Source organism: Arachis hypogaea, chromosome 8, assembly GCF_003086295.3.
Source record: "Arachis hypogaea cultivar Tifrunner chromosome 8, arahy.Tifrunner.gnm2.J5K5, whole genome shotgun sequence".
Lineage (NCBI taxonomy): Eukaryota > Viridiplantae > Streptophyta > Magnoliopsida > Fabales > Fabaceae > Arachis > Arachis hypogaea.
This window is the reverse complement of record NC_092043.1, coordinates 4394021-4466109: the sequence shown is the minus strand read 5'-3', so window position 1 is coordinate 4466109 and position 72089 is coordinate 4394021. Positions and strand designations below refer to the sequence as shown.

At 37.6% G+C, this 72089-nt stretch overlaps 3 protein-coding genes and 1 non-coding gene across 15 annotated transcripts in view; all 4 read left to right on the top strand.

Annotated features, from left to right (window-relative positions):
• The first annotated feature begins 25349 nt into the window (after positions 1–25349).
• On the top strand, positions 25350–25453 carry LOC112708524 (small nucleolar RNA R71). Its single transcript, XR_003156378.1, has one exon. It is a non-coding gene; the product is annotated as a small nucleolar RNA R71 (small nucleolar RNA).
• A 1922-nt stretch (positions 25454–27375) lies between these two features.
• Positions 27376–37802, top strand: LOC112705748 (probable methyltransferase PMT10). Of its 5 annotated transcripts, XM_025756685.3 has the most exons (10): positions 27393–28374; positions 28772–28921; positions 29004–29274; positions 29529–29639; positions 33930–34089; positions 34542–34799; positions 34927–35049; positions 37150–37227; positions 37318–37373; positions 37460–37802. In XM_025756685.3, the coding sequence occupies exons 1-10, from the start codon at positions 27748–27750 to the stop codon at positions 37462–37464; spliced, it is 1839 nt and encodes a 612-aa protein (XP_025612470.1). In that variant the 5' UTR covers positions 27393–27747; the 3' UTR covers positions 37465–37802. The 5 variants fall into 5 exon arrangements, with proteins under 5 accessions (XP_025612467.1, XP_025612470.1, XP_025612469.1 ...); XM_025756682.3 differs by having other exon boundaries at positions 27376–28374; positions 37318–37802; XM_025756684.3 differs by having other exon boundaries at positions 34542–34703; positions 37318–37802.
• A 13112-nt stretch (positions 37803–50914) lies between these two features.
• Positions 50915–51805, top strand: LOC140174629 (uncharacterized mitochondrial protein AtMg00860-like). The gene is made up of 3 exons (XM_072200110.1): positions 50915–51076; positions 51185–51310; positions 51377–51805. Exons 1-3 carry the CDS (start codon positions 50915–50917, stop codon positions 51803–51805), a joined length of 717 nt encoding a protein of 238 aa, XP_072056211.1.
• Positions 51806–65405: 13600 nt separating this feature from the next.
• The window catches only part of LOC112705747 (transcriptional corepressor LEUNIG_HOMOLOG), a 9954-nt gene continuing 3270 nt past the window's right edge, over positions 65406–72089 (top strand). For 2 of the 8 annotated variants that reach the window (XM_025756680.2, XM_072200413.1), the window contains exons 1-14: positions 65424–65699; positions 65852–65908; positions 66151–66248; positions 66428–66525; positions 66916–67025; positions 67115–67404; positions 67512–67587; positions 67701–67809; positions 68448–68497; positions 68589–68840; positions 70719–70787; positions 71122–71343; positions 71649–71790; positions 71867–71976. In XM_025756680.2, the coding sequence (XP_025612465.1) occupies positions 66190–66248; positions 66428–66525; positions 66916–67025; positions 67115–67404; positions 67512–67587; positions 67701–67809; positions 68448–68497; positions 68589–68840; positions 70719–70787; positions 71122–71343; positions 71649–71790; positions 71867–71976 (1587 nt within the window). In that variant the 5' untranslated portion in view covers positions 65424–65699; positions 65852–65908; positions 66151–66189. Of the gene's footprint in view, positions 65700–65851; positions 65909–66150; positions 66249–66427; positions 66526–66915; positions 67026–67114; positions 67405–67511; positions 67588–67700; positions 67810–68447; positions 68498–68588; positions 68841–70715; positions 70788–71121; positions 71344–71645; positions 71791–71866; positions 71977–72089 lie in introns of all 8 variants that reach the window. The other 6 variants (XM_025756679.3, XM_072200414.1, XM_025756677.3 and 3 more) reach the window with 4 other exon arrangements.

The following is a 72089-nucleotide window of genomic DNA, read 5'->3' as shown; positions in this document are numbered from 1 at the left end:
CAGAAAGAGAGCATGAAGAGCATCTGAGGACTGTATTGTAGATACTGAGGACTTGGAAGTTATATGCTAAACTATCAAAATGTGAATTCTGGACAGAGAAGGTGGCATTTTTGGGACATGTTATATCACAGGAAGGAATTGTAGTGGATCCTTCAAAAATTGAAGCAGTGGTGCAATGGGAACCACCTACGACCATTTCAAAAGTTTGGAGTTTTCTCGGACTTGCTGGATATTACCAGAGGTTCATTAAAGGGTTTTCATAGATAGCCTTACCTCTGACTTACCTTACACGAAAGGAAGTTCCGTTTGTTTGACGGCTGAGTGTGATAGAAGTTTCAAGATGCTTAAGGAAAAGTTAACAACTGCACCTGTATTAGTACTACCCGACCCACAGAAACCATTTGAAGTATACTGTAACGCCTCTCATAAAGGACTTGGGTGTGTGCTGATGCAAGACAAAAATGTGGTGGCTTATGCTTGCCGACAGCTAAGACCTTATGAACGAAATTATCTGACGCACGACTTGGAGTTGGCTGCAGTAGTGTTTGCTCTGAAGATTTGAAGGCATTATTTGTATGGCGCTCAACTAGAAGTTTTCTCCGACCACAAAAGTTTAAAGTATATCTTTGACCAGAAAGATCTTAATATGCGACAGCGAAGGTGGATGGAATTTTTGAAGGACTATGATTTCAAGTTAAGTTATCACCCAGGGAAAGCGAACGTGGTGGCAGACGCCTTGAGCAGGAAGAATTTGAGTATCTCTTGGATGATGATAAAGAAAGATAAGCTACTTGGGGAATTTGAGAACCTTAAGTTAGACATGACTGAAACGTCAAGTGGAGTCCGTTTGGCCCAATTGCATATAGCACCAGATTTTAAGATTAGTATTCAGCAAGCACAAGCACAGGACTCAGAAACAATGACGGTGCTGAGACGAATGAAAGCAGAGGAACCAGAAGCTTGATAAACCACTATTTTTTATGGTTTATCTTGTGCTCAATTGAGTGGTTTTTATCAACCCTTTGCCCACTTATTCCTATGATTTGCATGGTTTTACATTCTCCTTCCTGATTTTGTGCTATGATTGAAAGCATGCTTATTTGGCTTTTATTTTCTTTTATTTAAATCCTCTCTTATTATCATTCGATGTCTTGATATGTGTGTTAAGTGATTTCAGAGATTACAGGGCAGGAATGGCTTAGAGGATGGAAAGGAAACATGCAAAAGTGGAAGGAATACAAGAAGTTGAAGAAATTGCTAAGTTGCCCAGCCTGACCTCTTCGCATTCAAATGATCATAACTTGAGCAACAGAGGTCCAAATGACGCGATTTCAGTTGCGTTGGAAATCTAACATCCGGGGCTTTGCAATAATATATAATTTGCATAGCTGCCCTGAAGTTAGGTGACGTGAACGTGTGGATGACGCGCCCGTGTCGCATCTGTGAACTTCAATCCACGCAAACGCGTAGATGACGCCTTCGCGTCACTTTCCCGCGACATGTACATACTAGAGCGATATCTGGGTTTTTGACCCAGTTTTCGGCCCAAAAAGCATAGATTAGAGGCTATAAATTGGGGAAATCCATTCATACATCATACAAGATACATTCATTCATAAATCACACTTTTCATAATTTAGATGTAGTTTTTAGAGAGAGAGGTTCTCTCCTCTCTCTTAGGATTTAGGATTAGGATTAGGATTTCTTTTAGGATTAGGATTTCTACTTCTTCATCACAGGTTCAATATTCCTTTTACTTTATATTTCTTTTCTACTTTTAGATACTCTAATGCTTTTATTTGTTAATTACTTATGTTGCCAAATTGGCTTATGAACCATTCATGTTATGATTTTCTTAACTAATATAATTTGAGGTATTTTCAGACATATGACTTTTATTTAGTTTCTTATATTCTTGGCTTTAGTTGATTGATTGGTGACTCCTGAGTTATCAAACTCATCAGTTGATTAATATTTGAAGTTTGCTGGTTGATTTGGATCCCTCTAAAGCTAGTCTTTCCTTAGGAGTTGACTAGGACTTGAGGAATCGAATTAATTGGTCCACTTGACTTTCCTTTATTTAGTAAGGGTTGATTAAGTGGGAGCAACGGACAATACTCATCACACCTGATAAGGATAACTAGGATAGGACTTCCAGTTTTCATACTTTGCCAAGAGTTTTTCTTTGCTATTGATTTATTAATTCCTGCAAATTATTTCTCTCGTTCAAACCTTTCAAAAACCCAAACATATTGTTTTCCATAACCAATAATAAATCTTACTTCCCTGCAATTCCTTAAGAAGACGACCCGAGGTTTGAATACTTCAGTTTATAAATTTTATTGGGTTTGTTACTTGTGACAACCAAAACGTTTGTACGAAAGGATTTTCTGTTGGTTTAGAAGATATACTTACAACGCAATCATATATTTGTGAATTTCTTTACCGATAGAAAATCCGATCGTCAAAATGGCGCCGTTGCCGGGGAATTGCTAACGTGTGCCTTATTATTGGTTATTGTAAATATTTTTCAAAAAAAAAATTTCAGATTTTTATTTTAAAATTTTTATCTTATCTTATCTTATTTTTCAAAATTCAAATCTTTTTCAAAAAAAATCATATCTTTTTCAAAATCTTATCTTATCCTTTTTCAAATTCTTATCTTATATTTTTTCAAAAATCATATCTTTTTCAAAATATTTTCTTTTTTATTAATTTTTGTTTTTATTTTCTTTCACTACTATGAACTCTCACCCCTTTGGCTATGAGTCTGGTTACAATTATATTGCAGGTAGAGGATATTACAATGAGAACATGCGCCAAGGATGGAACAATCAAAGATGGAAGGAGCCACAAGGATTTGATCAACCCTCGTGGAAACAATCACCTCCAATGGACTATCAACAACCATTCTGTGATGCATATCAAGGCGAGGGCTATGGTGAGCACTCTCTTGATTGTCAAAAACCACCACCATATGCCTATGAACCCTCTCCTCAACATGACATTAGACCACCATACTCACAAGTCCCTTTCCGCTATTCACCTCCATATGACCCTAACCCATATCCACCATACCAACCACCCTATGAACCGTATGAACCATATATAGAACTACCCCAATTCCACCCCAATTACTCCCAAGAACCACCACCTCAATATACACCATCTCCATATCCATCAATCCAAGAGCACTATGATCCTACTTATGATAGCCGAGCGTAACAAGAATCAAGGGATCATCTCACAAAAACAGTGGAAAAATTTCATGCAACCCTTTGCCAACTGGATCAAGCGATAAATCGATTACCTTCCCGACATTCGGACATTCAAGGAACCCCCATGGCTTCATGTGGAGAATCTACTAAAGAACGTGGCATGAAGGGGAAGTTAGAAACTCCGGTGGACAGTGAGCAGCACGATTTTGTATTGGAACAATTGGAAGAAGCTACGCCTGCCATTGAAGAGGAAGAAGTGGTTGAAGACTTAGGAGATGCAGAACCTCCATGGGAAACTCAAGTCATAGAGCCTCCTTCAAAGACGTTTGAAAATGATGTTGAGGGGGTGTACAACCTCCAAAGCATATCATAGTTGAAGACTTTGAAGGGGACGATCAAGAGATGGATTCAATCATTTAGGAATTCTTATCTATATTTGAATCCTCTCCCATTGGACTTGACATGGAGATTAAAGAAGAAGAAAAACAACCTCCCATGCCCTTGGTGAGCAATGAAGAAGACATTGAATTGGAAGAAAGCTACCATGAGGAAGAGGTTGATATTGAAGAAGCTCGCAAAGAGGTGGTAGTTGTCAAAGAAGAACACAAAGGAGTGGAGCTTGCAAGTTCATTCGAAACACCTCCTCCTAAGTTGCCATCATCCTTCACAACATTCAAGTGGGTAAAATTTATATTCCTTAGCTTTATAATTCCACTTGAATATGGGCTACTGGAGACGGATGGTCAACTTAGAGCTCTTTGTGGCATTAAGAGTAAGAGAAAGATGGTCAGTGGTAAGAATTGTCCTGCAAGGTTCATTATGGTTGGAAGGTTTAAGTTTAAACGCAAAGGTTGGAGTAGAGCTCAATTGAATGGGTCTTGGAAGTTGTTTGGAAGCTGTAGGGAGAATTTCAATTGCGTGCTACCCGAATGGAATCATGTTAATCTACACAAAGACGGGTGCAAGAGCAAGGTTTGGGACCCCGGCATTCAGTTTAGCAATCTATACTTTTGGGGCCTCGTCACTTGCTTCCACTTGCTTGAAGGCGTTATGCGCCTAATCTGGGATCCCGGAGGCTATTGGAAGTACAAACATTGGTGGGGATTCCTGGATTAGTACAAGCATAAGCCACCATGACACGGAGCTCGCCAAATGTCCAACTTAAGGACTTTAACTAAAAGTGCTAGGTGGGAGACAACCCACCATGGTATGATCGTTCCTTTTTCAGTTTTAATTTTTGTCTGTTTTGTTTGTTTTTGAGTTTTGATTGAACCTGAAATCATGCATAACATTCAGTGATGGGGGCACTCATTTCTACAATAAACAACTATACTCTGCTATGGTCCGATATGGAATTAGCCACAAAGTAGCAACCCCGTATCATCCACAGACAAATGGGCAAGCTGACTGTTATTGCCCGTAGAAAGGATTGGGCAAAGAGCTTGGATGATGCTCTGTGGGCATACAGAACAGCATTCAAGACTCCTATAGGAACCTCTCCATACCAACTTGTGTATGAGAAGGCCTGTCATCTGCCCGTGGAACTGGAACATAAAGCCTACTGGGCAACCAGATTCCTAAACATGGATGCTAAGTTAGCTGGTGAAAAAAGATTGCTCCAGCTAAATGAGCTGGAGGAGTTCAGACTCAGTGCCTTTGAAAATGCAAAAATCTATAAGGAAAAGGCAAAGAAGTGGCATGACAAAAAGTTGTCATCCAGAGTCTTTGAGCCAGGACAAAAAGTTTTGCTCTTCAACTCTAGGCTCAGACTATTCCCAGGAAAACTTAAATCCCGATGGAGGGGTCCATATGTGATTACAGGAGTCTCACCATATGGATATGTTGAGCTTCAGGATATTGATTATGACAAAAAGTTCATTGTTAATGGACAGAGGATCAAACATTACCTTGAAAGTAATTTTGAGCAGGAATGCTCAAAACTGAGGCTTGAATGAGTCTCAGTAAAGGTCCAGCTAAAGACAATAAAGAAGCGCTTGCTGGGAGGTAACCCAGTCATTAGCAGGTTAATTGTTTTATAAAAGTTTGATATACATTATTCAAAGGTTGATCATTGAAATTGAAGGAATTCACAGAGTTACAGAAGGATTCAGTGCAAAAAGCAGAGAAAAGGAGTTTGCTGGCAAGAAAACGCCAGAAAATGGTACTCTGGGCGTTAAACGCCAGAATGGATACCATTCTAGGCGTTTAACGCCAGTAAAGGTACCATTTTGGGCGTTAAACGCCAGAATGGGCACCATTCTGGGCGTTTAACGCCAGAATTGCAGCATCTTGGGCGTTCAGCAAAACGCCCAGAGATAAAGGGGTTTCTGGCGTTTAACGCCAGCCAGGGCACCTGGCTGGGCGTTAAACGCCCATAATGGCCACCAAGTGGGTGTTAAACGCCAGAAAGGTAGGGGACAGCGATTTTGTTTTCCACTTCAAATTTTTTCAAACTTTCTTATTTTGATCCATAATTTTTTGCATAAACACATTACAAACTTTCATCATTCACCTTCAAATTTCAAAAATTAAACAACTTTCTAAATCATTCCTCAAAATCTCTTTCAAATCCATTCCAAATCTTTTTCAAAAACTCAAATATCTTCTCAAATTCTTTTCATATCTTCTCAAATCTCTTTCAAAATTTTCGAAATCTCTTCCCCTCCCTTATAAATACACGTTTGGCCATCCCCCTCTCCCCACCATTCGAATGTGCTCTCCTCCTCTCTCTCCTCTTTCCTTTCTTTTGCTTGAAGGCAAGCAAACCTCTAAGTTTGGTGTGCTTTTCCGTGATCACTAAGCCAAGATTTATCAAGATCATGGATCCTAAGGGAAAACAAACCAATTCAAGAGGCAAGAAAGAGAATACTCCAAAGAATCTTTGGAATCAAGAGAAGTTCTTAACCAAAGAACATGCAGACCATTACCACAAAATAATGGGTCTGAGGTCAGTGATCCTGGAAGTCAGATTCGATCTGAAAGAAGATGAATATCCGGAGATCCAAGAGCAAATTCGAAACAGAGGATGGGAAGTTCTAACCAACCCTGAGACAAAGGTTGGAAGAAACATGGTTAAGGAATTCTACTCAAATCTGTGGCTGACAGATAAGCAGAGAATGACTGGAACTACTTTTCATACCTACAGAACCATGGTCAGAGGAAGAATTATTTACTTCCATCTGGACAAAATAAGAAAGGTCTTCAAATTGCCTCAACTGCAAGATGATCCTGAATCCTTTAATAGGAGAATGGTGAGAGCAGATAAGGGGTTGGATCAAGTTCTAGAAGACATATGCCTCCCTGGAACTAAGTGGACAACCAATTCAAAAGGTGTCTCAAACCAACTCAAGAGAGGAGATCTCAAACCAATTGCAAGAGGTTGGCTAGACTTCATTAGGCGTTCTATATTGCCCACTAGCAACCGTTCTGAGGTCACCATCAAGAGAGCATTGATGATTCATTGCATTATGCTGGGAAAAGAAGTGGAGGTTCATCATCTGATTGCTTGTGAGATTTACACAATTGCAAACAAGAATTCCACTGAAGCCAAACTGGCTTACCCAAGCTTAATCTCTTTGCTATGTAAAGATGCTGGGGTGAGGATGGGAGTAGATGAATTCATCCCAATTGAACATCCAATCACCAAGAATTCAATGGAAGGACAAATGTAAGATAACTCTATCAAAAGGAGGGCGCAGGAGTTCCTCCCTAAACTTCCTGAAATTGACTACTGGGCCAGCCTAGAAGCATCTGTTGCCAAGCTGCAAGAAACTATGGAACAAATTAAGGAAGAACAACAGAATCAAAACTGCATGCTCTGCAAATTGCTGAAAGAACAAGAGAAGCAGAGGCATGAGTTACAGGAGCTGAAGCACCAGAAGCTCTCCCTTGGAGGGTCAAATACCCCACAAGTTGAGGGAGCATCCACTTCTCAAAATCAAGGTTGTTGAGTCCTAACTCTGTGATAACCTCTATCATTAGGAGTCTATTTTAGAGTCATTTATTTTTTTTTTGTGTTTTCTATTACTATTAGTCTTGTCTTATATTTATTTTTGAGTCTTGTTCTTAATTCATGATTAATAAAATTTAAGGTTCATGTCTTAAAGCTATGAATGTCCTATGAATCCATCACCTCTCTTAAATGAAAAATGCTTTAATCACAAAAGAACAAGAAGTACAGGATTTCGAATTTATCTCTGGAACTAGTTGAATTAGTTTGATGTGGTGACAATACTTTTTGTTTTCTGAATGAATGCTTGAACAGTGCATATGTCTTTTGAATTTGTTGATTAAAGAATGTTAAACTTGTTGGCTCTTGAAAGAATGATGAAAAAGGAGAAGTGTTATTGAGGATCTGAAAAATTATCAAATTGATTCTTGAAGCAAGAAAAAGCAGTGAATTCAAAAAAAATATGTAAAAAAATGATCCAAGAGTGTGCTTAAGAACCCTGGACACCTCTAATTGGGGACTCTAGCAAAGCTGAGTCATAATCTAAAAAGGTTCACCCAGTTATGTGTCTGTGGCATGTATGTATCCGGTGGTAATACTGGAAGACAGAGTGCTTTGGGCCACAGCCAAGACTCATAAAGTAGCTATGTTCAAGAATCATCATACTTAACTAGGAGAATCAATAACACTATCTGAATTCTGAGTTCCTATAGATGCCAATCATTCTAAACTTCAAAGGATAAAGTGAGATGCCAAAACTGTTCAGAAGCAAAAAGCTACTAGTCCCGCTCATCTAATTGGAACTAAGTTTCATTGATATTTGGAGTCTATAGTATGTTCTCTTCTTTTATCCTATTTGATTTTCAGTTGCTTGGGGACAAGCAACAATTTAAGTTTGGTGTTGTGATGAGCATATAATTTATACGCTTTTTGGCACTGTTTTTAGTATGTTTTTAGTACATTTTAGTTAGTTTTTAGTATGTTTTTATTAGTTTTTATTTAAAATTTACTTTTCTGGGCTTTACTATGAGTTTGTGTGTTTTTCTGTGATTTCAGGTAATTTCTGGCTGAAATTGAGGGACCCGAGCAAAAATCTGATTCAGAGGCTGAAAAAGGACTGCAGATGTTGTTGGATTCTGACCTCCCTGCACTCGAAGTGAATTTTCTGGAGCTACAGAAGCCCAATTAGCACGCTCTCAATTGCGTTGCAAAGTAGACATCCTGGGCTTTCCAGCAATGTATAATAGTTCATACTTTACCCGAGATTTGATGGCCCAAACCGGCGTTGCAAATCAGCTTCAGAATTCCCGGCGTTTAACGCCGGAACTGGCACAAAAATTGGAGTTAAACGCCCAAACTAGCACAAAAGCTGGTGTTTAACTCCAGAAAAAGTCTCTACACATGAAAGCTTCAATGCTCAGCCCAAGCACACACCAAGTGGACCCTGGAAGTGGATTTTTACGTCATTTACTCATTTTTGTATATCCTAGGTTACTAGTTCACTATAAATAGGATATTTTGACATTGTATCTTTACCTCATGACATTTTACACGTTTCGTACTGTACCTTCTACGGCACGAGTCTCTAAGCCCCATGGTTGGGGGTGAGGAGCTCTGCTGTGTCTTGATGGATTAATGCAATTACTACTGTTTTTCATTCAATCACGCTTGCTTCTATTCTAAGATATCACTTGTTCCTCAACTTGATGAATGTGATGATCCGTGACACTCATCATCATTCTCACCTATGAACGTGTGCCTAACAACCACCTCTGTTCTACTTTAGATTGAGTGAATATCTCTTGGATTCCTTAATCAGAATCTTCGTGGTATAAGCTAGAATTGATGGCGGCATTCAAGAGAATCCGGAAGGTCTAAACCTTGTCTGTGGTATTCTGAGTAGGATTCAAGGATTGAATGACTGTGACGAGCTTCAAACTCCTGAGGGCTGGGCGTTAGTGACAGATGCAAAAGAATCACTGGATTCTATTCCAACCTGATTGAGAACCGACAGATGATTAGCCGTGCTGTGACAGAGCGCGTTGAACATTTTTACTGAGAGGATGGGAGGTAGCCATTGACAACGGTGAAACCCTACATACAGCTTGCCATGGAAGGAGCCTTGCGTGCATGAAGAAGAAGACAGTAGGAAAGCAGAGATTCAGAAGATAGACATCTCTAAAACCTCAACCTGTTCTCCATTACTGCAAAATAAGTATTTATTTCATGTTCTTTTACTTTTCACAATTAAACCTGAGAATTATTGATATCCTGACTAAGAGTTACAAGATAACCATAGCTTGCTTCAAGCCGACCCAGTGCACAATTAAACCAGTCGGCTTGAAGCAAGCTATGGTTATCTTGTAACTCTTAGTCAGGATATCAATAATTCTCAGATTTACTTGTAAAAAGTAAAAGAACATGAAATAAATACTTGTTTTGCAGTAATGGAGAAAAGGTTGAGGTTTTGGAGATGCTCTATCTTCTGAATCTCTGCTTTCCTACTATCTTCTTCTTCATACACGCAAGGCTCCTTCCATGGCAAGCTGTATGTTGGGTTTCACCGTTGTCAATGGCTACCTCCCGTCCTCTCAGTGAAAATGTTCAACGCACGCTGTCACTGCATGACTAATCATCTGTTGGTTCTCGATCATGCTGGAATAGGATCCATTGATCCTTTTGCGTTTGTCACTACGCCTAACACTCGCGAGTTTGAAGCTCGTCACAGTCATTTAATCCTTGAATCCTACTCAGAATACCACAGACATGGTTTAGACTTTTCGGGTTCTCAAGAATGGCCGCCAATAGATTCTAGCTTATACCACGAAGATTCTGATTAAGGAATCCAAGAGATACACACTCAATCGAAGGTAGAACGGAGGTGGTTGTCAGGCACACGTTCATAGGTGAGAATGGTGATGAGTGTCACGGATCATCACATTCATCAGGTTGAAGAACAAGTGGTATCTTAGAATAGAAGCAAGCGTGATTGAATGAAAAATAGTAGTAATTGCATTAATTCATTAAGACACAGCAGAGCTCCTCACCCCCAACCATGGGTTTTAGAGACTCATGCCGTAGAAGATACAGTATGAAACGTGTAATGTGTCATGAGATAAAGATACAATAGCAAAAAGTCCTATTTATAGTGAACTAGTAACCTAAGGTTTACAAGAATGAGTAAATGACGTAAAAATCCACTTCCGGGGTCCACTTGGTGTGTGCTTGGGCTGAGCATTGAAGCTTTCATGTGTAGAGACTTTTTCTGGAGTTAAACGCCAACTTTTGTGCCAGTTTGGGCGTTTAACTCCAACTTTTGTGCCAGTTCCGGCATTAAACGCCAGGAATTCTGAAGCTGATTTGGAACGCCGGTTTGGGACATCAATCTTGGACAAAGTATGAACTATTATATATTGCTGGAAAGCCCAGAATGTCTACTTTCCAACGCAATTGAAAGTGCGCCAATTGGACTTCTGTAGCTCCAGAAAATTCACTTCGAGTGCAGGGAGGTCAGAATCCAACAGCATCTGCAGTCCTTTTTTAGCCTCTGAATCAGATTTTTGCTCAGGTCCCTCAATTTCAGCCAGAAAACACCTGAAATCACAGAAAAACACACAAACTCATAGTAAAGTCCAGAAAAGTGAATTTTAAATAAAAACTAAGAAAAATATAATAAAAACTAACTAAAATGTACTAAAAACATACTAAAAACAGTGCCAAAAAGCATATAAATTATCCGCTCATCACAACACCAAACTTAAATTGTTGCTTGTCCCCAAGCAACTGAAAATCAAATAGGATGAAATAAAGAGAACATACTATAGACTCCAAAATATCAATGAAACTTAGCTCCAATTAGATGAGCGGGACTAGTAGCTTTTTGCCTCTAAACAGTTTTGGCATCTCACTTTATCCTTTGAAGTTTAGAATGATTGGTATCTATAGGAACTCAGAATTCAGATAGTGTTATTGATTCTCCTAGTTAAGTATGCTGATTCTTGAACACAGCTACTTTATGAGTCTTGGCCGTGGCCCAAAGCACTCTGTTTTCCAGTATTATCACCGGATACATACGTGCCACAGACACATAACTGGGTGAACCTTTTCAGATTGTGACTCAGCTTTGCTAGAGTCCCCAATTAGAGGTGTCCAGGGTTCTTAAGCACGCTCTTTTGCTTTGGATCACGACTTTAACCGCTCAGTCTCAAGCTTTTTTACTTGACACCTTCATGCCACAAGCACATGGTTAGGGACAGCTTGGTTTAGCCGCTTAGGCCAGGATTTAATTCCTTTAAGCCCTCCTATCCACTGATGCTCAAAGCCTTGGATCCTTTTTAGTATCCTTGCCTTTTGGTTTTAAGGACTATTGGCTTTTTCTGCTTGCTCTCTTTTTGTTGTATTCACTGCTTTTTCTTGCTTCAAGAATCAATTTGATGATTTTTCAGATCCTCAATAACATTTCTCCTTTTCCATCGTTCTTTCAAGAGCCAACAATTTTAACATTCTTTAAACAACAAATTCAAAAGACATATGCACTGTTCAAGCATTCATTCAGAAAACAAAAAGTATTGTCACCACATCAAACTAATTCAACTAGTTTCAAAGATGAATTCGAAATCCTGTACTTCTTGTTCTTTTGTGATTAAAGCATTTTTTATTTAAGAGAGGTGATGGATTCATAGGACATCCATAGCTTTAAGACATGAACTTTAAATTTTATTAATCATGGAATAAGAACAAGACTCAAAAATAAATATTAGATAAGACCAATAGTAATAGAAAACAGAAAATTAAAAACAGAGATTTAAATGACTCTAAAATAGATTCCTAATGATAAAGGTTATCACAGAGTTAGGACTCAACAACCATGATTTTGAGAAGTGGATGCTCCCTCAACTTGTGGGGTGTTTGACCCTTCAAGGGAGAGCTTCTGGCGCTTCAGCTCCTGTAGCTCACGCCCCTGCTTCTCTTGTTCCTTCAGCAATTTGCAGAGCATGCAGTTTTGATTCTGCTGTTCTTCCTTAATTTGTTCCATAGCTTCTTGCAGCTTGGCAACAGATGCTTCTAGGCGGGCCCAGTAGTCAAATTCAGGAAGTTCAGGGAGGAATTCATGCGCCCTCCTTTTGATAGAGTTATCTTGCATTTGTCCTTCCATTGACTTCTTGGTGATTGGATGTTCAATTGGGATGAATTCATCTACTCCCATCCTCACCCCAGCATCTTTACATAGCAAAGAGATTAAGCTTGGGTAAGCCAGTTTGGCTTCATTGGAGTTCTTGTTTGCAATTGTGTAAATCTCACAAGTAATTAGATGATGAATCTCCACTTCTTTTCCCAGCATAATGCAATGAATCATCATTGCTCTCTTGACAGTGACCTCAGAACGGTTACTAGTGGGCAAAATAGAACGCCCAATGAAGTCTAGCCAACCTCTTGCAACTGGTTTGAGGTCTGCCCTCTTGAGTTGGTTTGGGACACCTTTTGAATTGGTTATCCACTTAGTTCCAGGGAGGCATATGTCCTCTAGAACTTGATCCAACCCCTTATCTGCTCTCACCATTCTCCTATTAAAGGATTCAGGATAATCTTGTAGTTGAGGCAGTTTGAAGACCTTTCTTATTTTGTCCAGATGGAAGTAAATAGTTCTCCCTCTGACCATGATTCTGAAGGTATGGAAAGCAGTTCCAGTCATTCTCTGCTTATCTGTCAACCACAGATTTGAGTAAAATTCCTGAACCATGTTTCTTCCAACCTTTGTCTCAGGATTGGCTAGAATTTCCCATCCTCTATTTTGAATTTGCTCTTGGACCTCCGGATATTCGTCTTCTTTCAGATCAAATTTAACTTCCGGGATCACTGACCTTAGACCCATTATTTTGTGGTAATGGTCTTCATGTTCTTTGGTTAAGAACCTCTCTTGACTCCAAAGATTCTTTGGAGTATTCTCTTTCTTGCCTCTTGAATTGGTTTGTTTTCCTTTGGGAGCCATGGTCTTGATGAGCCTTAGCTTAGTAATCACGGAAAAGCACACCAAACTTAGAGGTTTGCTTGCCCTAAAGCAAAAGAAAGGAAAGGGGAGAGAGAGGAAGAGAAGCAAATTCGAATGGTGAAGAGAGGGGGATGGCCGAATGTGTATTTATAAGGGAGGAGGAGGGATTTCGAGAGTTTTGAAAGAGATTTGAGAAGATATGGAAAGAATTTGATAAAATACTTGAGTTTGTGAAGAAGATTTGGAAAGGATTTGAAAAAGATTTGAGAAATAATTTAGAAAATTGTTGGATTTTTGAAATTTGAGGGTGAATGATGAAAATTTGTAACATGTTTATGTGGAAAATTATGGGTCAAAACATGAAAGTGTGAAAAAAATTTGAAGTGGAAAGCAAAATCTCCTTTCCCTACCTTTCTGGTGTTAAACGCCCATAATGGTATCCATTCTGGCGTTTAACGCCCAATTGGTGGCCATTATGGGCGTTTAACGCCCAGCCAGGGTGCCTGGCTGGCGTTAAACGCCAGAAACCCCTTTATCACTGGACGTTTTGCTGAACGCCCAGGATGCTGCAATTCTGGCGTTAAACGCCCAGAATGGTGCCCATTCTGGCATTTAACGCCCAAAATGGTGCCTTTACTGGCGTTAAACGCCCAGAATGGTATCCATTCTGGCGTTTAACACCCAGAGTGCCCTTTACTGGTGTTTTCTTGCCAGCAAGCTCCTTTTCTCTGCTTTTTTCACTGAATCCTTCTGTAACTATGTGAATTCCTTCAATTTCGATGATCAACCTTAAAGAATATATATCAAACTTTTATTAAGTAAAACAAATAACCTGCTAATGACTGGGTTGCCTCCCAGCAAGCGCTTCTTTATTGTCTTTAGCTGGACCTTTACTGATACTTATTCAAGCCTCAGTTTTGAGCATTCCTGCTCAAAATTGCTTTCAAGATAATGTTTGATCCTATGTCCATTAACAATGAACTTTTTGTCAGAATCAATATCTTGAAGCTCAACATATCCATATGGTGACACTCCTGTAATCACATACGGGCCCCTCCACCGGGATTTCAGTTTTCCTGGGAATAGTCTGAGCCTAGAGTTGAAGAGCAGAACTTTTTGTCCTGGCTCAAAGACTCTGGATGAAAACTTCTTGTCATGCCACTTTTTTGCCTTTTCCTTATAAATTTTTGCATTTTCAAAGGCACTGAGTCTGAATTCCTCTAGCTTATTTAGCTGGAGCAATCTTTTTTCACCAGCTAACTTAGCATCCAGGTTTAGGAATCTGGTTGCCCAGTAGGCTTTATGTTCCAGTTCCACGGGCAGATGACAGGCCTTGCCATACACAAGTTGGTATGGAGAGGTTTCTATAGGAGTCTTGAATGCTGTTCTGTATGCCCACAGAGCATCATCCAAGCTCTTTGCCCAATCCTTTCTACGGGCAATTACAATCCATTCCAGGATTCTTTTTAGCTCTCTATTAGAGACTTCAGCTTGTCTATTTGTCTGTGGATGATACGGAGTTGCTATTTTGTGGCTAATTCCACATCGGACCATAGTAGAGTACAACTATTTATTGTAGAAATGAGTGCCCCCATCACTGATTAGTACTCTGGGAACACCAAACCTGCTGAAGATGTGTTTCTGGAGGAATTTCAGCACAGTCTTGGTATCATTATTGGGTGTGGCAATTGCTTCTACCCATTTAGATACATAGTCTACTGCCACCAGAATATAAATGTTTGAGTATGATGGTGGGAAGGGACCCATGAAGTCAATACCCCATACATCAAACAATTCAATCTCTAAGATTCCATGTTGAGGCATGGCATAACCATGAGGCAAGTTACCAGCTCTTTGGCAACTGTCACAGTTACACACAAATTCTCGGGCATCCCTATAGAGAGTAGGCCAGTAGAAGCCACATTGGAGGACTTTAGTGGCTGTTCGCTCACTTCCGAAATGTCCCTCGTACTGTGATCCATGGCAATGCCATAGGATCCTTTGTGCTTCCTCTCTAGGTACACATCTGCGGATCATTTCGTCTACACATTTCTTAAAGAGATATGGCTCATCCCACAGGTAGTACTTGGCATCTGAAATTAATTTTTTTCTTTGCACCCTGCTGTACTCCTGGGGTATGAACCTCACAGCTTTATAGTTTGCAATATCTGCAGACCATGGTTCTTCCTTAATGGCAAAGAGTTGCTCATCTGGAAAGGTCTCAGAGATCTCAGTAGAGGGGAGGGACGCCCCAGCTACTGGTTCTATCCGGGATAAGTGATCAGCTACCTGGTTCTCTGTCCCTTTTCTATCTCTTATTTCTATATCAAACTCTTGCAGAAGCAACACCCATCTTATGAGCCTAGGTTTTGAATCCTTCTTTGTGAGTAAGTACTTAAGAGCAGCGTGGTCAGTGTACACAATCACTTTTGATCCTACTAAATAAGATCTAAACTTGTCAATGGCATAAACCACTGCAAGTAACTCTTTTTCTGTGGTTGTGTAATTCTTCTGTGCGTCATTTAGAACACGGCTAGTATAATAAATGACATGCAGAAGCTTGTTGTGCCTCTGTCCCAACACTGCACCAATAGCATGGTCACTGGCATCACACATTAGTTCGAATGGTAATGTCCAGTCTGGTGCAGAAATGACTGGTGCTGTGACCAGCTTGGCTTTCAGGGTCTCAAACGCCTGCAGACACTCTGTGTCAAACACAAATGGTGTGTCAGCAGCTAGCAGGTTGCTTAGAGGTTTTGCAATTTTTGAAAAATCCTTTATAAACCTTCTGTAGAATCCTGCATGCCTCAGAAAGCTTCTGATTGGCTTAACATTGGCAGGTGGTGGTAATTTTTCAATTACTTCTACCTTTGCTTGATCCACCTCTATTCCCTTGCTTGAAATTTTGTGCCCAAGGACAATTCCTTCAGTCATCATAAAGTGACATTTCTCCCAGTTTAAGACCAGGTTAGTCTCTTGGCACCTTTTCAGGACAAGTGCTAGATGATCAAGACAGGAGCTGAATGAGTCTCCAAATACTGAGAAGTCATCCATGAAGACTTCCAAGAACTTCTCTACCATATCAGAGAAGACGGATAGCATGCACCTCTGAAAAGTTGCAGGTGCATTGCATAGACCAAAAGGCATTCTTCTGTAAGCAAATACGCCAGAAGGACAGGTGAATGCTGTTTTCTCTTGATCTTGAGGATCCACTACAATTTGATTGTAGCCTGAATAGCCATCCAAAAAGCAGTAATAATCATGACCCGCTAGTCTTTCTAGCATCTGGTCTATGAATGGTAAAGGAAAATGATCCTTTCTGGTGGCTGTATTGAGCCTTCTGTAGTCAATACACATACGCCACCCTGTAACTGTTCTTTGTAGGAACCAGTTCATTCTTTTCATTATGAACCACTGATAAACCCATATTTCATGAGTTCTTTTATGCTTAATTTGAGTGATTTATTCAATCCTTCACCTACTTATTCACATTAATTGCATGATTTTACTTTCCCTTCCTTATTATGTCATATTGTGAAAAACATGTTTCCTAAGCTTTAAAATTAATTGTTTTAATTACCTTTATTTCCATTCGATGCCATGATTAGTGTGTTGAGTAGTCTCAGGTTTTCTAAAGCTGAATGACTTAAAGGATGAAAAAGGAAACATACAAAAATGGAAGGAGAAGGCAAAATGGAGCTTTAAGGAAACTGGTATCCACGGGATCGCATGGACGACGCGATCGCGTGCTAGAAGCGAAGAAGCAGCGACGCGACCGCGCGCCTCAAGTAGAACACCCACGACGCGGACGCGTGACCGACGCGACCGCATGGCAAGGAAAAGCTCCAGACGACGCGACCGCGTGACCCACGCGGACGCGTGACAGAGGCCATATATCAGAATTCACAAAATACGCCCCCAGCGATTTCTGAAGCCCTTTTTGGCCCATATCCAAGCACAGACAGCATAGATTAGAGGTTATAAAGTGGAGGAATGCATCCATTCAGGGAGAGCTCGCCAATTTCTAGTTTTCATGATTTAGATTTAGTTTAGAGAGAGATTCTCTCTCTCTTTAGGATTTAGGATTTCTTCTTGTTTTGAGAGTAACTCTGGATCCAGGTTTAATGTTCTTTTATTTTCAGTTTACTTTTATTTATTTATTTGCTTTTAATATTTGAATTGATTTATGAATTATTCCATGTTATAGATCTCTATTTTGAATTAATGATATTTAAAGTATTTTCAGTTAAGATTGTTCACTTTGATTTAAGTTACTATTGCCTTCCATCTAAGGTCACCTATATTATTCTAGCAATTTTACTTTTTCTCCTTTTGGTTTTGGTTAAGAAATCAGTAACTCAATAGTTATTAAACTCAACATATTTGATAATCGTTATCTTGCTAATTGAGCTGAACTTAAGTAATCTCAACCTTTTCTTAGAAAATAAATAGGATTCAAAGTTCAATTTAATTAGTCCCTTGACTTTTCTTTGCTTTAGTAAAGGTTGACCAAGTGGAGTTTAGATTCAACTTTCCTTATAGTTGAGAGAGATAACTACGTTGGACCTCCAATTTCTCATACCTTGCCCAAAAGTTTGCTTTACAGTATTTATTCATTTTTAATTGCCATTTAAATTATTTGTCATATAACATATTCCCACCTTACTTCCAAAACCCCAATTTACAAACTCATAACCAATAATAAGAACATACCTTCCTCGCAGTTCCTTGAGAAGACGACCCGAGGTTTAATACTCGGTTATCAATTTTAAAAGGGGTTTGTTACTTGTGACAACCAAAACGTTTGTACGAAGGGATTTCTGTCGGTTTAGAGACTATATCTACAACGCGACTGTTTTTATGAAATTCTTTACTGGCAAAAAATCCTAACGTCAACCACTGTCATGCCTCCCTTCTTCGGGACAACTTGAACAGGGCTCACCCAGGGGCTATCAGAAATAGGATAAATAATCCCAGCCTCTAGTAACTTAGTGACCTCTTTCTGCACCACCTCCTTTATGGCTGGATTTAGCCGCCTTTGTGGTTGAACCACTGGCTTGGCATTATCCTCCAATAGGATCTTGTGCATGCATCTTGCTGGGCTAATGCCCTTAAAATCACTTATGGACCATCCAAGAGCTGTCTTGTGTGTCCTTAGCACTTGAATTAGTGCTTCCTCTTCCTGTGAATTTAAAGCAGAGCTTATGATCACTGGAAAAGTGTCACCTTCTCCCAGAAATGCATACTTCAGGGATGGTGGTAGTGGTTTGAGCTCAGGTTTGGGAGGCTTATCCTCTTCCTGAGGAATTTTCAGAGGTTCTTTTATTTCCTCTGGTTCCTCCTGATCAGGCTGAACATCTTTAAAGATGTCCTCTAGCTCTGATTCGATACTCTCAGTCATATTGATCTCTTCCACCAAAGAGTCAATAATATCAGCGCTCATGCAGTCATTTGATGTGTCTGGATGCTGCATAGCTTTGACAACATTCAACTTGAACTCATCCTCATTGACTCTCAGGGTCACTTCCCCTTTTTGTACATCAATAAGAGTGCGTCCCGTTGCTAGGAAGGGTCTTCCTAGGATGAGAGTTGCACTCTTGTGCTCCTCTATTTCCAGCACTACAAAGTCAATGGGAAAGGCAAATGGCCCAACCTTGACAATCATGTCTTCAATTATGCCTGATGGATATTTAATGGAGCCATCAGCAAGTTGGAGACATATCCGGGTTGGTTTGACTTCTTCAGTCAACCCAAGCTTTCTGATAGTGGTTACAGGTATCAGGTTGATACTTGCTCCAAGGTCACATATGGCTGTTTTGGTACAAGCATCTTCTAATGTGCATGGTATCATAAAGCTTCCTGGATCTTGAAGCTTCTCTGGTAAGCTTTTTCAGAATGACTACACTGCATTCTTCAGTGAGAAACACCTTTTCAGTTTCTCTCTAATCCTTCTTATGACTTAAGATCTCTTTCATGAACTTAGCATAAGAGGGTATTTACTCAAGTGCCTCTGCAAACGGAATCTTTATTTCAAGAGTCCTGAGATAGTCTGCAAAGCGAGCAAATTGTTTATCCTGTTCCACTTGGCGGAGTTTCTGAGGATAAGGCATCTTGGCTTTATATTCTTCAACCTTAGTTGCTGCAGGTTTATTCCCTACAGAGGTGGTTGGAGAAGCCTTCATAGAGGGGTTACTATCAGCACTCTCAGGTGTCTGATTCCTCATTGGCATTTGAACGCCAGGACTGGGTGCAGGATGGGCGTTTAACGCCAGCTTTCCACCCTTTTCTGGTGTTTGAACGCCAGAACTGGGCAGGGAATGGGCATTTAACGCCAACTTTTCCCCCTTTTCTGGCGTTTGAACGCCAGAAGTATTCCTCTCTGGGCTCTTACTATCCTCAGAGGGATTTTGGGCAGTGGTTTGGTTATCCTCTGTCAGTTGTTCCTTTCTTGGCTTTCTGCTGCTTTGAGTTGATACATTCAATGTCTTCCCACTCCTTAATTTAACAGCTTGGCATTCTTCTGTTATCTGTTTAGATAGCTGCTGTCTTGTCTGATTTAATTGTGCTTCCATATTCTGGTTAGCATTTTTAGTTTCTTGGAGCATCTCTTTAAACTCTGCTAATTGTTTTGTCATCAGGAGTAATTGTTGATTAAGTTCAACAATCTGTTCTTGAGGATTAGGATCAGTAGTTACTGCCATAGCTTCTTCTTTTATAGAGGACTCACTGCTCGAGTATAGATGTTGATTTCTAGCAACCGTATCTTTGGGCTCTTGAGCCTCTTCAATCGTCTTCCTCATGTGTATAGATCCACCAGCTGAGTGGTCTAAAGACATCTGAGCTTTTTCTGTAAGCCCATAGTAGAAGATGTCTAACTGTACCCACTCTGAAAATATTTCAGAGGGGCATTTCCTTAGCATACCACTATACCTCTCCCAGGCATTATAAAGGGATTCATTATCCTCTTGTTTAAAGCCTTGGATGTCCAGCCTTAGCTGTGTCATCCTTTTTGGAGGGTAAAATTGATTCAGGAATTTGTCTGATAACTGTCTCCATGTTTTTATGCTTGCTGTGGGTTGATTATTCAACCACCTCTTAGCTTGATCTTTTACAGAAAATAGAAACAGTAATAATCTGTAGACATCCTGATCCACTTCTTTATCATGTACTGTGTCAGCAATTTGTAAGAACTGTGCCAGAAACTCAGTAGGTTCTTCCTGTGGAATACTGGCAATTTTGTTGCACCATGATAATGAGTTGAGGATTTAGCTCAAAGCAGCTTACTTTAATGGGAGGTATACAGATGCTACTCCCATATGCAGCTGTAGTGGGGTTAGCATATGACCCCAGAGTCCTTCTGGACTGCTCAATTCCACTTAGGTCCATGATGGAGAACGGGAGACGATGTGGATATTATTTTATTCTATTATTATTTTTGAAAAAGATTTAAAAAAATCAATTTTTTGAAATTAGAATTTTGACTTGACTAAAAAAAAGATATGATTTTGAAAATTTATGCAAAATTTCGAAAATTATGAGTAAAACAAGGAAAGGATATTTTTTTGATTTTTGAATTTTAATGAGGAAAGAGGAAAACAACAAAATGACACCAAACTTAAAGTTTTTAGAAAATCAAACACAAAGAAGACACCAAACTTAAAATATAAAACTAAACTCAAATAAAAGACTCTAAACCACAGAAATAAAATATTCCTAATCTAAGCAACAAAATAAACCGTCAGTTGTCCAAACTCGAACAATCCCCGGCAACGGCACCAAAAACTTGGTGCACGAAATCACAATCACACTTTTGTAATTCCACACAACTAACTAGCAAGTGCACTGGGTCGTCCAAGTAATACCTTACGTGAGTAAGGGTCAATCCCACAGAGATTGTCGGCTTGAAGCAAGCTATGGTTATCTTGTAACTCTTAGTCAGGATATCAATAATTCTCAGATTTAATTGTAAAAAGTAAAGGAACATGAAATAAATACTTATTTTGCAGTAATAGAGATGCTCTATCTTCTGAATCTCTACTTTCCTACTGTCTTCTTCTTCATACACGCAAGGCTCCTTCCATAGCAAGTTGTATGTTGGGTTTAACCGTTGTCAATGGCTACCTCCCGTCCTCTCAGTGAAAATGTTCAACGCACGCTGTCATCGCACGACTAATCATCTGTCGGTTCTCGATCATGCTGGAATAGGATCCATTGATCCTTTTGATGCCAGGGCATCTTGGCTAGTTTTACTAGCCATTTTTTGTATGCTTTAGGTTGGTTTCATGCATTTTCTTAGGAAATAAGCAAGTATTTGGTTGAAAATGCAATCATACCATGATTCAAGCAAACATTGTGAATTTTGAATGATTTCATGAGAATTATGCATAAATTGAATGATAAATTGGATGATGCATTATCCTATGATTAAGAGCAAGACTTTGATGAACTTTGTTTGATTGATTTCAGGCCAAAAGAAGAAGAGAAGAGCCACGTTAGTGGCTATGTTAGTTACACTAACGTGGGCACTAACGTGGAAGGAAGGAAAGCCCCAACGTTAGTGAGAAAAGTTAGTGGCATTAACTTTGAAGAAGGAGAGCATGGAACGTTAGCAAGGAAGACCCACGTTAAGAGTCACGTTAGCTACACTAACGTGAACTCTAACGTAGGGACAAAAGGCACCAAGCAACGTTAATGGGAAAGGTGAGTCCTAATAACGCTTGCGAAAGGGGTATATGCCAACGTTAGTGGAAAAAGTGAGTGCAACTAACGTTGGCGAAGCAAAAAGACCCACGTTAACAGCCACGTTAACTAAGTTAACGTGGTAGTTAACGTGGAAGGAAAGGGGTATATGCCAACTTTAGTGGAAAAAGTGAGTGTCACTAACGTTGGCGAAGCAAAAAGACCCACGTTAACAGCCACGTTAACTAAGTTAACGTGGTAGTTAACGTGGAAGGAAAGGGAGATGCCAACGTTAGTGGAAAAAGTGAGTGCCACTAACGTTGGCGAGAAAAAAAAGACCCACATTAACTTCTACGTTAACTAAGTTAACGTAGGCAAAAGTCCCACCTGGCAGCCTGACCATGCCTTCTTCAAACATGCATAACTTGAGCCACAAAGCTCCAAATGAGGTGATTCCAGTGGCATTGGAAAGTAGGATTCCAGAGCTTTCCAAGCATATATGGAACTACATGATTTACACTAAATTTGAGGGAGCAAATCTGCCCCGAAAGTGCAAAGATGAACATGGTATCAACCTGTAGTAAGGCCAACTGACCTCTTCACCTTCCAGGAAGTGTAACTCGAGTTTTAGAGCTCCAAATGATGCGCTTCCAAAGGCGTTGGAAAGTAGACATCCATAGCTTTCCAATAATATATAATAGTATGGGGTGGACATTGATTTTAAGCTCCAGAACTTGGAAATATTAAGCCCCTGGTCGCTAGCGTTATTGGGACTCACGTTTTCCATTAACGCTAGCGACTATGCCAGCGACCATGTCCACTTCAAAAGAGTAAAACTTGAGTTACAGAGATTCAATTGAGGTGATTCCAGTTGCATTAGAAAGCTGACATTCAGAGCTTTCCAAAGATATATAATAGTCTATAGTGGGCATGAAATTGAAGCACAAACAAGATGCATCTTTTAAGCCCCAAAAACACCAACTGGGCAGCATTTCACCATGGGCCTCAATTTGATCACTTCTCTTTCAAGGACCACCCAACCTCAAGGAAGCAAGCCCACAAGTGTCAACCAATCAAGGCCATAAGAAGAATCTAGAATAGGAATTTTCATTTCATTGTAATTTGCTTTTAATTTCATTTTGTAATTTAGGAGAGCCTATATAAAGGCCTTAGTTTGTACATTCAAGGGAGAGACGGGAATTCTGGAATTGGGGGGATTGAAGAGGGGTCTTCGGACTCCCTCCCCTCACACACTTTTCCTTCTCTTTCTTTTCTTTGTACTTTTCATTTATGAATTTTGAAGTTGTCATTTTAGTTTTAATCTTCATCTTTACTTTTCTGCACTTTCTTTCTTTTCTATTTTGGTAGAGCAATGATCAACTAACTCTTTCCATTAGGTTAGAGAGCTCTATTGTGATACAATGGATCAATATTAGTTTTCATTCTTCTTCTTCTATCTTTTCTCTTGATTTTACTAGAGAGCTTTCGATCTTTATCCAATTGGGTAGTTATCTTGGAAAAGAAGCTATTCATACTTGGATCTCTTCTGAACCTTGGAAGAGGAATGAAGAGATCATGCTAGAAATGCTTTCTTATGCTGGACCAAATTGGGTTTGGATGGATATGTGACTATAATCCTACCAACACTTGATTTGGGAATGCATGTGGTATAATCAGTGACCATACTTCATCTCTTCTCATGAGCAATTGACCAAGGAATTGGCTATTGATCAAGATTTGAGAGATTGAATTCCAAGGAATTGGGATCCAATCACTTAAGATTGCCAAGGAGATCAATGAATGCATTGATTGAGGAAGAAGATGAGAATGAACTTGATCTGGAGGATTGCAATACCTCTTGATCCTAATGTTCATTTTATTTTTAGTTCTTACATTTACTTTTCTTGCCATTTTACTTCTCTGCACTTTATTGCTTTCTTTACTTTTATGCCATTTACATTTCTTTGTTGCTTATCACTCCAATATGATTTGTCTAACTAGGATAATCAATTAACCATTGATTGCTTAATCCGTTAATCTCTGTGGGATTCGACCTCACTCTTTTGTGAGTTATTACTTGACGACAATTCGGTATACTTGCCGAAGGGAGATTTGTTGAGAGACAAGTTTTTCGCGCATCACCTTTTGCGTCTGTCACTACGCCCAACACTCGCGAGTTTGAAGCTCGTCACAGCCATTCAATCCCTGAATCCTACTCGGAATACCACAGACAAGGTTTAGACTTTCCGGGTTCTCAAGAATGGCCGCCAATGGATTCTAGCTTATACCACGAAGATTCTGATTAAGGAATCCAAGAGATACACACTCAATCGAAGGTAGAACGGAGGTGGTTGTCAGGCACACGTTCATAGGTGAGAATGGTGATGAGTGTCACGGATCATCACATTCATCAGGTTGAAGAACAAGTGGTATCTTAGAATAGAAGCAAGCGTGATTGAATGAAAAATAGTAGTAATTGCATTAATTCATCAAGACACAGCAGAGCTCCTCACCCCCAACCATGGGGTTTAGAGACTCATGCCATAGAAGATACAGTATGAAACGTGTAATGTGTCATGAGATAAAGATACAATAGCAAAAAGTCCTATTTATAGTGAACTAGTAACCTAAGGTTTACAAGAATGAGTAAATGACGTAAAAATCCACTTCCGGGGTCCACTTGGTGTGTGCTTGGGCTGAGCATTGAAGCTTTCATGTATAGAGACTTTTTCTGGAGTTAAACACCAGCTTTTGTGCCAGTTTGGGCATTTAACTCCAACTTTTGTGCCACTTCCGGCGTTAAACGCCGGGAATTCTAAAGCTGATTTGAAACGCCGATTTGGGCCATCAATCTTGGGCAAAGTATGGACTATTATATATTGCTGGAAAGCCCAGGATGTCTACTTTCCAACGCAGTTAAGAGTGCACCAATTGGACTTCTGTAGCTCTAGAAAATCCACTTCGAGTGTAGGGAGGTCAGAATCCAACAGCATCTGCAGTCCTTTTTCAGCCTCTGAATCAGATTTTTGCTCAGGTCCCTCAATTTCAGCCAGAAAATACCTGAAATCACAGAAAAACACACAAACTCATAGTAAAGTCCAGAAAAGTGAATTTTAAATAAAAACTAAGAAAAATATAATAAAAACTAACTAAAATGTACTAAAAACATACTAAAAATAGTGCCAAAAAGCGTATAAATTATCCGCTCATCAAGAACTCACTACTAAAACTTGCATTCCTCCTAGATGTTCAGTAATTGCATTGATTTGTTGGGACAAGACTTTGTTCTAAGCCAAAATGGTATCCAAAGCATCTAATTCCATGACTCATTTCCTCATTGATCTTTCATTGGAATAGATGTATTGATTGTTGGCTACCATTTTCAATCAACTCCAGTGCTTCATCAGTGATTTTTTTCATATGCAAAGATCCTCCAGTCAAGTTATCTAATGAAACTTGTGAGGCATGGGTGATCCCATTATAGAATATCTGGAGTTGGACCCAGTCGGCAAACATGCCCAGAGGGCACTTCCTAAACATCTCTTTGTTTCTCTCCCAAGCTTCATAGAGGGACTCTCCTTCGTCCTGTCTGAAGGTCTAAATGTCTGTTCTAAGCTTAGTCAACCTCTGAGGTGGGAATAACTTATTTAAGAACTTAGTGACTAAGTCCTCCCACATGGCTTTGCTTTCTTTGCACTAATTGTTTAGCCACTGCTTAGCCCGATCGCTCATAGCAAAAAGGAAATGCAATAGTCGATAAAACTCAGGTGGGATGCCATTTGTCTTGATAGTGTCACAGATTTGGAGGAAGTTAGAGATAAACAAATTAGGATCTTCCTGCGGGGCTCCTGCTAAATTGACAATTTTATTGAACCAATGTGACAAGTTGAGGCTTCAGTTCAAAATTATTGGCATTGACAGTAGGTGTAACAATGCTACTTCCACAAATCCCTGGATTGGGGGTACTGAAAGATCCAAGGGTCATCCTAGGTGGAGGAGTATTAGCATTGTTGTTTGCATTCTTAGCCATGTTTTGTTCAGATTCTTTTTTAACTACTTCTTCAATGACTTCTTCAACTCTTTAATCTCTAGCTTATTTTCTTTGTCACCAAAGAGTTCTTTCTATCTCAGGATTGTAGTGAAGATGCTCTTTATCCCTGTTGTTCTGCATAGATACAAAAACAACATGAAAATTAAATTGGAACTCCCTTCACAATGACGAAGGAAATTCTTAGGGGAAAAAGTAAAACAAAAATAGTAAATGAATAAAAGCTAAAAAGGTCTAATCTAGGTAATTAATTGGTTGGTAGTTTGTTAACCACGATTAATCTCCAGCAATGGTGTCAAAAATTTGATGCAGACAATACTACCAGCAAGTGCACCAGGTCGTACTAAGTAATAAACACAAGGTGATTGAGTGTCAATCCCATGAGGATTAACATATTAAGCAAGTAATAGTTAACCGATTAATCTAGTCAAACAATCAAAGTTAGGTTTTTCGAAAAGCTTGAACATAAACAACAATGTAACAAAAGCAAACAATGAGTATTGAAAAGTAATATGATTAAAAGAGTTAAGCTTTTAGAGATGTTGAGACGTTCGAATCAATAATTTTCACTTTTCATCATGATTATGCAAAGATATTTCCATGGCAAATTATTAGTAATTAAATCTCAAGCCCCTGGTAATTCAATTTCTCTTTAACCTAATTAATCGCTAATTCCTTAGTCAATTACTTAAAAAAAGAGTTAAGCACGTTCACTGATTCATAAACCACATAATTCATAAGAATCTCCCTTCGTTGATTCAATGTCACTTATCAAGTCTAGTTTCAAAACTTAAGAGTTGTGAGAATTGGTTTTTAAAATCAATTCAATTAATCAACTTTTCTAAGATGTTAAAAGAATTCAAATCAAGAAGAAAAAGTGGATTACCAAAATCAAGAAACAAAAGGAAAAGAAGAAGAAGACAGTCAAATGTTAAGGCTTAAATAATTTTTTGTACTTCATTGTTGCTTGTTGAAGATGCTTTACTCCTTCATACACCAAACGAAAACTTGAAAAAAATGGAGGTTATGAAACTCTACTACAAATCAAGGGCCAAGAACAAAACTTAAAGCCAAAGTATTGATGAATGACTCAGATCCAAAATTAAAAAGTTGCTTTGTTCCTGATCACATCGTGAAGAGACAAAATAAAATTATCTTTTAAAATTTTATCTTGACACACCAAACAACAACTAACTTCCTAGTCGAGTCAAAAGCAATAGCAAAAAATTTAAAAAAGAGGTCATAGATTCAATCCTTTTTTAAGCCATTTACAAAGCTTCACTTATAGATATTAGTGTTCTTTAAATTATTTTATTTATAAAATATAAATAAAAAATATATTAATAATTAAAGAATTATATAAGTATATTTTAGAAAGATATCGTTGATAAATAAGTTAGTCTATCGTAATCTTTCGAAAAACTATCACGAATCGAAACGGGTATTGTGAAAAAAATTTGGTAAAACCGAAGGGTGCATAAAATTGTTTAGAGACCTGGTTGCTCATACAAACCTTTACGTAGAAAGTTTAATAACAAAGTCAAATACTTCCGATAAGTGAGCTGAATGACTTGAGAAGAACCTTAGACTAAACAAGCTCAGATTTCATAAGTCAACGGGCAAACGCACAAGACTCGAAGACAAGGTTCCTATGGTCATGTTTCGTTGAGCTGCTCCTCAGTTGAAAACTTGAAGTATCACTCTTCCTTAAGGTGTTCACATTATTCGTGTGTCCCACCACCCCTCTAAAAATATCTCTCTCTCTCTCACCCTCTGTCATTTTGTTCTTTTCCAATCTCCAACATCATTGTCCCAGCACACGAACTCCCCCACCGCGCTAACACGCGAACGTTCATCGGGGACGATGAAATTCTTGGGCACCTCATGGTCCATAGACATTCCCAAAACCTCTTCATTTGTTAAAGTCACGGCCCTTGCACTCTTCTCCCTCGCCCTCCTCATCCTCTTCACCCGTTACTCCACCACCTACTTTTTCCTCCCTTTCTCCTCCGATGCCGCTGTCTCCGTCAATGCCTCATCTTCTGCTGTCGTGGTTCCCTCTCCTTCTCCACCACCACCACCGAACATCATCCTTACTCCTCCGTCGCCCTCCCCAGTGGTGGAGACGACGGGTCTGCTGGACGAAGACGGCATAATGACAGACAATTTCACCGTCGGCGACTCTTCGGATTTGCGCTTGCCAGAGGATTTTGGGAACTCCAGCTATTTGCGAGGGGCGAGCGAACGTGAGCGTGTTGGCGGCGGGGCCCGTGCAAGGTTGTCAGTGGAGAGCTACAAGGTGTGCGATCAGCGAATGGTGAATTATGTGCCGTGTTTGGACCGCACGAGTGCTATTGCGAAGATGAGTTCGAGCGAGAAAGGGGAGAAGAACGAGCGGCACTGCACGGCCGAAGGGAAGGGGTTGAATTGCTTGGTGCCTAGGCCAAAAGGGTACCGAAGGCCCATCCTTTGGCCCAGGAGTAGAGATGAGGTACTTTCCGGGTTCCGGACTATGTAAATTTTCATTCGTTACAATGGCGCTTTGTTGCTTCGCCTCTGCACTTGTTTGATAAATGTTGTGAGTAAACAGATTTTTGTGATGTTATTTCTGTTTTTGGAGATGAAGGCGGTGTTATCGTTTTTGCGACAAACAATTTTTTGGTCATCTTCAATGAAAACAATCCAGGATTTTTTCTTTATCATTGCGATAAATCCGTTTATCTTCACTGTTTAGTCTTCTCTTCAGTCTTCCGACTCCAGCTGCAGAATCTAAATTTCTAGTCATCTATAGCTGAGTTGTAACTTTAACTTGCTTGTGAAATGACACTTTTTAATTAGTGTGTATTGTGACTTGTGAGAAATATTTGTTAACTTGTATTCAGTGACAGGTTTGGTTTGATAATATACCCCATATGCGTCTTGTTGAATATAAAGCTGGCCAGAATTTGATATCAGTAAAGAAGGATAAATTTGTGTTTCCTAGCGATGGACTACAATTTATACATGGTGCTGACAAATATCTGGATCAAATTTCAGCGGTTAGTTTGTTAATTCAAGTTTAGCTAGTCTGGTAAATTTATGTCTTAAGACATTAAGGCACTGCTGAAATTGAATGTACAGATGGTTCCTGATATTGCATTTGGTTACAACACTAGAGTTGCTTTAGACATTGGCTGTGGGGTGGCAAGTTTTGGTGCATTTTTGATGCAACGTAATGTGACCACTCTTTCAATAGCAACTAAAGATATTCATGAAAATCAGATTCAGTTTGCCCTAGAGCGCGGTGTGCCTGCCATGGTAGCAGTTTTTGCTACTCACCGCATGTTGTTCCCTACCCAGGCTTTTGACCTGATCCATTGTTCAAGATGTAAAGTGAACTTTACCTGTGATGGTACTCTATTGTTCTTTTTGTTTTAAACCATTTTACACCCTATATTAAGCATCTAACAGTGAATTGTAGTTGAATGTCTAACATGACTAGGTGTTGACTTGTGCTTAAGGATGACAACATTCCTTAGTTTCAAACTTACACTATATTTTTACATAATTTTCACACCAAATAAATTGAAAGAAAAAATTAACACTTATGCTTTAATGGCTATACATATTTGCACTAATTTCATAATTTCTGTTGTTATAATGGAGATGGAATTTTGCTTCTTGAGGTCGATAGGCTTCTAAGGGCAGGTGGCTACTTCGTCTGGGCAGCACAACCTGTTTTCAAACATGAAGAGATCCTTCAAGAACAATGGAAAGGTAACTCAATGTCTGTGATTTTTGCCAAAATAGTTAAAAATATAATTAGTCAAATATCTACTTTTTCAGTTTTTCTACCTTTGTTTAGTTAACATCACTTGTAACAACCCAAATCTGAGTAGAAAATTGTTCTAGTTGAGTTCAGTTAAAGTCCAGAAACTTGTAAAACTGAGGTCATTCTAATGAGTCAAAATTGTATAAAAATAATATTAGAATTTAAATCAGGAAAGGAAAAACATAGCATTGTTTGTTAACTACTAACCATTACCCTTGGAGTGAGTCGGTAATGAGTTATTCACTGACATTAATTACCTTAAGTTATAAGGATAAATATTTTGACCTAACTCTTTCATTTCATCTGTGTAAGATTGAACAATTAATGTGAAAAGTTAATCAACCAAACTTATGATGCACGGACACTGACACAGACACGGGACACGACACGACACGGGACACACGGATACACGGATTTTAAAATCTTACAAGACACGGGGACACGGCATATATATAGAATATAAAGTATTTTCTAGATAAATTACAATGAATTTTTGATATTTTATTGCTGTTAAAATATAAAATAATTTTTTAACTGTTTTTAGTATCTTTTTTTAATTATATAAAAGTATCTAAAATATTTTTTGTTTTAATAAATTATAATATATATTATTTATAAACTCATTTCAACAATATACCTTAAGAATAAGGCTGGACACACAGACACGTGATGGTATTTAGGTGTGTCCAAGTATGTACGAAGAAGAATTTTTTATTTTTTATTAAAACACAGTTGGACACGGCAGACACGCGTGTTAGACGAGTGTCAATGAGTGTCGTGTCCGAAATGTGTCCGATACGCAGACACCGCAACTCAACGAAGTGTCGGTGCTTTATAGAACCAAACTAAGGAAGCTGTGCTTCGTTCTTCCGAGCAAGGGAAGGAACTGCGTGTTTTCTCCTCCATGTTCATCACATGCACATATACCCACATTTCCTTCAAACTTCTCCATCCTTCAATCTTCCCAATAAAGGATCAGATGTTCCTCACCTGACGTTGACCATGATTGAATTGGTGTTCACACTAGTTGATTGTGAGTTGGTAGGCATAGGAGAAACTTGACCTCCACTTCGTGTTGTAGACAACGATGCCTGTCCAACAACTCAAGGTGAGCTGGGCACCGTTTCGAAGACATCGAAACCGCTTAATGAGTACCTAATCTAAATTTGAACACCTCGTGAGCTAAGCTTCCATCAGATGTTCGGTTTCAAAACAAGAAAACATTATTGTTATCCTAGCTGGTCTTGGAAGTGAGTATGATGCATTTGTTACCTCCATAAACATGAAATCTGGACCTTTCTAGGTGCCTCAGATAGAGGCACACCTCATGACGGCCAATTCTCAAGCTGAACTCAATCCGAGGCACTTCTCTGCTCCATCCCTTTTGGCGTACATTACGTCTCAATCCTTCACCAACTTCAGAGGTGGATGCGGAGACTGCCGTTGGGCAGTTTGTTGGACGTGGTGGCTAGGAATGTAGTGGCCGCTCCAATAGAAACTCAACTAGTTGTCGGCTTTGCAAGAAGTTGGGTCATTCCAGCTTTAACTACTGGCATAGGATAGATTGGGATTTCCAACCTTTTCTTCCTCCAACTCCACCATATGCTAGTTAAATATTCACTATGCTTCATAATGCTAATTACAATTTTAATCTTCCCACACTTGAAACACTACATTACATCTCAATCATGCATGTGCATCATCCACATTCTTCAAAATCACTCTCCATCCCACACTAGACATGCTCCTGCTGGGTTCCTATACCTTCAAATATTGGTCAACACTATTTGGTCATTGTAGCTACACCTGAATCAGTTGTCAATTCGGCTTGGTTCCCAGATTCTGGAGCCACGACTCACATCACTCCAGAATAATTCAAATCTAATGGAAGCCTCACCATATCGTGGAAATGACCTCCATGTTGGCAATGGACAAGGTCTGTGTACTCTCACATTGGCAATTCCAATAAATAAATAATGTCTACTGAAAATAAATAATGTACTTCATGTTCCACAAATCACTAAAAGTCTCTTATGTGTTAGCAAATTTGCTTTGTGCAATCATTGCTATTCTGAATTTTGGCCTTATGACTGCTGGGTGAAATTTCATGGGCTAAACCACAAAGTTTGAAGGGATGGTTGTATAGGTCCTCGAATTTCAGATACAACACCAGCAATTTTCTCAATCTCACTGATAGGAACTGAGATCTAGTAGAATTAGGAATTTTATTGATGAACTAGGGATTGTGAATTACAATCCCCTTAGTGAAGTATACTGTTGGAACTAACCAACTCTGGAGAGGATTTCCCTCTCCTGAACTAACAAACTGAACATATTTTTTTCTAACTGACTAAAAACTAAGTAATCCCTAGTATTTGTAGGCAGCAGCTAGGCCTAGCCCTACTGCTCCTAAACCTGCTAAACTAGCTTAAAAGGAACAAACAACTTGTTTCTATCATTCACTTTTCTAGGTTTTCAAAAGCAGAGAATCCTCATATGTTTCACTCTACTGTACAATCGAATAATTTTAGTCTTTGGCACCATAGGCTGATGCATGCTTCTCAAAATGTAGTTTGTGATGTATTAAAAACGTGTAAGGTTCCATTCATAAATAAAAATGTCTGATACTTGTTCTGCATGTTGTCTTGACAAGAATCCCTGATAATTGATTTGATCTTTTGGGTCCATCCCCATGGTCTCTACTAATGGAATAAATATTCTATAGCATTTATAGATGCACACACCATTTCTTTTTTTTTGAAAACCAAATCTGATGCCTTCCTTGCTTTATTGCAAGTTGAGGCTGCGGCTGTACTTTAGCTTGCGACAAGGTTAAAGCTGTACAATCAGATTGGGGTGGGGAATTTGGAGTCAAAATTTCAGCAGCAAGGCGTCAATCAGAGACTGATCAAAGTGATGTAGTGGAAAGATAGTGCATGCATCTCATTGAGACTGCCTGTACACTAGTAGCACATGCCTCAACGCCTCTATCTTTTGGGATGAGGCAGTAACAAACTGCGACTCACGCAATCAATAGACTGCCTCCCTCTCCTTTTGAATGCTTGTTTCACAAGAAACTAGACTATTCAAAATTCAAGGTCATTAGGTGTGCTTCCCCTTCTTAAGACCATGTGATAAAAACAAATTTGCATTTCATTATGCATAATACACTTTTCGGATGAAGTGAATCACTCAGTATATAAGCTGAGTCACTACCGAAAATGGCACTACTAGGCCCTACTAGATCCACATTGGATCTTATGCTTCAAAAACCTGATAAAAGACCAAAACACCCTCTTCCAGAAATAAAATTTACAACTAGAATTTACTCTACTTAAGGAACATCCCCACCAAAATTTAGGCCCAATTCACTTCTATATGAATTTTAGTGAATTTGCATAGTTACTGGACAAGGTGTTGTTATCTAAGTTTGCTGTTCTTGCTGTCTTGTTGCTGGTATATTCAAGTTTGGAAAGCGTGAGAAAGATTACTTTGAGAAATATGGTGATGTTTTGCTACTGTGCTTGCACATGTTCCTCCACTAGGAATGGAACTCTTGTGATTTAGTTGTTTTGTGTTGAATTGTGTTGCATAGAGATTTGAGAGATATTGCTTCAAACAAAGCTTAATCTTATTAGAAAGCAAAAAATAGTGAAACCAATAAAAGCACTAGGTCATCAACACCCTAGCACTTTGCTTAGTTGGAAATTAAAGATTGTTTGCATGATGATGATTAAACTGTGATATGAGCTCTCTTATGAATGATGATATGAATGGTTGATGAATAAAATAATGCTTTTGTTTAAAGTTAGGCGTGCTTGAAACCAGTAAAGTGAAGAACTTACATGGTACATTTTATTTTTATTTATGAATGATAATGTTATGATTAATCCTTTTATTGTAAATTCTTTTGGTTGTTGAATTCTTGCCGGATTTAACTGATTGTTATTGATTGGATCCATGCTTGCACATGAATAGATTAGAGTGTTTTCATGGCAAAGAAAATGTGGTGTTATGTGTAAAACATTAAGTATGAAATGTTCAACGTAAGGAAAGAAATATAAAACGAAAACAGCGAATTTATACCCATCTTAGCAAGCCCTAGGATCCCAAACACAGAAAGGCATTTTTCTAAATGTTGGTTGACATCTTTTGGTAGATTGAATGAATTGTTATGGTCTACCTTTTTTCTACCTCCTTTCTTCTACCATGACCTTTTTATTATGGCTCAACAGAAATTGAGGACCTGGCAAGTTCCATATGTTGGAAACTTGTAAAGAAGGAGGGATACATTGCTATATGGCAGAAACCTATGAACAATAGCTGCTACCATAGCCGTGACAATGCTGTTCATCCTCCTTTGTGTGAATCCAATGATGATCCAGATGATGTTTGGTAATTGCCAGATGTTTAAATTAACTTTACTTGAGTTATCCTTCAAATGTAATCTTCATGATTCATAAATTTGCCTAATAAGAATCACACCTGTTAAGCACTGATTACCATTTCAAAACAGAGAAGAAAAAAGAGAGAGAAGTTGCGGACAATTCCAAGATAGAAATTGTTTCTATCTTAGCTCTACACGTTAAAAATGCATATATAATAGCTTTTCTTATCAATTAGTATTTTATGTAATTCCTCCATTTCACATATGCATGTAAAATGAAACTGCCTTGAAGGAATCTATGTATAAAGGGCTAGAACCTCCTTGAAGAATCAACAACCAACTTTTAAAGGTCGCACAAAATTACATAAAAGTGAAAGTTATTTAGTAATCAACTTGACAAACTTTTCATGATTAGAATTATATTGAGTAAGCAAATGTTATACCTTGAAGCATTTTGCAGGTATGTTGGTCTGAAGGCATGCATCACTCAGTTACCTAGTAATGGATACGGAGCAAATGTTTCTAAGTGGCCTGCTAGACTTCATCAACCACCAGACAGACTTCAAAGCATCAAACACGATGCGTCTTTATCCAGAAAAGAACTTTTTCATGCCGAATCAAAGTATTGGAATGAAATAATTGATAGTTATGTCCGTGTTTTTCTATGGAAGGAGTACAATCTAAGAAATGTAATGGATATGAGAGCAGGATTTGGAGGGTGTGAAAGCATATTATATCTTGCTGTCGTTTTATTTATCTATGTTTTTTCCATCTTTTGTTTTTATGTATGTGTTTTTAGGTTTTGTATGAATAATTTTCTAACTTTTATTTTGATATATTTGCAGGTTTGCTGCAGCATTGCATGATCTCCAGATTGACTGTTGGGTTATCAATGTTGTTCCTGTGAACGGATTCAATACTTTGCCTATTTTATATGACCGTGGACTAATTGGAGTTATGCATGATTGGTATGCGAATTTCTTACTTCTTTTGAAACCGTTTCTTTTTCTTTATATTTTATATAAAATATTATGTTGTGCTAGAACTTAGAAATAAAGAAGATATCAAATAAATATCTGAGAATATCGAAGAATATCATATATAATCCCTTAGATTAGTTTTGATATTTCCTACCATTTCATATTTATTTCCTTCCTTGATTATGCTTAGGATTTAAACGTTATTATAAATACAGATGGTTATTTCTTTAACAATACATTCAGTCAGAATAATGTATCTCCTTTCATATACACTTAATGACGTAGTCATTCTCACAAAGTATATAAACTTTCTTTTGGAAGAATGTGAGTCAAGTTTTAATATCTACTTTTCAAGTTCTAATGAACATGAACAAGCTCTCGGATAGACATCTAAAATTTCAATATTGTTATTGTCTGGCTAAGATAAACTGCCCAGTGGGCTAAAAGTGTACAAAAGAAAGAAATTCAGGGGCAGTTTGAGTCTTGTTAGAAATCAGAATGTTGGAGCAAACACAGCTGGACCATCTAGGCCTAGTGAGGGAATTTGGGATGCATTCTGGCAGGTAGAGGACGTGTGCACAACATTTGCATTCAATTACAAGGAAGAGTCTGAGCACTTGAGCTCCTACAGTGCTCAGGAGCTCTTCTGTTGCTAATTCCTTCATTATTGTTTTCTTTCCCGCATTGAGGAGATCCTTTTGATTCAGTGGTGATAAATATACGAAAATGTTATATGTACTAACTCCCTAAATATAGAAGAATGTTGAATTACAAATAGGGGAGTATAAGTGTGATAGTTCCCAGATCAACGAAGGATTGCATTATGTAAGTTTGTATGAGCGTATAAGAAATAACATAAATGATATTTAGCATTCGAGAGGCCAATTCTCTCCCTTAATTATGACTCTACTCTTTTCCTGACCTCCCAATTGCTCCTCCCTTCTCTATTTATATCCTCCTGTCATGTCTAACAAACTCCCTAAAACTCGGTTCCCCCTACTCCCTAGACCTCTTTCCATTATTTTTTTCTTACCTCTCCTCATATATGTATATTGGAAACGAGTAATTTTCCCATTTTTCCCACGATCTTCCTTGCTGCTGATGTGTGTAACAATACCTCACTACCTCTTGAAGGTTCACCTTGAACTCAAGGTGAAAAAGGGAAAATACAGTCCAAATATTGTCAGCCAATTTCCAAGTGCTTTCAAAATCAGGGAGATCTTTCCATGAAGGATAGGGGTTGGCCTTCCCTCACAAAGTACCCCCAAGGAGCTGAATACTCAACATCCTTTTCCTCTTGTGCTATCCCATTAGGGAAGAAGATAACTACTGCAATTGTCTACTATCATTCTAGCATGTGCACCTTGGTAGAAATCAAAGTTCCTTGGATGGCAACCATCATTATCAATGACTTTCCCCATTAGTAACTTGCTAGTGCAGTCTGACTGGAAGAGTCTGGTGTGATGTTTCACCATAGTAACAAATACCATAGTTTTGGAGTTACAGTTTTCATCAAGGAATTCACATGCATCACACATTTGTTGCAGTTCCTTGTCTGAAATTCAAGTCAATAACTGATAGAGTGGCGCCACGTAACAGGTTTGGGCTATTTTACAAGAGGTACTCTATCCTATTAGTTGATGGTTAGCAATTTTAGCTGGCTGTTAGTTGGTTAGCTCTACTTCTAACTACCTATAAATAGTGTATTGTAATTGGTTGGGTTTTATGCTTTCTTTTTTTGTCAATTGTTAGAATTGGAAAGAAACTCTCTGAGTTGATAGTTCCATCTGTGTAAGAACCTTCCAGGGAGTGCAATTTGCAATCCCTGTGCATCAATAAAGTCCTAAAGTTCTGCTAGCTTCTGGGTCTATCAATAATGCCGTGTCTTGTGTACCCAGGGAATGTGGACTCTATATATTTATTTGATGGTGAAAGTATTATTTGATGAGCATTTTGGGGTTTTAATTCTATTTGTTGTCTCTCTCTCCCCCCCCCCCCCCCCCCCCAAAAAAGAAACCAAAATAAATAAATAAATCATGAATGCTAATGGTCTGTCCAAATGGTTGAAAGATTTTTCCCTGATGGCAGGTGTGAGCCGTTTGATACATACCCACGAACATATGATTTGCTGCATGCATCGGGTCTCTTTTCTATTGAAAAGAACAGGTAGGTGCAATTCTTTCCTTATTTATGTTGCTTAAAAGGTCCAGAGTCATCTTCCATACAGCTGTTGGGTAAATGATTTATTTGTCTCAGGAAAAAGTGTAATATGTCAACCATCATGCTAGAGATGGATCGGATGCTAAGACCAGGTGGGCATGTATATATACGTGACACAGTACATGTTATTAATGAACTTGATGAAATTGCAACTGCCATGGGATGGATGAATGTGCAGAATGACGTAGGCGAAGGTCCTAATACAAGTTGGAGGATATTAAGGTCTGAGAAGCACTTTTGACTAATCAATTGGCTTCTGCAGTTGCAACGAGAAATATCGCTGCAACTAACCCGTGCATTCTTCCTCAAAAGCAGGTAAATCTTTAGAAATCATAAATCTTTACTAGCCGCTATTCTTGTAAATATGTACTTTAAATGTTCGTTGTCCTGTGGTCAGTCTCTATGGCAGCAGAGATGTTCTGTTAATTTAATTCTGTCTCATGTGATGTATCCTATAACTGTTGTAAATGAAAATAGCAAATCTGTCAATATCTCAAGTGTCAACAGATATGTTAAAATGATGATGATGATGTCTAATATCTCTTGGATGTTAATTTTACCAGTTGTAAACCTGCATCTCTTGTCGCGAGATTAATTTCGACAGATATTCACTTTTGCCCTCTTGTGTAATTACCCAACTTCAGTCTCTACAGATTTTAAAATAGGACATTTTAATCTTTCAGATTTTAAAATACACAATAATTTCTAACATTTATTTCGAGTGGACAATGTAGTCTACCTCCAATTTGATCCTAAGAGTGAAGTAGCAGTCCCTGAAGAGTTTAAAAACTCTCAAAACCACCCCTGAAAAATTTTAAAAATTCCAAATAGTTGTTTCAGTTAAACGGATAAAATTAGAGAGAGACTATATTGTTTAATGGAGATAAACTTTAAGAACTATTTTGTGTATTTTGAAACCTAAGGGACTAAAGTGTTTGATGTTAAAAACTTCAGGGACTAATTTGGATAATTACTCATAAAACTTTTACTCATTGACCGAGGATGCATACATTTAATCTTCGATGTGAAAATTAGGATTGCCACCATCGGCAATATATTTAGTTATACTTATAACTGCTGAGGGTAAATTGAGTTTTCATAACCCTTTTTTGGAATATCTAAAATGAGCTCAAATAATTTTGTGCGCATTAAATGCGCCACTTTTATAAACTGTTGGATTTTGTTAAATAAAAATCAAAGACGGTTATAAAACGAGTATTGATGGACTTTAATAATTACAAAATACGTTAGTGTATAAATAAATATCTTTTAATATACAATACTTTAAATAATGAGTTAATTTTTTCTTTTAAATAAATAAGTATAAAGCATATAAATATGTAAAAGTATAAATTTTTTTTATTCATTATGTTCAATTATTATGTAGGAAAATTTTTATAATGTTAAAAGAGAAAATTATACTTTTTATCATGGTTTTAAAAATCGGATTGAACCAACCAGTCAAACAGGTCTAATCAGAAACCAAGAGTCTCAATGGTTCGGTCCATCAAGAGAAATTGCCATCCAAAAACTGTGTGAGAATCATTGAACTTGCCATGAATTGGTCGATCAGACAGAATTGAGACTCGTCAATTTTCATGAAATGCTGCTGTTTTATGTTTTATTAAAAAAAAAAACAAAAGCAATCCGATTCCTTTCTTATTCTCCCCGCGACTCAGCCTTTTCCTCCTTTTATTTCCTTTAGAATTCATAACCTTGCACTCCCCTCAACCAAAAAAAAATCCTAGACATCTAGTATTTACCAATGTTGCCGCAAGGAGTGCAACATTGCCACTATAATGCCCCTTTTCTCTACATAGTTAACAACAACAACAACAACAACAATAACAACAAAGCTTGTTCCACTAGGTAGGGTCGGCTACTGGTGCACGAAATTGTGATCATCAACAATGGCGCCAAAAACTTGGTAGCGCTCTCAAACGTGAATCACACTTTGTCACAACTCTGCACAACTAACCAGCAAGTGCACTGGGTCGTCCAAGTAATACCTTACGTGAGTAAGGGTCGATCCCACGGAGATTGTTGGTATGAAGCAAGCTATGGTCATCTTGTAGATCCCAGTCAGGCTAATTCAAATGTATTAAGAGATTATAGTGGACGAAAATAAAATAAAATAGGATAGAGATACTTATGTAGATTCATTGGTGGGAGTTTCAGATAAGCGTCTGAAGATGCTGTATGGCTCTAGGACGTCTGTTTTCCTACTGCCTTCCTTCAATCCTTCTTTCTCCTTTCCATGGCAAGCTGTATGTAGGGCATCACCGTTGTCAATGGCTACATCCCATCCTCTCAGTAAAAATGGTCCAAATGCTCTGTCACAGCACGGCTAATCATCTGTCGGTTCTCGATCATGTTGGAATAGAATCCCTTGATTCTTTTGCGTTTGTCATCACGCCCAGCAATCGCGAGTTTGAAGCTCGTCACAGTCATTCAATCCCGGAATTCTACTCGGAATACCACAGACAAGGTTAGTCTTTCCGGATTCCCATGAATGCCGCCATCAATTCTAGCTTATACCACGAAGATTCTGATTAAGGAATCCAAGAGATATGCGCCCGGTCTAAGGTAGAACGGAAGTGGTTGTCAGTCACGTGCGTTCATAGGCGAGAATGATGATAAGTGTCACGGATCATCACATTCATCAAGTTGAAGTGCAACGAATATCTTAAAACAATAATAAGTCGAATTGAATAAAAAATAGAAGTACTTGCATTAAAACTCGAGGTACAGCAGAGCTCCGCACCCTTAATCTATGGTGTGTAGAAACTCCACCGTTGAAAATACATAAGTGATGAAGGTCTAGGCATGGCCGAGAGGCCAGCCCCCAAAACGTGATCACAGGATCAAAAATGCAATCCAGGATGAAAATATAATAGTAAAAAGTCCTATTTATACTAGACTAGCTACTAGGGTTTACAAAAGTAAGTAATTGATGCAGAAATCCACTTCCAGGGCCCACTTGGTGTGTGCTTGGGCTGAGCTTGAACTTTACACGAGCTAAGGCTTCTATTGGAGTTGAACGCCAAGTTGTAACATGTTTTTGGCGTTCAACTCTGGTTCGTGATGTGTTTTTGGCGTTTGACTCCAGAATGCAACGAGAACTGGTGTTGAGCGCCAGTTTGCGTTGTCTAATCTCGAATAAAGTATAGACTATTATATATTGTGGGAAAGCTCTGGATGTCTACTTTTCAACGCCGTTGAGAGCGAGCCATTTGAAATTTTGTAACTCTAGAAAATCCATTTTTAGTGTAGGGAGGTCAGAATCCAACAGCATCAGCAGTCCTTTGTCAGCCTTTTATCAAAGTTTTGCTCAGGTCCCTCAATTTCAGACAGAAATTACCTGAAACCACAGAAAAACATACAAACTCATAGTAAAGTCCAGAAATGTGAATTTAGCATAAAAACTAAAGAAGACATCCCTAAAAGTAGCTAGATCCTACTAAAAACTACCTAAAAACAATGTCAAAAAGCGTATAAATTATCCGCTCATCACAACACCAAACTTAAATTGTTGCTTGTCCCCAAGCAACTGAAAATCAAATAGGATAAAAAGAAGAGAACATACTATAAATTTCAGAATATCAATGAATATTAGTTCTGATTAGATGAGCGGGACTTGTAGCTTTTTGCTTCTGAACGGTTTTGGCATCTCACTTTATCCTTTGAAGTTTAGAATGATTGGCTTCTATAGGAACTTAGAATTTCAGATAGTGTTATTGAATCTCCTAGTTAATTTTTTTGATTCTTGAACACGGCTACTTTTATGAGTCTTGGCCGTGACCCTAAGCACTTTGTTTTCTAGTATTACCACCAGATACATAAATGCCACAGACACATGACTGGGTGAACCTTTTCAGATTGTGACTCAGCTTTGCTAAAGTCCCCAGTTAGAGGTGTCCAGAGTTCTTAAGCATACTCTTTTTGCTTTGGATCACGACTTTAACCACTCAGTCTCAAGCTTTTCACTTGGACCTGCATGCCACAAGCACATGGTTAGGGACAGCTTGAATTAGCCGCTTAGGCCTGGATTTTATTTCCTTGGGCCCTCCTATCCATTGATGCTAAAAGCCTTGGATCCTTTTTACCCTTGCCTTTTGGTTTTAAGGGCTATTGGCTTTTTCTGCTTGCTTTTCTTTTCCTTTCTATTTTTTTTTCACCACTCTTCTTTTTTTTTTTTCAAGTTTTTGCTTTTTCACTGCTTTTTCTTGCTTCAAGAATCAATCTCATGATTTTTCAGATTGTCAATAACATTTTTCTTTGTTCATCATTCTTTCAAGAGCCAACAATTTTAACATTCATACGCAACAAGATAAAAAATAAGCACTGTTCAAGCATTCATTCAGAAAACAAAAAGTATTGTCACCACATCAATATAATTAAACTAAATTCAAGGATAATTTCGAAACTCATATACTTCTTGTTCTTTTGAATTAGAAACATTTTTCATTTAAGAGAGGTAAAGGATTCATGGAATTATTCATAGCCTTAAGACATAGTTACTAAATACTAATGATCATGTAATAAAGACACAAACATAGATAAACATATAACATAAAAAAAATGAAAAGCATAAAAAAATTTAAGAACAAGGAATGAGTCCACCTTAGTGAGGGTGGCGCCTTCTTGAAGGACCATTGATGTCCTTGAGCTCTTCTATGTCTCTTCCTTGTCTTTGTTGCTCCTCCTTAGTGATTTTGGTGCTCCTAATAATTATGTGAAGGAAAATGTATCCCCTGAGGTATCTCAGGGATTTCTTGATGAAGGAATTCCTCATGTTCTCTTGATGTGCAGTCAAATGCTCTTCTACTAAGCTATGGACCCTTGAGATGAATCTCTCCATCTCCCATGACTTGGAGGTGGAAGCTTTTTGTCTTCTATTTTCTCTTTTTTTTTTTCTTTTTTTTTTCTTTTGAGGTTTCTCTGGCCTTAGGTGTAGTATAATCACCAAGCATCCTCCTTGCATTGTTATTATTTTCGGCTGCCATCTCCTCTTCTTTTTCGAAAATTTCTGTAAAGTTTTCTCTGAATTGTTGAATTTTAGTTTCTCTTGACTTCCTCTTCAGAGTCCTTTCAGGTTCAGGATCTGCTTCAATAAGAATGTTCTTGTCCTTGCTCCTGCTCATATAAAAAAGAAGGGAATAGAAAATAATAATAGGGATCCTCTTTGTCCAGATATAGAGGTTCTTTTATGTGAGTAGAAAAGAAGAAGAATAGGAAGGAGAAGAGGAAAATTCGAACTCAGAGAGAGGGGGGTTCGAATTTTAGGATGAAGAAAAGTGTTTGTAAATAAATAAAATAAATAGAAAGAGGTGAGAGGGATAGAAATTCGAAAAATAAATTTTGAAAAAGGGATAGTAATTTTTGAAAATTAAAATGAAATAAAATTAAAATTAAAATTTGAAATAATTAGTTAATTAGAAGAATTTTGAAAAAGAGGAAGGTAATTTTCGAAAATTAGAGAGAAAAAATTAGTTAGGTGGTTTTGAAAAAGTTAAAAGATAAAACAAACAAATAAATCAATTAGTTAGTTAAAAAAGATTTGAAAATTAATTTTGAAAAGATAAGAAGTTAGAAAAGATTTTTGAAATTAAAGTTTGAAAAAAATATGATATGAAAAGATATGATTAAAAATATATGATTTTAAAAATATATGATTTTGAAAAGATAAGATTGAAAAGATATTTTTGAAAAGATATGATTTTAAAAGATATGGTTTTAAAAAGATATGATTGAAATTAGTTTTGAAAAAGATTTGAATTTTAAAATCACAATTAATGACTTGACTCATAAGAAATCACAAGATATGATTCTAGAACTTAAAGTTTGAATCTTTCTTAATAAGAAAGTAACAAACTTGAAATTTTTGAATCAAAACATTAATTGTTGATGATATTTTCGAAAATATGATGTAAAGATAAGAAAAATATTTTGAAAATATTTTGAAAAAGATTTTTGAAATTTTCGAATATGATAAAAAAATAGAAAAGATATGATTTTTGAAAAAGATTTTAAAAAGATAAGATTTAAAAAGATAAGATATTTATTTATTTATTTTTTTATTTTTGAATTTTTTTATGATGAGAGAGAAAAACACTAAAAATACTCAATGCATGAAAATTTTGGATCAAAACACATGATGCATGCAAGAACACTATGAATGTCAAGATGAACACCAAGAACACTTTGAAGATCATAATGAACATCAAGAACATATTTTTGAAAAATTTTCAATGTAAAGAAAACATGCAAGACACCAAACTTAGAAATCTTTCATGTTCAGACACTATGAATACAAAAATGCACATGAAAAACACCATACAACACAAAACAAGAAAATATGAAAACCAAACAAGAAAGTTCATCAAAAACAACTTGAAGATCATGATGAATGCAATGCATGAATGCAATTTTCGAAAAATGCATGATGAATATGCAATTGACACCAAACTTAAAACTTGACACAAGACTCTAACAAGAAATACAAAATATTTTTTATTTTTATGATTTTCTAATTTTTTTGTATTTTATTTTTATATTTTTTCGAAAATATATAGGAAAAATAAAATAAAAAATTCTAAATTTTTAATATGAATTCCAGAATCATGCAATGTTTGTCTAAAGCTTCGGTCCAGGAATTAGACATGGCTTAATAGCCAGCCAAGCTTTATGTGAAAGCTCCGGTCCAAAACACTAGACATGGCCAATAGCCAGCCAAGCTTTAGCATACAGCTAATATTCCAATTAACTTGTCTCTATGAAGATGGTTTTGAAGCCTCAGTCCAAAAGAATTTAGACATGGCTTTACAGCCAGCTAGGCTTCAACATGCTTCATGAAACTCTAGAATTCATTCTTAAAAATTCTGAAGAACAGGATAAGTAATATAAATTTTTTTTTCGAAATTTAAGAACAATAAAACAAAATAAAATAAAATAAAATTACCCAATCTGAGCAACAAGATGAGCCGTTAGTTGTCCATACTCGAACAATCCCCGGCAACGGCGCCTAAAACTTGGTGTTGTTGCCGGATCAGAAAAACTTGGCGCTGTGGTTGCACGTAATTGTAATTCAAACAATCCCCGGGAACGGCACCAAAAACTTGGTGTACGAAATTATGATCATCAACAATGGCGCCAAAAAATTGGTAGCGCTCTCAACGTGAATCACACTTAGTCACAACTCTGCACAACTGACCAGCAAGTGTACTGGGTCGTCCAAGTAATACCTTACGTGAGTAAAGGTCGATCCCACAGAGATTGTTGGTATGAAGCAAGCTATGGTCATCTTGTAGATCCCAGTCAGGCTGATTCAAATGTATTAAGAGATTATAGTGGACGAAAATAAAATAAAATAGGATAGAGATACTTATGTAGATTCATTGGTGGGAGTTTCAGATAAGCGTCTGAAGATGCTGTATGGCTCTAGGACGTCTGCTTTCCTACTGCCTTCCTTCAATCCTTCTTACTCCTTTCCATGGCAAGCTGTATGTAGGGCATCACTGTTGTCAATGGCTACATCCCATCCTCTTAGTGAAAATGGTCCAAATGCTCTGTCACAGCACGGCTAATCATCTGTCGGTTCTTGATCATGTTGGAATAGAATCCCTTGATTCTTTTGTGTTTGTCATCACGCCCAGCAATCGCGAGTTTGAAGCTCGTCACAGTCATTCAATCCCGGAATCCTACTCGGAATACCACAGACAAGGTTAGACTTTCCGGATTCCCATGAATGCCGCCATCAATTCTAGCTTATACCACGAAGATTCTGATTAAGGAATCCAAGAGATATGTGCCCGGTCTAAGGTAGAACGGAAGTGGTTGTCAGTCACGCGCGTTCATAGGTGAGAATGATGATGAGTGTCACGGGTCATCACATTCATCAAGTTGAAGTGCAACGAATATCTTAGAACAAGAATAAGTCGAATTGAATAAAAAAATAGAAGTACTTGCATTAAAACTCGAGGTACAGCAGAGCTCCACACCCTTAATCTATGGTGTGTAGAAACTCCACCATTGAAAATACATAAGTGATGAAGATCCAGGCATGGCCGAGAGGCCATCCCCAAAACGTGATCACAGGATCAAAAATACAATCCAGGATGAAAATATAATAGTAAAAAGTCCTATTTATACTAGACTAGCTACTAGGGTTTATAGAAGTAAGTAATTGATGCAGAAATCCACTTCTAGGGCCCACTTGGTCTGTGCTTGGGCTGAGCTTGAACTTTACACGAGCTAAGGCTTCTATTGGAGTTGAACGCCAAGTTGTAACGTGTTTTTGGCATTCAACTCTGGTTCGTGATGTGTTTCTGGCGTTTGACTCCAGAATGCAACGTAAAACTGGCGTTGAGCACCAATTTGCGTCGTCTAATATCGAATAAAGTGTAGACTATTATATATTGCTGGAAAGCTCTGGATGTCAACCTTCCAACGCCGTTGAGAGCGATCCATTTGAAGCTCTGTAGCTCTAGAAAATCCATTTCGAGTGCAGGGAGGTCAGAATCCAACAACATCAGCAGTCCTTTGTCAGCCTTTTATCAGAGTTTTGCTCAGGTCCCTCAATTTCAGCCAGAAATTACCTGAAACCACAGAAAAACACACAAACTCATAGTAAAGTCCAGAAATGTGAATTTAGCATAAAAACTAAAGAAGACATCCCTAAAAGTAGCTAGATCCTACTAAAAACTACCTAAAAACAATGCCAAAAAGCGTATAAATTATCCGCTCATCAGCTACATGAATCAAACGACGCCATTGAGCTCTGTTATGTATCATGTCTACAGAGAGACTGTTTACATGTAGGTCTTGTTTGACCACCTCGTGGATGGTCTTCTTAGGTTTTCCTTTGCCTTTCACCCCTTGTCCATCTTCCAACTCATCCAACCTCCTAGCTGGAAGTTCTATCGGTCTTATTCTCACATGTCCAAACCACCTGAGACGCGATTCAACCATCTTTTCCCCAATGGGTCCTACTCCAACTCTTTCCCTTATATCTTCGTTTCTTATTTTATCCAATCGCATATGACCACTTATCCATCTCAACATCTTCATATCTGCCAGACTTAGCTTATGTTCGTGCTCCCCTTTGGTCACCCAACACTCCGTACCATAAAGCATAGCCGGTCTTATAACAATGCGATAGAATTTACCTTTATGTTTTAAAGGCACTTTTTTTGTCACATATAAAACCAGATGCACTCCGCCATTTTGACCAACCTGCTTAGATCCTATGATTTACATCCTATTCAATCTCTCTATTATCCTGCATGATGCACCCAAGATACTTAAAACTTTTAACTTTTCGTAGGATGTTTTCTCCAATCTTCACCTCTATATTATGGTTTTCCCTTTTCAGACCAAACTTACATTCCATATATTCCATCTTGCTACGGCTTATGCGCAGACCATGCACTTCTAGAGCTTCTCTCTATAAGTCCAACTTCTTATTTAGGTCTTCCCTTGACTCTCCCATAAGGACGATATCATCAGCCAAAAGCATGCACCATGGCACATGCTCTTGGATGTGCTCTATGAGTACTTCCAAGACTAATGTAAAAAGGTATGGACTTAAGGATGATCCCTGGTGTAATCCTATACCAATAGAAAATTCCTCTGTCACACCACCTTGAGTCTTCACACTAGTTGTGGCCCCATCATACATGTCTTTAATTGCACGAATATATGTGATCCTTACTCTTCTCTTTTCTAAAACCTTTCATAAGACCTCCCATGGCACCCTATCATACGCTTTTTCCAAATCAATAAACACCATATGTAGATTACTTTTATTACTACGATACCTCTCCATCATCCTTCTAAACAGGTATATCGCTTCGGTGGTGGATCTACCTGGCATAAATTCAAATTGGTTTTCTGTTACTTGTGTCTCTTTTCTCAACCTTCGTTCTTTCACCCTTTCCCATAACTTTATGGTATGGCTCATGAGCTTGATCCCTCTATAGTTTTCGCAACTTTGTATATCCCCTTTATTCTTGTAGATATGTACCAAGGTGCTCTTTCTCCAATCATCAAGCATCTTTTTTGACTATAAAATCTCATTAAAAAGCTTGATTAACCAGTTGATGTCTTTTCCTCCAAGGCCCTTCCAAACCTCAATCGGGATATTATTAGGTCCTACTGCCCTGCCATTTTTCATCTGCTTTAGAGCCTCTTTTACCTTGAAGTCTCAAATCCTTCGATAGTAGTCAAAGTTTTGATCTTCTTCCCTTGTGTATAACTGACCAAGGCTCAGAAGAGTCTTATGTCCTTCATTAAATAACTCGTAGAAGTAGCTCTTTCACCTTTTATTAATCTTCTCCTCTTGAGCCAGCACCTTTCCATCCTTATCCTTTATGCACTTAGCCTGATCCAAATCTCTCATTCTTCTTTCACAGCTCTTTATGATTCTATATATACCTTTTTCTCCTTCTTTCGTGCCCAAAGACTGTAGAGACCCTCATATGCTCTTGTTCTTACTTCACTTACAACCATTTTTGTGTCTTTCTTAGCCGTCTTATATTTTTCCCAATTATCTGCGTTGCGGCATAAAGACCCACTTTAAAGCACTCCCTTTTTATCTTTATATTTTCCTATACACTTGCATTCCACCACTAGGACTCCTCGTCTCTTGGTCCTATTCCTTTAGATTCACCAAAACATTCTTTTAATGTTCTTCTAATAACTTCTTCCGTCTCCCTCCACATCTCTTCCGTGCTTCCACTCCCATCCCACTTTGCCTCTTTTCCTACCCGTCTTAGGAAGCTTCTTTGTTCCTTACCTTTCATCCACTACCACCTCTTCCTTGGGTTCGTATGATGTCTTTTTCTCACTTTTGCTCAACGTGAAAATCCATGACGAGCATCCTATGTTGTGTTGTCAAACTCTCTCTCGGGATAATTTTACAATTAATGCAAAATTTCTGGTCGACTATCCTCAATAATAAGAAGTCGATTTGAGAGCTTGTCATGCCACTTTTATAGGTTATAAGATGTTCGTCTCTCTTTTTAAAACATGTATTTGCAATGAGAAGGTCAAAGATTGAGGAAAAATCCAAAATAGTTTTACCCTCGGCATTAATCACCCCAAAACTATGGCCTCCGTGAATACTTCCATCCCAGTCACTTCTCTTCCCTCATGACCATTTAAATCTCCTCATAAGAAAATCTTATCTCCTGAAGGTATGTCTTGGACCAAACTCTCTAGATCCTCCCAAAACCTTAACTTGTGTTGTTCGTCCGAACCCACTTGTGGTGCGTAGGCGCTAATCACATGAAAAGCACCTCCCTCCACCACAAGTTTGATAGAGATGATCCGATCTCCCACCCTCTTGACATCCACTACGTTCTTCTTCTACTGCTTATCCATAATAATACCAAGTTGTTATTTTTCAGATGCAGGTCGCAACCCGCCTCAGTGAGTTGTTTCGATGGTGACAGAGTGGAGGATCATGGATATGTTTTGTAGTCTTTTTGCTTATTTTGTTTAGATCTCTCATCTTTTGTATTTACTTTTGCCTAGAGGCTTACTTTAAGAGAAAATCTTACATAAGCTGTTTTAACTTTCAGATTCCTGTATGATCTGTATATAGCTAACCGGCTTAAACTCCGCGAGCCGTGGCTAGATCTTTATACTATTATACTCTGATATTTTGTTATATTATATCTATATCCTATGCGTTAAATTAGTAGTTTCGTGTATACGTTTTGCACTTTTCAAATCCTATTTTTGAGCTGTATCCTTCACGGGCTTCTAGAATATATTACTTCTTTCTATATATTATATTATAAACTTTAGTCCTGTCGTAACCTTTGATTAACCTTTGCATTACGACGCGAGGTAAGGCTCAGATTAATTAGGATGTTACATTTAGTTGTATCAGAGCGGTTCGTCCTCGTGAGCCTGAGGGATGGACCGATTGTGCTTCATTGCATACTCTGTGTGTCATTTTCTTTGATGCTATTAGGTTATCTACTTGATATTGCATAGCATGCTTGTTTTTGAGTGCTTTTTTGGGATAATTAAAGCACTAGGCTTTTGATATTGAGATTGATCACCTTGGTATGAATTGTTTGGTGTGGACAGGAACCCTAATGGCCACTCACGGACGAGGTCATACGCGTTCACGAGCAGAGAGTAGAAATGAGCAACCGGCCAATAACCATGCCGAATTCATTGAGGCAATGGCTAATCTTACGAATACCATGGAGGCAAATGCTGCTGCGACTCTGCAAGATGTGCAGAGGTTAGGCCAATCGGCTGGAAACAAAAACGGCGACAGAAACGGGAACAATAATGTTGAAGGAAATGGAGATAATATGGGAGGTGCTCCAATGACCTTTGTGACTTTTCTCAATGTTCATCTACCAAGTTTTAGAGGTTCAACCAACCCTATAAAAGCAAATAATTGGTTTCAGCCCATGGAGCGTGCGTTACAAGCCGATTTGAGGAGCTCTGTAGGTTCTCTAGGGTATGCTGGGTGCCACGGAGACCTACGAAAGTTGGAAATACATTAAGTATCAAAGGGGCTTGAAGGATAACATCATGACTGCTGTGGCTCCTTTGGAGATTCGGATATTCTCTGATCTTGTGAACAAGGCAAAAGTGGTTGAGGAATATGCAAAGACGGTAACCTCATCAAGGAATACTCATGGAGGAAACACTTGTTGGGGATGTGGCAAGTACTTTCAGCCGAGGGGGCAAAATTTCAACAAAGGAGGACATGCACCTCAAGGTCAAGGAGGCTTCAAAAAGAACACTTATAATCAGTTCTAATATGCCAAAGGAAGAGGGAATCAGAGTAAGATTTCTCCGGATTTAACTTGTATGTGTTGTGAGCGTTTTCATCCAAATGACTCTTGCAAGATTAGTATAGGTGGTTGCTTCAACTGTGGTTTACCTGGTCATATTGCAAGGGATTGTACCCATGGGAAGAACTTGAATGCGGGTTAGAGTCAACATCAGGGGCAAGTATTTGCTGTGAACGCCAAGGATGCTACTAAGGCGGATCCTCTGATGAGAGGTAACTGTTTAATTGGTGATAAAATCTTGGTTGCATTGTATGATACAGGAGCTTTGCATTTGTTTATTTCGTTGCTAAAGTTGAGGAATTAGGTTTGAAAGTGTCATAATTAGCATTTGAATTGCAGTACATACTCCGCATGAGACGGTTATTACTAGATCAGGTTGTAGGCAAGTAGGTTTCAAGCTTAAGGGTAGAGACTTTGTGCATGATTTGATTTATTTACCAATGGTTGGGTTGGAGATGATAATTGGGTTTAATTGGTTGTCGAAGAATCGGGTTTTGTTGGATTGCTTTGAGCGGTCAATTCAGTTTATGCCGGAAGGAGAAAATGAAGCAGTGATAGCTGAAGGTTATTATCAGAACTCCGTAATGGTGCACTATAGTGGGGAAGAGTGTCAGGGTTATATACTGTTGGCTGTGAATGCGTTATGTGATAATTAGAAGCTAGATCAAATTTCGGTAGTTAGTGACTTTTCGGAGGTCTTTCCAGAGGTGTTCCCGAAAGATATTCCTGAGTTTCCACTTCAAAGGGAGATTGAATTTGCAATTGAATTGGTGCCAGGAGCTGGACCAGTATTGATTGCGCCGTAAAGGATGGCTCCGATAGAGCTAGCAGAATTAAAGACGCAGTTGGAAGAGCTTCTGAACAAGAGGTTCATTCGACTGAGTGTATCTCCGTGGGGAGTGCTAGTTTTATTGGTGAAGAAGAATGATGGAGGAATGCGACTTTGTGTGAATTACCGACAGCTGAACAAAGTGACTGTGAAGAACAAGTACCCACTACCAAGGATAGATGACTTGATGGATCAATTGCAAGGTGCTAGGGTGTTTTCCAAGATTGACTTAAGATCCGGTTACCATCAGATAAAGGTGAAAGAGGATGACATTCCGAAAACTGCATTTAGGACACGATGTGGACACTACGAGTTTGTGGTGATGTCCTTTAGGTTAACGAATGCACCTGCTGTGTTCATGGATTACATGAATAGAGTATTTTGTCCCTTTTTAGACAAATTCATGGTGGTTCTCATAGATGACATCTAAGTTTACTCTAAGACAGTGAAGGAGCACGAGGAACACTTGAGAGTTGTGCTGCAAATCCAGAAGGAGCGGAAATTGTATCCTAAGTTGTCCAAGTGTGAGTTATGGAAGGAGGAATTGAAGTTTCTAGGTCATATGGAAGGCAAAGGAGGGATAGTCGTAGATCTTTTGAAAGTAGAGGCGGTGATGGAATGGGAAAGACCAACGATGGTGACGAAAGTCAGAAGTTTCTTGGGCTTAGCCGGGTATTACCAGAGATTTATTGAGGAATTTTCACAAATTGCACTACCGATGACTAAGTTGACAAGGAAGAAGGTGCCATTTGTGTGGACGTTGGAGTGTGAAGAAAGTTTTCAGACCTTGAAGCAAAAGTTAAGTTCAGTGCCTGTTTTGATTTTACCTGAAACGCACGAACCGTTTGAAGTGTACTGTGATGCTTCTTAAAAGGGTTTGGGTTGCGTGTTGATGCAACACCGGAATGTGGTGGCTTACGCATCACGTCAGCTGATACCGCATGAGGTAAATTACCCATCTCATGACTTGGAATTAGCGGCGATTGTGTTTGCGTTGAAGATTTAGAGGCACCACTTGTACGGAGTGAGGTTTGGCGTATTTTCTGATCACAAGAATCTCAAGTACATCTTTGATCAGAAAGAGCTTAATATGTGTCAGAGAAGGTGGATGGATTTGCTAAAGGATTATGAGTTTGAGCTAAGTTATCACCCTGGAAAGGTGAATGTTGTGGCGAATGCATTGAGTCAAAAGTCCTTAACAATAGCTTGGATGTGAATCAAAGAAGAGAAGTTAGTGGATCTTAAGATGAATATTGGTGAAGTTGCCAGAAGAGCTTGTTTGAATTAGTTGTAGATTTCAAGAACGTTTAAGACAGAGATTCAAAGGGCTCAACAAGATGAGCAAAAGCTTCAGCAATTATTTCAACCAGTTGGTAAGAAGAGGCATGGAGAATTCACTAAGGATGGTGAAGGGTTGTGGAGATACAAGGGGAGAATTTGTATACCGGATGTCGGGAGTTTGAGATAACATTTGTTGTAGGAAGCTCATAACAGTGGGTTTTCTATTCATCCCGGAAGTACGAAGATGTATTATGACTTAAAGAAGATGTTCTGGTGGACTGGGATGAAGAACGACTGATAAACCACTATTTTATGGTTTACAATGTGTTTAATTGTGTGGTTTTATCATGGTCTTTACCCACTTATTCATATAATTAGCATGCATTTATATTTCCTTCCTAAAATTATTACATGATTGAAAACATGCTTCTTTGGTCTTAATTTGGCTAATCTTAATCCTCTCTTATTACATTTCGATGCCTTGATCTGTGTGTTAAGTGTTTCAGGCTTTATAGGGCATGAATGAGTGAGAGATTGGAAAGGAAGCTTGTAAAAATGGAAGAAACACAAGAAATTGAGGAGATGACTAGCGAGAAGTGACGCGTACGCGTCAGCGACGCAACCGCGCGGAAGAAAGAAATTCGCAGTGACGCGGTCGCATGGCTCACGCGACCGCGCGGATTGGAAAAGCGCAACTGACGCAGGAGCGTGGACGACGCGAACGCGTGGCAGGGAAAAATGCGAATGACGCGTCTGCATGGATGACGCGATCGCGTGACGTGCGCGATCTGCAGAATTACAAAAGTCGCTGGCAGAGATTCTGGGCCGCATTTCAACCCAGTTTTTGGCCCAGAAACACAGATTAAAGTCAGGAAACTTGCAGAGACTCATCAGGCTTTCATAATTCACTTTTCATGTTTTAGATGTAGTTTTTAGAGAGAGAGGTTCTCTCCTCTCTCTTAGGATTTAGGTAGGATTTTTAGAAATTAGGATTTAGGACTTCTCGTAGTTTTAGGAGTGACTCTCGATCCCAGGTTCAATGTTCTTTTACTTTATATTTATCTCTTATTTTCAGATACCATTAATGCTTGCTTGTATTAGTTATGTTGCCTATTTGGCTTATGCTACATTCATGTTATGATTTTCTTATTTAATATTACTTGAGATATTTCAGTTTAATATTGCCTTCTTTTATTTATGCCGTTGATTATTCCCAATCTGAATACATTTTTCATTCCAGTAGAATTCATTTACTTTTCCCTTTTTGGTCTTGGTTAAGAAATCAGTAACTCAGGAGTTATCTTAGCTCAATAATTGATAACTGTTATCTTGCTAATTGAACTGAGCTTCAATAATCCCAACCTTTTCTTAGAAAATAAATAGGATTCGAAGATCTAACTAATTAGTCCCTTGACTTTCCTTTGCTTTAGCAAAGGTTAACTAAGTGGAATTAAGATTCAACTTTCATTATTATTGATAAGAATAACTAAATCTGGACTTCCAATTTCTCATACCTTGCCAAAAGTTTGCTTTACAGTATTTATTTATTTTAATTGTCATTTAAATTATTTGCCATATTTATTCCTCGCTCTCAAAATCCCAATTTACAAACTCATAACCAATAATAAGAACATACCTCCCTGAAATTCCTTAAGAAGACGACCTGAGGTTTAATACTCGGTTATCAATTTTAAAGGAGTTTGTTACTTGCGACAACCAAAACGTTTGTATGAAAGGACTTTTGTTGGTTTAGAAGCTATACTTGCAACGGGAATTTATTCTGAATTCTAGACCACGCAAAAGTTCTAATGTCAACGACGTAGCTATAGTGGTATCCAAGTGCCTGACGTGTCAGAAGGTAAAGATAGAGCATCAGAAACCATCGGGAATGCTACAACCACTTGAGATTCCTTAGTGGAAGCGGGAAGGAATTGCGATGGACTTTGTGATCGGTTTACCGAGGACTAGGTCAGGATTTGATGCGGTTTGGGTGATCGTGGATCACTTAACCAAATCCGCTCATTTTCTGCCTATTCGAGTGAATTATTCAATGGAGGAGTTGGCGAGATTGTCCATCATGGAGATCATAAGGTTGCCCGGTGTACTATCGAGCATAGTGTCGGACCGTGATCCCCGATTCACATCAAGGTTTTGGGGAGCTTTCCAAAGATCTTTCGGTACGAAGCTATGTCTCAGTTCCGTATATCATCCACAAACGGATGGCCAATTGGAAAGGACTATTCAGACATTGAAAGATATGCTGAGGGCGTGTGTTTTGGATCAACCAGGAAGTTGGGACTGTTACATGCCATTGGTGGAGTTTGCGTATAACAATAGCTTTCATGCGAGCATTAGGATGGCTCCGTATGAGGCCCTGTATGGACGGAACTGGAAATCTCCACTTTGTTGGTATGAGTCTGGTGAAGCAAGTGTATTGGGTCCTGATTTGGTAACAAAGACTACTGAGAAGATTAAGAAGATACGGGAGAGGATTCTAACTGCACATAGTCGACAAAAAAGCTATGCGGATCAGAGAAGAAAACCATTGGAATTTGAAGTGGGAGAACATGTTTTTTGAGGGTTACACCGACAATTGGGATCGGAAGAGCAATCAAAACAAAAAAGTTGAATCCGAGTTATATAGGACCATTTGAGATTCTGAGGCGATTCGAGCCGGTGGCATATCAAGTAGCATTGCCGCCTCAGTTATCTAACTTGCATGACATATTCCACGTGTCACAACTCCATAAGTACACCTCGGATGTGGCTTATGTGTTAGAGCCCGAGTCGGTCGAGTTGAGAGAGAACTTGATATTTCAAGTAACACCAATGAGAATACCAGATCGCTATTTCTTTGAGAAATCAGAAGTTCTTTTTATAAAACTGGTACCCTTGAAGGGTGGCAAATGTCCCAGTTTTAGAGAAGACGCTACTAAAATTTTTATAAAACTCTTAGATTTTGTTTGGACTGTTATTTAAAGGAAACTTTAGTTTAAGAATCATAATAATTGATTTTGGTTTTATTGTGAAAAGAAAATTTATTATGAGGTTGATTTGAGACTTTGTTTTGGTGAAAAGAAGTTTTATAAGAGAAAAATGGATCTGAATTGTTCTTAAAAGAGAGATTTTGATATTTGGAACATCTGGGCAGTACGCAAGGGTTGTGGCTTAGTCCCACTTGCTTCAGGTCAGAATTTTAAGAAAGATTTGGTTTTGAATGTGAATTTTGACCTAGCAAGGAATGTGGTGGTGTACACCTTGTCCAGTGTCGCAATGTCTGTAGGGATCGTGGTGGTGTACCGCCCGCAGATGATAGGGATCGTGGTTATTTATCTCCCACGTGTGTGCTGTTTTTCAATTGAAAACATCTATGGGGATTGAGGTGGTATACCGTTTGCAAATGGTGGGGATCGAGGTGGTTTACCGCTCACCAGGTGAGGATCGGGGTACTGTACCGCTCACCGGTTTTCAAGAGGATGACATTCGGGTTAGCTGCCGGATGTGTCAGGTTCTAGCAAAGTAACCGACACGTGAACTGACAGCCAGTAGGATAGGCATACATTATATTACATTTGTGTGATTTGTTTGGGTGTGCTTAAGTGTTTTAGTTGAATTCTGTTTAACTGGTAACTGTGATAATTACTGTAACCGTTCTTTATATGTGTTTGCCTTGAATTTGTTTGTGTTTGTGATTGATTCTGTTTGAGATTGAGTTTCGATGGTGAATTGTTTTAAATTAGGTCAGAGGCCGAGGTGATTTAATTTGGGGTAGAGGCCGAGATTTGATTATCTATTGAGCCGGAGACCGTGATTGGTTATGTTTGGGCCGGAGGTCATGATTGATTGGATCAGTGGTAAGTTTTGGTTAAAATGTTATTTTGCATGAAATTTTTGTTATAAAAATACAAATTTTAAATTTGAATAATAAACTGATAATCACTGCGTTTTGAAAATAGTTCTATTTAAAATATCTTCTTACGACAATTCTTAAAAATCTCTTACTGAGAACCCTTTCGAGGTGATGTTCTCACTCTCACTATACCAAACACGAAAGATAGCGGCTGCTAATTAGCAGTTGTTTATCAAACTACCACAAATTGGCAAGATAGCAGCGATTATAATATCGATTTGGGCTCTGCTACAAAAAGAACCAAGATAGCGGCGGTTTACTTCCCCACGGCTAGAAATCAAACCAAGAAGAGAGCCTTCTAAATGCCCCGTCACTTACTCGACCAGAAGTCCATAACTCTAAAACCAAATCACTTCCCCTTTTCCAGCCCTAGCGACCACCCACGCAGCGCTACCATCGATCATCACCCACCAGAGTCTCCATCAAAACCACAGAACTACCACTGTCATCTACCTTCTTCTTCTTCTTCTTCTTTCGCCGAGCAACCACTGCAAAAACCCTTTCTCTATTTCTCTTTTCATGTCTCATGCCTTCTTTGTCTCGCTACCGGCTACCATCCAGCGCCGCCGTAACTATCTTCTTCCCCTCCTTACAACCTTGCACTGTGGGCCTGTGGCTCTCTAGCATGCCCATGCCTCCCTCATTCCCAGTCGCAGAATGAAAACATAGCCACTCTAGTGTTAGTTTGACTTAGGTTCTCATATCACCTTTTCTTCTCTGTTTTAGTTAATTTAGGATTAGTTATATGTTGATTCTAGTGTTAATTTGATTTGTTAGAATTATTTGCTGTTGTTAGTAGAGTTTAGGTTAGAATTAGGATTTTCTTATTAGAATTAGTGTTAGTTTATACAAAATTAAACATACTGTTAAGAGCTTCTTGAGTTTGAATTTTAATTTGTTTGGATTGATTGACTGATGCTTTGCTAAGTCACTGCAAAATGCTGCTGACTTTTTATGTCATTAATGCTGAATTTTGAATTAGTATTGCAAAGAATGCTTGTTAGTGCTATTTTGTGTTGTTTATGCTTTTGCATACCAAGTGTTCGATAATATGCCAAGTATTTTGAATATGTTTTAAAGTTATGTGCATATATGATCTATGATAAGGACACTATGAATGACAATGCTTGATCCATTTAGTGCACCCAACCTAATGATCCACTGACACATTATATCATATATTATTATATTTTTGTGGATCGTGCTTTACATTTCCATTACTTACTATGTTTATTTCATTATAACCTTATATATTACTCTTTCTATTTTAAATTGACTGTTCCTTTTAATTTTATTTTTGTTTAAAAATTAATTAAATGATATCTTATGTTTCTTAAATATTAGTGTAGTGAATGGAATAAAGGTCAAAGATGAGAATTAGAAATCTTCTAAAACAAGGATAAAAGATATGCAATTATAAATAAAGATCATATATTATTATGGAAGTTATATATTTAGCTACAGAGTACAGAGTTTTGATAACAAAGTATAGTACTATATAAAATGATAAATTGTTAAGTTCATTTGATTGGAGCAAAGCAAAAATGAAAAGAGAGATTGTAAACATTGAATGCAGTAATTAATTAAGCAAAGGAAAAGTTAAAGATGGGCAATGGTTATGGATGAGAATAATAGGCTGAGATTCCCAAGGAAATAGGGATGGTTGGCTTGGTGTATCCTCAATCAGAACTCAGAACCACTACTATTCACCAACAATCCAAAGTCAGATTTACCGATTCCCCAAAATGAAAGCAAAGAAAAGAAAATAGCACATATTTCACTGTGTGTGTAGAATTCCATTTTTATTGGTTTGACAAGCTATGAAGGCAGATCATTGTCTCTCTCACAGGAAACATCCCTCTTAATTTTTTCCCCTAAAATTTACTCTGCTATTTGTTTGGATGGGAGTGCACCAGCTTACCATCTTGATAGGGGATTTAGAGAAGGGATAAACAGTTTGTTAGTTCAGTTTGAGGTATTTTATTTTTCCTGAACTGACAAGCATGAGATATCTTTCTTTAGAATTACCTATGTTCTTTTTGTTTCCAAATCATGTTATCATTTTCTCAATTTATCAATTCAGGTTGAGATTCTAATAGCAAAAAAGTATGAAGATAAATATAAGCATGTTGGAGATGTATCATCCAAGTTAACTACTGAGAAAGCCACATTTCGTGATATACAGATGCAATGAGATACAGATTTCTCTTCAATTGATAGCATGTGTTAAAAGCTTCTTATTACTAACCTATTTTCTTAAACACTGTCAAACTATTTCATTATTCGCAGGAGAAAAAAATTTGAATTGTATCAAGCAATTTCCAAGATGGAACAAGATAGAAATGTTAATGGTTCATTACAAGTAGATTTTGATATTTACCAAGCATGTATATCAATCTTGAGAAATTATTTTCGTATCTCATTTAAGTCATAAAAAATTCAGGCCAATGCTGATGAATTGATAAAATCTCTAAATGAGCAGTGTAAGAAGTATGGATTACGTGCAAAGGCAACAATACTAGTGGAACTACCCTTTGGTACTTTCTAATTTATGTATTATTATCCTTTTAGTAATTCTCTAGTATTTTGGATGTCTATAACTTTTTATTTCGAATTGCTTCTTTTATTTTGTTCTTTTGTGGTTGATATCAATCTTAAAAGTAGTCTTCAGTCGTTGAATATTATTTTTAAATCATGAAGAATATCACATCAACCATTGCAACTAAAAGAGGTTGCTCAATCAGGTGGCATTTAAAGGATGTAAGGAGTTTATGTAAGTTCTTTATATATTTGCAGGCTTTTCTCTTCAATGACTTTGAGGTAAATTTAGCCCTCACCGAACATGTAAGTGTCATGTTTATCATAATCTAGCAGCAAGTTTACAATTATGTTTTTGTTTTCTATAAAAATTACTTCATTAACTAATTTTCATTGATTAAGATTTAAGATCAGTGATGTTACGTTTGTAAATTCAGCCATTCAGGTTTTGCTTTTACGAAGAAGCAGGAAAACCAATGTATACATCAAGGAGAAACTTACCACCATCGAATATTAACAATAGCAAGATTGGTACAGAAAAAAGAAATAATACTAACTTGGTAGTATTTTTAACTAAGTATCAAAATTCATATATATCACTGGTTTAAGTGTGTGTTTGATTGTTTAATTAGACTAAAGATTCCAAAGTCTCAAGAGTGCATGAAAAGATAAGCAATTAATTGCATCAATCGAACCAATAGACAATAAAGTAATCTTTTAATTAATTACTGTGAAAACAACAACAACAACAAAGCCTTATCCCACTAAGTGGGGTCGGCTACATGATTCAAACGACGCCATTGTGCTCTGTCATGTATCATGTCTACAGAGAGACCGTTTACATGTAGATCTCGTTTGACCACCTCATGGATGGTCTTCTTAGGTCTTCCTCTGCCTTTCGCCCTTTGTCCATCTTCCATCTCATCCACCCTCCTGACTGGATGTTCTATCGGTCTTCTTCTCACATGTCCAAACCACCTGAGATGCGATTCAACCATCTTTTCCACAATGGGTGCTACTCCAACTCTCTCCCTTATATCTTCATTCCTTATTTTATCCAATCGCGTGTGACCACTCATCCATCTCAACATCTTCATCTCTGCCACACTCAGCTTATGTTCGTGCTCTCCTTTAGCCGCCCAACACTCCGTACCATACAGCATAGCCGGTCTTATAGCGGTGCGATAGAATTTACCTTTAAGTTTTAAAGGCACTTTTTTGTCGCATATAAAACCAGATGCACTCCGCCATTTTGACCAACCTGCTTGGATCCTATGATTTACATCATGTTCAATCTCTCCATTATCCTGTATGATGCACCCAAGATACTTAAAACTTTTAACTTTTCGTAAGGTGTTCTCTCCAATTTTCACCTCTATATTGGAGTTTTCCCTTCTCAGACTGAACTTACATTCCATATATTCCGTCTTGCTACGGCTTATGCACAGACCATACACTTCTAGAGCTTCTCTCCATAACTCCAACTTCTTATTTAGGTCTTCCCTTGACTCTCCCATAAGGACGATATCATCGGCAAAAAGCATGCACCATGGCACAGGCTCTTGGATGTGCTCTGTGAGTACTTCCAAGACTAATGTGAAAAGGTATGGACTTAAGGATGATCCCTGGTGTAATCCTATACCAATAAGAAATTCCTCTGTCACACCACCTTGAGTCTTCACACTAGTTGTGGCCCCATCATACATGTCTTTAATTGCCCGAATATATGCGATCCTTACTCTCCTCTTTTCTAAAACCTTCCATAAGACCTCCCTTGGTACCCTATCATACGCTTTTTCCAAATCAATAAACACCATGTGTAGATCCCTTTTATTACTACGATACCTCTCCATCATCCTTCTTAATAGGTATATCGCTTCAGTGGTAGATCTGCCTGGCATAAATCCAAATTGGTTCTCTGTTACTTGTGTCTCTTTTCTCAACCTCCGTTCTATCACCCTTTCCCATAACTTCATAGTATGACTCATAAGCTTAATCCAAATTTCCGGTCGACTCTCCTCAACAAGAAGAAGTCGATTTGAGAGCTTGTCATGCCACTCTTATAGGTTATAAGATGTTCGTCTCTCTTTTTAAAACATGTATTTGCGATGAGAAGATCAAAAGTTGAGGAAAAGTCCAAAATAGTTTTACCCTCGGCATTGATCACCCCGAAACCATGGCCTCCGTGAATACTCCCATATCCAGTCACTTCTCTCCCAACATGGCCATTTAAATCTCCTCCTAAGAAAATCTTATCTCCCAAAGATATGCCTTGAACTAAACTCTCTAGATCCTCCCAAAACCTTATCTTGTGTTGTTCGTCCGAACCCACTTGCGGTGCATAGGCGCTAATCACATGAAAAGCACCTCCCTCCACCACAAGTTTGATAGAGATGATCCGATCTCCCACCCTCTTGACATCAACTACGTCCTTCTTCCACTGCTTATCCACAATTATTCCAACTCCATTCCTATTCTTCACCTTTCCTGTATACCAAAGTTTGAAACCAGAAGAATCCAACTCCCTAGCCTTTGCACCAACCCATTTCGTTTCTTGTAGGCACATAATGTTAATCTTCCTCCTTATCATGGTATCCACCACCTCCATGGACTTTCCTGTTAGAGTGCCTATGTTCCATGTCCCAAATCTCAACCTTTTGTCGCTTCGACCTTTACCTTTTCCTTTGTGAACTAGCTTATTTACCCTCGTCCGTTCACGAAAACGCGAGAACCCTTGCTCATTTAACACTACATCCGGGCACCGATGCAGCGGCTCTTGCTTTGACACCGTACTCGAGCCATACGGCGCGTTACTTCCGGGTAACGACCTAGCTTTAGCGCAATAATGTCTTTGATTCATGTCATGGGGGTTCGGCTATATTTTTACGTTGGTTGCCGAAGACCTAACACAACCCTCCTCCTTTATCCGGGCTTGGGACCGGCTATGTACCGCAAGTGTAACATAGGCGGAGTTTAATTAATTACTGTGAAAATTACATTAAATATACATGCTTCTATGTTAGTAATCATAATTATATATTATCTAATAGGTTCATCCTCTTAAAAGTTATTCTATTACTTGGAGAGATACGGTTGAAACAGACAAGACTCAATTCTGGAAGATGATAAAATAGAAAATACTACTCCAAAAAAATACAGTATTGCAAACAAGACTCAATACTGCTCCAAAAAAATACAAGATAATGCAATCATCGTAATCAAAATGTTATAGATATGCCTATTATCTATCCCCTTCTATCTTCTTCTTCTATTATATAAAGGGAAAATGTTTATGTCTAAAATGTTAGAAGGTTGCTCTGATATTGCAATGGAGATTATATTTTTCATGTTGAATAAAGTTGCAAAAAATAATTTTATACCAGTGATAGTAAATTAAACATTTTTCTTTTTCCAGCAACAAACTCACAAGAGCGAAACCAACTCATGTTAGTAAAGAACAACATTGCAAGCACCTATCATTAGATTAAGAAACCACACAAAGTAGAGATAATATCAAATAAAAATATATTTAAATGCTCTGTAGAGGACTTAATAGCTTCTTTTGTTGTGCATGTGTAGAAAATTCAATGCCAAACAAGAAATTTTAATTTTACAGGTTTATTATTTTTTCTATTAAATTATCATTCAAATATAATAAAATTAGTATTGGCATATGATATATTTATTTATTTATAAATTTTGTAGTTCTTCAAGACTCAAGAATTTATTGATAAGGAGATGTATAAGGAATTGTGAAAGATTTTTACTCAGTACAAATTCAGAAATTACTTTAGCTTTATCTTAATGTTTTTACTTATAATTTAATCAATAATTCCAAAAAACACACATAATTATTTTTTTCTTTGCACTTGTTGTAGGCACATGAAAAATTTTTTAAATACAGATCCGTACTTTGACTTACCACTTAATAAAAAAGTCTTTAAACAAAAATAAATATATATGACTTTTGAATATAGCTCATCTTTTGTAAATAATCATGTTTTTATTTTATTTTTTTTGACTTTGAGTTAGATAGAAGAAGATAAAATACTATTGTGATAATTATTTTATAGATTATGTTATTTGTAAATAGGTGATGTATGTTTATTTTAATTTTATCATTTTCATATTGTCGTTGTTTGTAGATAGGTGATATATGTTTATTTTAATTTTATCATTTTCATATTATCATTGACTACTTTATATTATTATTTTTATATTATTCGAATTTAAAATTTCAAAAATTATTAAATTAATCAACTTTAAATCCAATAGAAAAAGCGACTGGCAATGCCGGTTAAACTACTAGTAATAATAAAGATAAAATGGGAAGATATAATTAAACACCAAACTCCTATATTATCGTACTTGTTAAGCCACTAGTAATAATAAAAGTAAGAGTTAATGACCAAATCAATACCCGAAAGATTCAAACGCTGACATTTTGATACATGATTATTGTTATTGACAAAATGGTACCTGAATATTTTAAAAATTTGCCAAGCGTGTCCTCGTGCTTGCCGGACCACGGCTCCAGCGAGTAAGATGCTTACGTGTTCACTGGTTTTTGCTGACAAGAGAAGTTTATTTGGAGTTGGAATTTGTAATTAAAAATATTATTCCAAACCCTAATCCCTCCCCCTCCCTCATCGTAGCCCCCTTTCCCTTTTCCTTTTCCTCCCCATAGCAGCCCCCTTCCCTCTCCCTCCCTCTCATCTCATCTCATCTCATCTCATTTCTGCAATAAAAAAGAACAACAATCTAATATCTCAAAATTCTATCCTTTCAAAGCAACTACAAATCAAAACTTTTGATTCTCTCTCTCATATCAGAGAAGAACAGAACGAGAATCTGAGAGAAGAAGGAATAATGGATCTAGCACTAGAGGAGCTACAATTTCTGAACATCTCAGAAATCTATTACCCTTTTTTTCCTCTTCACCTTTTCTCTCCTCTCCACCGCCGCCGCCGTCTTTGCCGTTGCTTCCCTCTACACCAACAAAGTTGTCTCCTTTTCGTCCACCGTCTCTGCAATCTCCAAAATCTTCAAGCATTTGTTCATCACTTACCTTTGGGTCACACTTTTGATGTTCATCTTGTGTTGGTCATTGTGAATTTGGTGAGATTGTTGGTGTAGAACATTTTTTACTATTTGCAAGAGTTACCACACCAAGAAATTAATAAGAGTGCTTTACATGATCATCTTGGTAAGAAATTTGGGGGTTTGTAGGTGGATTTTTTCTTTTTCTTCTTTTTTTAATGTAATTGATGGAATAGTATAATACCTTTGAAAAAAACACAAATGGTATTGGTAGATTTTAATTTGAATATTGTGTTCTGTTGTGCATGCTTATATATGTGCCTTTATATGATCTGCGATGGGAAGGAGAGGGAAGGGGGCAACGATGGAGAGGGAAAGGGAAGGGGGCTGCGATGGGGAGAGAAGGAAGGGGGAGTGTGTTGGGGGCTGCGATGGGGATGGAGGGGGAGGGGAGGGGGGCTGCGTTGGGTAGGGGAGGCTGCGATTAGGAGGGAGATGGAGGGAGAGTCTGCATTGGGAAGGGAGGGCTTATGGTTTGGGGGGTGGTTTGCCATGTCACCAAAATACGGTGGCCATGTCAGCATTGTGATTGTTGGAGATTTGCTCCGGCGAGTTCGGGGACACGCTTGTCAAATTTTAAAATCTTCTATGGACTATTTTGTCAATAACAAAAGTCAGGTACCATTTTGTCAGCGCCAAAATCTTTTGAGTACCGATTTGGTATTTACCTCTAAAAGTAAAATAGGAAGATAGAATTAAACATCAAACTTCTATATCCTCTTTATACGGGGAATAATGGACAAAAGTACATTTGAATTTTCTCACGGTGGACAGATGTACACTCTAACTTTTTAATGACTCATCTGTACACACCAATATCAAGCACCATTGTCATTTCTACCTTTTCGTCGTCTGAGTAAATTTTCCAGTCGTAATGAATGTCAGGTGACTTTGTGCATTGTGTGACATGACTTTTTCGATGACGATACATTGAAAACTAAACAATAAATGATTGAATTTGTGAAATTTGAATAAATAAAATTTACAAGTGATTTAGAATCTTGCTTCTTTTCCTTCCTTCTCCAAAAAGTGGATGTGAATCAAGGGGAATGGATCCTCTTAATTGTTAAAAAAAATTGAGAGTGTAAAGTGTGATCTCTAACCCTTCATTGTTCTCTTTTTCATATTTATTTTTTGTCCCACTTATAAAATTAATGGTGAAAAATCACACTTTACTCCTTCAATTGTTAAAAAAATTAAGAGGATCCATTTCCTTAATCAAGGGTTGTAACTCAGAAATAACTGTTAGGACAATGTTCGAAGTAAATTTTGGAAAAGAAAGAAAGAGAATGAAAATTCTTAATAACTTGTAAATTTTTTTTATTATTAATATTTAATAAATTTAATAATTTATTATTTAATTTTTACTGTATCATCAAAAGATTCATGTCACATCATGTATAGAGTCACTTAGTAGTCATTATTATTAAAAAATTACTAAGTGACAAAAGAATAGAAATGACAACAAAGTTCGATATTAATATATACAGATGACTCATTAAAAAAATTAAAACATATATCCATCCACTGTATAAAAATTTATGTGTATTTTTGTCTATTATTCCAATATTATTATAGATAACATGTAATACTTTGTGGCTCCTCCATCTAAACGACTTTTAGTGCAAATAAAATAAAATACATGTTTAATTAAACAAAAATCTTGCCCGATTTAAAAGTTATACGTTGTACATACAGCAGCTATATGTAAGGCATTAGATGCCTTCTCCCAAGGGTCCATCGACCCACTCGATCAGCCATATATAAGTCCCAAACATTCACATTATTAACCATCGCATCAACACTCTTAACTCCGGCTTGATGCACTTCACTCACTTCCGCCCTTGTTGTTCTTCGCCCAAAATTCCTAGATTTCTTTAGATTCTCTTATCTCACATGTTCCTCTCTTCTCAATAACATTATCAACAATTTCAACGTATGTAACTCCTTACTCTTTACCACTACTACCTTTTAATTGAAAAAGATTTTATTTTATTTTTCCCTCTTCCCCTAATTGTTCACTTTTCAAATTGAGTTCAGATTGGTTATTCTTTTTGCTCAATTATTGTTTTTCGTGGCTTGTGTTAGGTTTGGTGTGATCGGTACGTTGTGGGTGCGGATTGCATCCTCTGATCCAAGAGACTGGTATGTTCTCTCTTTCTGCTTCAATTTTGAGAATTAACGTCGAAGATTGTCGAATTTGATTCTGCAGATATTTAATTTGAGAGGAATACAATGATTCCTGTTTTCTAATTGTGAAAGTTTGTTCAGCTCACTACAGCTTCGCATATTTAATTTTTAACAGAGTTCTTCATTTAGATGTTTTACGGGTGATCTTTTTTCTTTTTTAAATTTAGTTAGTTAGTTAGTTTGTTTCTTCTTTGCAGAGAATACAACTTGGTCTCTTGGGAGTTGGGTTTGTCCATATGAAGCCCGCTACCACCAACATGGCTCAGCCGCAGAGTAATTGGGAGGCTGATAAAATGTTTGTGTCCTGCCAATTTTTATTTTAAATTTAGATTTTTTATTTCTGCATTTGATACTGTTTTATGTGATCTGGAGAGTACATGTATTTGGTATATATTTGATCTTGTGTCCTGCCAATTCATTTATATATTTTTAATATAAATTTTATTTTTAACTTTTTCTCCTGTTATGCTTCAGGCTTGATGTTTACATCCATGATTATTTTGTAAAGAGAAAATTACATAACACTGCAAAAGCTTTTATGACAGAAGGCAAAGTTTCCACCGATCCTGTAGGTAATGTTCAATTCTACTGACTTTACACTTCAGATGTTCAGTTTAGGGCTGCTGTGTGTTAAGTTACACATTCATAAAACATACAACCAAAGTAGCCTATATAAACACATGGGCATCGCTCTCTTTTTATAGTAAAAGGTGGAGCAGACGTGAAATGTAAGAATTCTAACATTGGTTTCTATTCGGAGGTTAACTTACCCTTTGGGTTTCTGCTTCTTCCTTTGTGTTTTTAAAAAATTTCATCATTTATTGGATTTTTTTCTCCCTTAAAATTCAACAGACATTAATAACGTGAAGTAAGATAAAACTAGAATATAATGTATATTCTGAAGAAACTGGAAGTGGTTCAATTTGGTATCGACGTGAGTTGTCTTGTTTGCATGTCTACAGCAATTGACGCTCCTGGAGGATTTCTGTACGAGTGGTGGTCTGTCTTTTGGGATGTCTTCATCTCAAGGACAAACGAGAAACATTCTGAGGCTGCTGCAGCTTACATTGAGGTGATCTTGTAATCTGCACCATTTTATTTCTTAATTCCTTTAAAAAATTTATGGCAAGGTGAATCATATATGTATTTGCTTGTTGGCAGACCCAGCAAATGAAGGCTAGAGAACAACAACTTCAGATGCAACAATTGCAACTTATGCAGCAGCGCGGTGCACAGCTGCAACGCCGGGATCCTAATCATCCTCCTCTAGGTGGTTCCTTAAGTGCCATGAACTCTGAAGGAATGTTGGGGCAGCAACCAACAAATGTGTTGGCCATTAAAATGTATGAAGACCGAATGAAACACTCTCATTCAATGGAGTCAGAGGCATCTCCAACACTTATCGATGCAAATAGGATGGCCCTTCTTAAGTCTGGAACAAGTCATCAAGGGTAAGTTTCCTTTTCTTTATAGTTAATGTCTACTAGAGTTTTCCTACTAACTTCATCTTCATAACATGGATTGGACTGCTAATATTTTGGGTATTTTGTTGCTTCAGTCAGTTGGTCCATGGTAATTCAGGAAATATGTCTACTGCATTGCAGCAACTTCAGGCCCGGACTCCTTTGACAACTGTAACTACTTCAACATACTTAGCCTTGTCATGTGTTTTTTCATTTTTTCTCCCCCAGCTTTTCTCGATTTTCACTACTACCATAATAAGCAACTGGATGTATTGAACTTATAGGACATCAAAGGAGAAGTCAATTTAGGTGCCACTCCCAAGAGTTTGCCTATGGATAACTCCGTGTACAGACAAGCAATTTTACAATCAAAATCCGGGCTAGGCGGCACAGGTATTATTCCGTGGCCCTCTTTTATAAAATTTATATTAATATTTTACTCGTGGTCTAATGTCTGTTGGGATAGCATTTATCATTCTGTCTCTGTGATGTTGTGCTAGATCGTATGTTATGAATCCCCCAATTCAATGCATTAAATATGTTGCTTTGACTATACTGCATAAATCGCATGCAATGCTGATATAGAATTGTGCAATTTTAGAGATTGGATCATGACTCGATGCTATTTTTGATTCATCTCTGACTTGTATAACTGGAATGACAAATTGGATTGAAGCGCATGAATTACACAGGAATTGAGTAGATAGATGCAATTCAATTCCCATCATTTCTGCACTTGTTTTTATGGATACAAATTGGAATTTTCAAATATCAGTACAAATTGTGGTTTAGGGCCAGATTGTTGCTTCATGATGCCTTATAATATTTATTTTATATATATAGGGTAAAAGAAAGATGCTTTCTGCAATACTGTATTTGTTGATTCCCTTTCTGATAACTGGGATATTTATTTGAATTTTCAATTTTGATATCTTGCTGAAGCAGTGTAGTTGAGTTTTGACAAAATAATGCTACTTAACTTTGCCTTCAATATTTAGGCAGAATATAAGATGTTTATTGTTGTCCTCCAGGGTTAAATCCAGGGGTTACAAGTCTTCCACTAAAGGGGTGGCCCTTAACTGTAAGTTGAAGTTTATGATCATTTCATCATAAAAGTTGCTTTCATGTAGTCATTTAAATAGGATAGAAAATGAGCTATCACCTTTTCACAGGGTATTGATCAACTAAGACCTGGCGGTTTGGGCGTACAAGTTCAGAAGCCTAATTTGACAACTCAAAGCCAATTTCTTTTGGCATCACAACAGCAGCAAGTCTTAGCACAGTCTCAGGCACAAAACAACCTTGGAAGTTCTAATAGTCAAGGTGATATGGATCCACATAGACTTTCTACGGTCCCTCGAGGTGGCTTAAGTGCAAAAGATGGTCAATCTACCAGCTCCCAAGTGCAGTCAGGTTCACCTAAGGTTGAATTTGCTCTTCAAATATTAATGTGCCTGAATGTATGAATATTGTCTTATAATTTGTATCAAAAAATACATTAAAATCAATGTCAGTTAATGTACTTGCTTTAACACTCAAAACACAATCATATGCTTTATCTATAATTTGTTTGAATGTATGGATATTTATAATCCAAAGAAAATTTAAATAAATAAATAAATAAGACAACACAGCAACAACAACAACAACAACAACAACAAAGGTTGTCCCATTAGGTAAGGTTGGTTATATAGATCAAACAATGCTATTGCGCCTTGCAAGTGAAATATTATTTGTTTAAAAAAGAACTTTCTATGCATTGCCACATATTAGAAACTATCGCTTTTGCTACTGTTAAATGTCACACAGTGATATATAATTGGTCAATGTATAGGAAGTTTATACTTGCTGTGTATCAAAATCAAATTCATAAATTTTTAAATGAGAAAACGATTTGTTTAGATCTTTTTACCCTTTTTTTCTTCCCCCAGAATTCCTGGTGTTCTTTTATATTAATAGAGTGAGCTAGAGGGAAGCTCTAGAAGAGTCTAGAAGAATGTAGAAGAGTCAGAATTAGTTAGATGTTCAGTTAGATTAGCTAAGCAAATAGATAGTTGCTTCTAGAATCTGTTTAGAGCCTAACTAACTTAAGCAAGTCCCTCCTGTATATAAGTTCACGGGCTTAGTATTATTCCTCATAATAACAGAATCATCATTCTCGCAATTCTCTCTCTCTCTCTCTCTCTCTCTCTCTCTCTCTCACACACACACACACACACAGACACACACACACACACCTCTTCTCTTCTCCTTCACATTCTCTCTGGTTCACCTAAATCTGTCAAATATTGATTGCATTTAATCTAACCCTTTGTTGAACTTACATAAAAGGATTTCAAAACTTGTTTCTATGTTATGTATTTACCTTGCCTAAGTTTATTAACCTATGCCATAATATACATTGCAAGATATTGCATTATGTAAACTATCATTAAAGAAGCTGTTCTTACTCTATGCTCTAAAGTATCTACTACAAAATTAATTAATTTGATGGATTTGATGTTAAAGCATTTATATCAAGAATTTAAGAATAAATACAACAAAGAGTGGATCTGTTTGGTGTTTCTTGTTTTTATCTTTTGTATTTAATTTTAGTTACAAAAGTGCCGCCTTGTTTTTACTCTACATTCTACTAATAGAATTTTGCCATCAATGTTCACTTTTCAAGAAACCAACCAAACTAAGGTGATAGTTTTGTATTAATAGTAGTACACTAAAAGAGAATGTTTTCCAGAATTCCAGTCAACAACCTGTAAAGTTTCAACTAAAGGTCATCAGTTACACGACTCCTTGATATTCCAATAATCCTAATGAAGTAGAAAGTCATTCAGAGCATTAGTCTATAACTTTGTAAATAGATACCTCTAAACTTCTCAACATGACAGGTGTATAAGCTTCATGCTGAAATCCCCTTCTATAGCATTCACCAATACATGTGTAGTTGGGCACCTAAGAAGTTTTCCTTTTACCCTGTGGTTGTAACATGGTTTTTCTGCTTTTGATTCCAAAAGGAGAATGTATCTGTAAAGTTCTGGAGCTGGTCCACTAATTGAATTAGTAAAGTAAACAAAGAAAGAAAAATAAAATTGTCTTCATTTCATATGTATCAGCTTTGTTCTCTGCTTGAAGAATAGGCAATATAAACCCGTGTTATGCAAGAAAAAGTATGCTTTCCTGTCTTGTGTGGTGCTTTTTGCAATGGAATTCACTCTTTATAGTCAATTTTTAATATATATATATATATATATATATATATATATATATATATATATATATATTAAATCTTTAATTGGGTTCAGCAGGTGAAGATGTCCCAGGCACAACATTCACTATCTCAACAGGATCATTTGCAGCAGCAGCAACTGCAGCAGGTTTTTGCTTCATATCACTTTCTTTTATTTATTTGATTATTAATTTTTATGCATGTAAGCAGATCAATATGGTTGTCTATTTTTGGTGGTTTTGCTTTCACCATATTTTTATTTATTTATTTTCTATTTTTGTTATACAATTTATGAATGGTAGAGGGCACGAAACAAAGCTGCATAATCTTGTGAATATGCTACCATGCATTATGACATTATGTGCTGATGATGGTGTTATTAGATTCATTTGCAATCACTTTTAGTATTTCATTTTCTATCATTCTTTATTCCCCCTATGCACTTCAGAGCCAACTAACATACTATCTCTTGTTTGTTTCAGAACAACCGGAAAAGGAAACAACATTCTTCTTCTGGACCTGGCAATAGCACTGGTACTGGAAACACAGTAGGTCCTTCACCTAATTCACCACCATCAACTCACACACCTGGTGATGGAATAAATACAGCAAGCAGCATGCAGCATGTTAACAGTATGCCAAAGAGTATGATGATGTATGGTACAGAAGCAACAGGTGGCCTTGCATCGTCTTCTAATTTGCTTGTAAGTTTTATTTCAATTTATTTAGCTTGTTAGTTGTTACAGTATATAAATCATGCTTCATATATACATTTGATTTACTGTTGAGTTGTACAGTATGCTTTCTTTGTCTGGTACTTCTAGCCCTTTTGTTCGCCAATCATATTTAAGTCATTTATGACTAGTTGAAAATCCTCAATTGCTAAGCATCAATCCTCTTGAGGCATTTCCTTACTCATAGTGTTTTGGATACTGTATTATAAGCTGAAGAAGCTATTTTGTCCAATTGTCCTTTGTATCATCATCATCATCATCATTTCATAAAGCAGGAGGATATGGACCGATTTGGAGATGTTGGTACTTTAGAGGATAATGTGGAATCCTTTCTATCAAATGATGGAGGAGATGAAGGTAGTCTCTATGGAAGTATAAAACAAAATCCGGCTGAGCAACAAAAGGAATCATCAAAAGGTAGTCTTTTATGACTGATTCGCTTGTGTATTTGTAAATTAAGGGAAAGTATCATTGACCAAATTTTGCATTTCAGGTTTCACCTTTGCTGAATTTGGTTGCATACGAACAAGGAACAGCAAAGTTACTTGCTGTCATTTTTCATCTGATGGAAAATTACTTGCCAGTGCTGGACATGACAACAAGGTATTGCATAATATACAAAGTACGGCTTATTTGAAAAATGTGTATGGTGAAGATTATGGTGTTTTGTCCCCTTCTTCTACATGCTAACCATTTTGCTACACTGTATCTTGCCT

Excerpts from the sequence above, each read along its gene's own strand:
- LOC112705748 (XM_025756682.3), top strand. The coding sequence starts at position 27,748 with ATGAAATTCTTGGGCACCTCATGGTCCATAGACATTCCCAAAACCTCT. Across the intron at positions 34,090-34,541 it reads GATGATCCAGATGATGTTTG|GTATGTTGGTCTGAAGGCAT; the intron begins GTAATTGCCAGA and ends AGCATTTTGCAG. Across the intron at positions 35,050-37,149 it reads ATTGGAGTTATGCATGATTG|GTGTGAGCCGTTTGATACAT; the intron begins GTATGCGAATTT and ends CCCTGATGGCAG.
- LOC140174629 (XM_072200110.1), top strand. The coding sequence starts at position 50,915 with ATGGCTCCGATAGAGCTAGCAGAATTAAAGACGCAGTTGGAAGAGCTT. Across the intron at positions 51,077-51,184 it reads ATTACCGACAGCTGAACAAA|ATAAAGGTGAAAGAGGATGA; the intron begins GTGACTGTGAAG and ends GGTTACCATCAG. Across the intron at positions 51,311-51,376 it reads TCATGGATTACATGAATAGA|ACAGTGAAGGAGCACGAGGA; the intron begins GTATTTTGTCCC and ends GTTTACTCTAAG.